The sequence below is a fragment of the Sinohyriopsis cumingii genome, chromosome 6, assembly GCF_028554795.1.
Source record: "Sinohyriopsis cumingii isolate HCF-2022 chromosome 6, ASM2855479v2, whole genome shotgun sequence".
Taxonomy (NCBI): domain Eukaryota; kingdom Metazoa; phylum Mollusca; class Bivalvia; order Unionida; family Unionidae; genus Sinohyriopsis; species Sinohyriopsis cumingii.
Window position 1 is genome coordinate 151,430,322 of NC_142966.1, and position 72,089 is coordinate 151,502,410.

Consider the following 72,089-nt stretch of genomic DNA (forward strand, 5'->3'; position numbering starts at 1 on the left):
AGACTGGCTCTGCTGGGTGGGCCATTCTCCTATTTGCCAGATCATTGGCAGATTGTTGTGAGGATATCTATCGATCAGGGAGTCTACTTTTATTTATTCAGCATTCATACTTGTGAGTGGTGCATATTTGTTGCCTATTGGTGCTTCAGATGATTGTGCCACGCTTGGATCTTTAAGTTTTTCAAGTTCAAACCTGATCCTTATCTGTCTTTGCTTCTTTGTCTTCCACAAACAAAGTTTGATAGTTATCATCAGCAAGTCATGGTCGCTTCCTAAGTCACCTCCTGGTGAAATATGTGTTCTGACAATGTTAACGCACAACTGGAAATGCTTCATGCCAAGATGTAGTCAATATATTTGTGCTATGTTCCGTCAGGACTGTGCCTTGTTCCTCTTCTAGAAAGTTTGTGGAAGGCAAGGGTATTTGTTTGCACTAGATTATTCTGGGTGACGAAGTCGAGAAGCTTGAGTCCTCTCTCACTGGTAAGTTCATTACAGTAGGGACCACAGACTTCTCGCAGTCCGCCTCTGCATCTTCTTCTACCTCTGCATTCCAGTCTCAGTGAATAACTAGAGACCCTTCTTGAGTATCTGGTCAGTAAGAGTTTGAATCTGGACAATCACCAACGCATCTACTTCCTTGTCATCATATGTTTGGTCATAAACCTGAATAATAGTGATTTTGACGAAAGATGCCCACAGACCCATCTCACAGAGTCCAACGATGTGCCATTGGTATCTTCTCATTAAACGAGCTAGCTTAAGATACTTAAGATCCTCCTCAACAGAATGAAATCCAAGGCAGAAGAACAGGCACTATAGAACAGTATTTCAGCCTTAGAATCCCCTGTAAAAAATATATTCAGGGTCAACAGAACATCTATCATATCCTAAATGACTTCAAGAAGGATTTAGATAGGGTATGGCATGCATCTTTGTGGTTAACTATGCGAATATATACAACATAAACGAAGAACTAATCAGCGCCATAGGAAACATGGCGACTAGCGCAGTTCTTCTGAAAGGAACCACAGAAGATTGGTTCAGACCCATATCAATGGCTTAGAGGGAGATAAACAAGAACTTGAACCGTTTTAACCAAGCATAGCATTGGTATGGGATGGAGATCAGCGCCGAAAAGACCAAGCTAATGAAACAACAACCTTAGTGGCATTCAAAATGAAATAAGAGTGAATAGATAAAAACGGGCACATTGACAAGTTTCAAGTAACCAGGTGCTATAACCTATGTGTTCAGATATAATTCAAGAGGGATTGCCTGTTTAAATTCGTCATCGAAATTACTAAATGCTCATTGACTTTGGATTTAGAATATTATTTTGGAATTTCAAAGTCATTCTGGATTGCATCATTGTGGCACATCAAAACTTCCAAGTCCATCGGAATTCATTTAGAACACTCTGCATGTTTTGGACTTTTGATAGAACATTTAGAAGTTATTTTGGATTCGAGCTGTCTCTTGTAAATTTGTACTTTATAACTTAGATAAATAAATGTCTTATTGCTTTTACTTGAATTGTTGGTCTCATTTCTTTCTGTTACTTAATTTAACACAGAAAGTCGTAACAACAGATCAGTCGTACATCTCCGTTGAGTACGTGTGAGCTTTCCTGGGTCTTCATCCACCAAATACATTTCATACCATGCACAGCCTACAATGTCCTATACATCGCGTTAAATGACACAGCCGAACCAAACCAGTATCTCTTGGCGAGAATGATTTTTAAAAAACAAAACTGTTAACATAAATGTATTCCTGTAACCCGACGCTTACAAATGCATTCCTACACCGTATTTGAATTTTAAAATCTACTACATGTTGTAACATAAATGCATTCGTGTAACCCGACGCTTACAAATGCATATCTACATCGTATTTGAATTTTAAAATCTACTATATGTTGCATTATGCTTGAATTAATATACAAATATGTATTTTTTAATTTCGCATTATTTTCAAAACTAGGATGGTAAATTTGTCATATAATTAATTGGCATCAGGTGTGCTCAGAGCTGTGTAATGCGAGAATTGGCTGTAAATGTGTCTAGATGCTTCAGTTTAATGTATACTTGTAACCAATACAACTATTTTTATGAGTCTGCTCAGATGTATTTAACGGTGTTAAAGTATACAGACAGGGCGTTATAACAACGTCTTTTTTTTAAGAATAAAAAAATACTTGCCATGCCACTAATCTTGACCGACACATGTCTGAATGTATATATTAAAAACATTGTTGGATTATACGATTATGTAGTCTGAATAAATTTATCAGCTTTCAGAATTTTTGTGTACGCTATAACTTTTTAAAAGTTGCGATATAATATGTATTAATGTCTTTAGATCGTGTAAAAAGATATAGCATTTCGGCAATAAATGCTTTAGACATTTATGTGTTTAACAATTAATACAAACAAATACGAGTTATAATTATCTCTTTGAGGGGATGGGGTGTCCAGGTGACCGAGTGGTCTATGGTGCTCACCCTTCCAGATCACGCACACATCTCACCGTAGTGTAATATGCATTCTTTGCCTCGACCAACGTCGATATGAGAAAAAGCTGGTCAGTAGCTTCCCGTGGGCCTATCATGGGGAGAAATGGCGTTAAACACAACAAAAGCATCAACAATCTTGCTGTGAATAAATCAATAAATAAATAAATCAAATGTGATGTATCTTCTCCGCGTTCTTTATACCCTTTAGTGCAATATATAGTTCATTAGAAACGCACAATCCCGTGTGTGTGTGTGTGTGTGTGTGTGTGTGTTCCGACAAACTGAAACCTTGAAATCTTTTACAAATTTTACATGACCAAAATCCTAATCTTTAATGAGTTACATATTTTACGGCAGATACAAATCAGCCTGTGTTCATGCGATGGTGTGATATTACAACGGAAAAAAATAGGATATTGTTACTCACAAGCCATACTCACAAGCCATACTCCAATGCCAACTACACCAACTGTCTTCACATAAATGTTAATTTTTGACAGAATAACAAGGTTGTGAAAAAAAGGTGGCGCCATTTTCATATATTTAATATTTATGTTATTGATTACAGACCTTGCTCAATCTTTTTAACTCTGATCACGTGTCCAGTTTAAAATCAAAATATCAAAACTTTAGAATAATAGGTTATGTTACTATTTACGTTCTACAGGAAAGGCCATAAAAAATACCTTTCGTTTCATAATTTGCAGTGTTAATTAATTAGGAGTATCAGATCAGAAATTTTATGTCAGTAGAATTGATAAAACTGTGTTTAAATCTGCTGGCGTCATTTAGTTATAGACCAGAATCATCTGTGTGAGCGGAACAATGTTCATCTACATTTTTCGATACATCCTTTTAATATTTGATTTATGCGTAAAATACTGATTGGGAGGAAAAGAGGAAGTAAATAAATTAGTAGATAGATAGATGGGATAAGACAGGGATAAATACATTAGTAGATAGATAGACAGATAGGATGAAACAGGGGTAAATAAATTAGTAGATAGATATATATAGATAGGACTAGTCATTGGTAAACACATTTGTACATAGGTAGGATAAGACAGAGGTAGAAAAAAGTAGTTGATTGAGAGATAAGTATGAAACGGGGTAAGTGAATTAGTAGAAATATAGTATAAGACAGGGGTAAGTAAATTAGTAGATAGAAGAATGAATGGATGGATGGATGGATGGATGGGCGGAGGAACGGACGGAGGAATGGATAGACAAAATAGATAGATAAATAGATTACACGGCTCAATTATTGTATTTACAGGTGTTTTGGGAGAAACGTCAAACTATGTGAGGTGGTGTGACCCAGATAGTGTGGTCAAAGGTGAAGTATTTACAACGACGCTACTGGTTAACTTCGTGTGAGATACCTAAGGTTATGGACAAATGGGGCTGAGTGGATAAGGAGGTTCTTGAGAGATCCTTTGCGAGCTAGGAGGACAGGACCATACGAGGTCCTCTCTCAGCCATTTGTCGGGAGCCGTGGACTGAATATATCTCGTTTTCATCGCCTTGATGACACGAGAAATATAATGTATACTGAACATCCATGTCATTATATGTGTGACAGTCTAATACACCATCATCCTTGATGAAAAATACATTGATCCCATATGTTCATAAATTTATATAAGAATCATATATGTTGCCCAAAAATATGCATTGATTATATGCATTGACAACCATATTCTTTGTAATAATTTCTTGAAAATTCATGTTTTGACTATATCCATTTACTTAACGGTATTCGTTTGGTTAGATCCGTTGTTGAACTTGTGCACATCAGGGTGGTAAGAATCTAGGTTCTAATACTTTAGTTCAAGAGATGGAAATACGGGTTAGAGCTAGTATGTTAGAGTTTAGTTTATCGTTAATTTGCATTTATAAATAAGCATACATTTATGTTCTTGTATTCGTTGAATCCAATCCGACCCGGTTTCATCCTGTTACAATGACCATCTTTAGATGAATAATTATTTGCGAATAGAATAACAAGTATAGGAAAGTAAAATGAGCTCAAATATATTATTGTAACTATCTTTATATCCATATTTCTATCCACCCACCCCATCTGTATCTAATCTATTCTTATCTATTGTATATAGTGTCACATAATTAACCAGGATGTCATAATTGGATAAATGAAAGTGAGACTGGAGATTCGAAACCAGCAGTACTTTGTGAGTAAATCAAATTATCAGTATCCACGTCATATAGCAGTGATGACATTTTCCAGTAAACATAAAATCACGATTGTTACATTCGCAAGGCAATGTCATCATTATGCATAGAAAATTATTCAATAGTGTGATGTAATTCGGTGATCTGAGACAAGACAAATGTGATGTACTCCGGCACTCGTGAATCAAGAGAACTGTGAAATAATCGGTAATTTGAGACAGGAAAAAAATGATCTAATCGGGTTCTCTGAGACAAGATAAATGCATAAAATACAAGCACGAACTGGGTTTTAGACTGACTTCAACCGCTTTGCTGATATATCTAACAAGATTTCAAAGAAACCTGTGATTACAGCGTGTTTTCATCAAATAATTGGAAGAGTAGAACAAGCAGTGAAGCAGGTTGGAATGGTACAAAAAGTAATAAACTTCGTTAACATAAACCTTGAGAATACAATTTTCAACGAAAATATTCTTGTAGAATCATGTTAGCCCGACAGTGTGTGTGTGTGTGTGGTTTCCTTTCTAGATTTAAATGTGACATTATTGGGACTGGTCTAAATGATGGTTCACTTGATGTAATAGATTACGTCCGCTTTGTAAACATTGTCTTCGGAATGAATTCCATGTTTTATTTCTTTTTGTAAAATGTTATGATATCAGAGATAACGAAAATTCTTTATTGTTTTGTGCACTATATTATGATATCAGAGATGAATTGTTTTCTTTATTGCTTCGTGCACTATATTATGATATCAGAGATGAATTGTTTTCTTTATTGGTTTGTGCACTATATTATGATATCAGAGATGAATTGTTTGCTGAGTAAATCCGGCTTTATAATTGGAATTAGGATATACTTCTTCCAGGAAAAATGCCTGACTATATGATGTATACACATTTTGTTTTTTATAACCATTTAACTTTTTAAAAACGTACGTAATAATGATTAAATGCCGTGTCTGTGTTCATTCAATCAGATGTGTTAGAGAGTTCATTTTAGAGAGTTTCAATTGTAGATATATAATGCTATAATATATAATGTTATATGTTAATTTGTAATTGCATGATATTCTATAAAGAGACGTAAATAACGCTTATGAAATCCGGTAAACTGAGACAAGACTGATGATCGCATGTCACCATAAGCCCCCCTCCGAGACAACGCTCATAATTGTCTTGTGAAGTACAGACGTGTGTAGAGAATGACAAAACGTCATGCCATATACCATGATAGTTTTAATGCTTCTTAATTTTCTTTCCTTATCTCTTTAGCATCTTTTGAGAGTTTCAATTGTAGATATATAACGCTATATGTTAGTTTATAATTGTATGATATACTGTAATGAGACGTAAATAATGCTTGTGAAATCCGGTAAGCTGAGACAAGACTGATGATAGCATGTCACCCTGAGGGCCTCTCCTAGATAACACAAGTAACTGTTTTGTGAAGTACAGACATGTGGGTAGAGAATGACAAAAAAATTCTTTTTATATTTTTAATGGCAACTTTTTCAATATTTTCAATGACAAATAATTCTTTTAATAATTTCAAAAGCCCAAGGATAGTATCTCAAAATCCTAGTTTAAATCTACTAAAAACCATGTGATTTTTGAACTGATTCCATAACAGGGAACAACATCAAATAAACAAACTCATCCGAATCTTTTCCTGTTTCAAAGCAATATGACCGAATCATGTTCTTCAAAGTGTGGTGAAATCTTTCTAAAACCTGTTTACTTTCATAATGATAGGTATAAGATTTAAACTGTTGTATGCCTAATTCATGCATACATTCTTGGAAATGTCATGATTTACAATCTGACCCTTGATCAGATTGGACAAATTTGGGAAGACCAAAATGTGTATAAAGAAAATATTGATCAAAACTTTTTCTATGGATTTAATTTTATATTTCTGAATGAAATTGTGTCTGGAAAGGCATACATTAACGTCAGCAAGTATTGGTGGCATGGCTCGGTCTTAGCAATGAACAGACACGGTTTACCTTTATTCTGCTAAATGGTTCATCAAATTCAGGAATTGGTTGCAGATGGGACTGAGCTATCTTCTGATTGGGTTTTCCTCTATTTGTCAATCGTGACAAGATCTAAATTATTTAGAAGCATCACTGTTAAGTTTCCGACAACAAAAAATATTCAAGATCTTGTGATAAGTCTTACTGACTCATAATTGACCAGCCAAGGGAGTTTCCTGGGCTTGACAAAGAATTTCATATCGATATGAATTCCGAATGATAGCTCACTTACCACTTGTAACAGTGGGTACCTCAAGTTGTATCCATTTTAGCATAAGTTCCCCAAATTTCCAAAAATCGAACAAAACGAGGCTTACTTGGCTTCAGTTTCGCAAAAAAAGCCATCTGAAACAAGCAAGAGATCTCATGATCTTGTTACTGTTCGACAATGAGTGATTGTCTTTTGTCGCTGAAATCAGAAAAGACAGAATGGGTAGTTAAAAAAGGATGATTATGATTAATGTCAACTGATTGATCAATACTAGCGGTAAAAATGGCCTCATAAAGAACTTACCAATAAACGTGTCAGGTAAAGAACTCATTTCCTGATCTTCATTATTCCCAAGAGTTCTTTGAACTTACCAATAAACGTGTCAGGTAAAGGACTCATTTCCTGGTCTTCATTATTCCCAAGGGTTCTTTTTGTCATAACTCTGATAACTGCACAATCCTACTATAAATCAAGGATTTCATTCTTAATAGGATCAAAGTTTTGATCCAAACAAAACTTTCAGTTTAAAGAGTATTATTGCGACGTTCTTTCCAGCTAGGTCATTGCCCAGTAATAAATCAATACCATAACAATATAAAGAACACACTCTTCCGATAGTCATGGATCCTGAAAGTAAGTCTTAAGCCAAACTGGCATACTGTAGAAGATTATTAGCAAAACTGCACTCTACTCCCTAAATAAGAACACTTTCAGTATACGAAGGCTTTTGATATAAAGTCGATGTACACGATAAAAAAATCTGCGAAGCACCTGTATCCTTCAATATATTTTAATAGGGATCGGCTTGACAGAACCACCAATACATGATGTAGAACCATCGACATGAATTGTCCACAAACTCCACTGTGGGCTTTGTTTGATCCATGAAATGAATTGCTTTCAATACAAGACCGTAACCGTAACCTATTTGAGATAAGAGCATTCGGAATATCTCTGTCTATATTATGTTGCTTATTTTTCAGATTGTAGCAATTAGAAAACGTGATCTTTCTTAATTACAAAAGGTGAACTTAGAAAAACAAGGATTTATGATCAGTTATATCAGAGGCTTCATTTCTAAATGTTGCGAAATAATTAGATTTAGAAGTAGACTCCAATTACATTTTTAACCAAAACACTGATGAGAAGAAGAAGACTAACTGACAAATGAAACTTTTTGATTCAAGGAACAATCGTCAGCTGTGAAAGTATCATTTTTCCAAAGTTCTGCCTCCCTCTGATCGGGGCCTCGAGTGACCGAGTGGTCTGAAGCGCTTTCCGTTACAGTACACTGCCATCGCACCTCTGCCTGCATGGGTTTGAGTCTCGGGCTCGGCCAGTGTGGGTACGTGAGAAAGTTTGCCAGTGGGTCGGTGGTTTTCCTGGGTTCTTCCTCCATCATTTATACTGGTTGCCATGTATAGCAACTTTTCCTCGATCAAGACATATATTTACATAGATAATAATGCAGTTCTTCAACTCTTAAACAAATCTGAACTGTCTGATGTTACAGTAATTTTGATGAACATTCTCGACACCACCAATCCAATAGTAGTTATTTTCCTTTTGCAAATTTGACATGGTTTTGTTGAGTTTCTTTTCTTTAAATTCTTAAACCTTTGTCAATATGCCTCAGGTACCAACTCAAGAAACATTCATTAACCATCACCATGATCACCATTTTGTTGTACAGACAATGAAATGTATTCTTCACGAGCTTTGCCTATAAGTACACTTTGTAATAACGAAGTCGAATGCTTTCCTTGCCATTTAACGCTTTCATCAAGTTTTTCAAAGTGAGGAAAGTATTGATATACTTCATTTTCTTTAAAAAAAGGTACAAACCTAATATTTCTTCTAACATCAGAACCTGAAATCGTGTGTAAAGTGGAGAATGTGCTGTACATGCCAATTATATTTAATTTAGTCTATATTGAATTTCCCTTTCTTCCCTCTACAACTACATTCACTTCTCTTTGGACAAAATGTATGGCTCTTTTCGACACCATCTACTATTTTATATGTGAATATCTTCCCTTGTTTAACTCTCTCTCTCTCTCTCTCTCTCTCTCTCTCTCTCTCTCTCTCTCTCTGTGTGTGTGTGTGTGAAACGAATGGAGATGAGGAGCATGTTTATGTAATGAGACACATTTATTTTATGTCAGGTGAAAACTCCTCAAATCTAAATGTTTACCAATAACTGAAGAAATGGATGTCTGTTTGCTAGTCACACTGGCTAGATCAAGGGAAGACCACACATAAATATATTGTTATTTTATAACATCTTGAACATAATTCTCTCTCTCTCTCTCTCTCTCTCTCTCTCTCTGTATTTCTCTTTCTATCCTCTTTTATTTCTCTCTGCCTCTCCCGTTCCTCGCTCTCTGGATTTGTTTTCCTCTCCATCTCTTCTCTATGTATCTGCACTTGCCTCTTTTTCGCTTTCTCAATTTGTTTTTCTCTCCCTCTCTCTTCTCTATGTATTTGCATTTGCCTCTTTTTTGCTTTCTCAATTTGTTTTTCTCTCTCAAATTGAGCTTTCTTAATTTTATTTCCATCTGATTTTCTTTTAAATTGTAAATCGTTTGGTTCCATACCTAAACCAGGTACAGACGTATATAACATACCCAAAACACTATAATCTAACATTTCTTTTCCACCAAATACTGAATAAAAATATCATTCTCTATCTCCTGTTTTTTTAAGATGTGTTCTCTTTAGAAGGACCATAATGTCTAGCAAGCTCAAACAACTCTTCCTGTTTCATGGATTCTAACCCTTCCTGCATAGGCTCAAAATATGTTCTGTACATGAGATGACATTTTACATGTCTGTTGGTTTCACTAAAGATTTCTCACATGCATGAAATAATAAGTTTGCCAGGGAGAATGAAAACTCCTAAACATATTTCAATTTAAATATTAAAGTCAATTTTTAATATATCTTAAATGCTTTAAGAAAATTCGGATCCCAGAAGAGCCCCCAATTTATGTTACAACTATATGGTCTTAAAATACGTAACAGAAAAATGTAAAAGAAACAAGTTAAACAAAATTTGACAAACAATATATTTCCCTAGAATACAAAGTGAAAATTCAAAAAATACGTACAGTCTTGTGAATTAAATCCCAAAATAATCCGAATTTGTGTACCACAAGTCCAATAATATCAAATGTTCAGAATGAATTCCAATAATCTTGAAATGTCCTAATGTGCCGAGAATTCTAAATGTATTGATGTACCAATAGTCTTGATGTACCAATAATATCAAACCTTGAACTTAAATCTTATCAATAAACATCTTATCTATTATTTTTAATCTTGTCATGAAAAAAATTTAGAAGAGCAAATATGACAATAGTCAGATAGGCCAAAACTCTACTCTCAAGTATGGAGAAATGTCAAGTACATAATATCAATTAAATATACAAAACAATACGGTGTACTCAAAACAAATATGCTGATACAGACTTGAAAGTATTACTAAGTCAAACAATACGGTTAACACAGACTTGAATGTAATACTATGTCAAACAATACGGTTGTTTAATGTAACCGATATTTGCTGTCGAGTGACCTTTAGGTGCAGACTAAATATTTGTATAACTATATAATACATGATGAGATAAATAAAGTAATACAGTTTTTATAGGTTGACAAATGTTAAACAAACTATTCAAATAAGAGAGGTGTCTTAAACGTTCGTTAGGCCTTTTCGTTTTTGCTAGAACCTATTAAAAACCTGTAATGTTAATCAATAAACAAAACAACATTGTATAACATTATATATACCTGCAGATGCAGCACGCTGAACACCGGCAGATATAGGCACATGGTGTAACATATGTACTGAGCACCGAGCATACTGTGAAATCCGGACACTCTTACGTCATTTTCCGACTGTTACCAAAGCCGACTTGAAACAAATTTACGGATGTCATTCTATCATATCCTAGATATCTGAAATCGTTTCAAAGTTTTAGAGACAGTTATAAATCCATTGAAGATAACCCAAGTTCTTGAAAACCGTTGTCTGGGACTGGTACGCTAATAGTGGCAATTGTTAAGGCGGCAATTGACGTAGTCGAACTGTCAAAAAGTTGTATATGCAATCGGCTCGGATGTCCATGTTACTGTGTCACTGTCTTTAAGCAAAATGTCACCAAAACTTGTGGAAACACTACCACCTATACCAGAGATATCCATCACTTGCACAAATCCTTCTTCATGACAGACTTCCGGAAGGGGAGCCACATATAAAATTTGCCACATCCTCCATACAGACTTGATCTAGCTTCATGTGATTTTGGGTGAATCCCGTTATTAAAGCAGCTCTGAGGGGCAGACGATTAAAAAGCCTCCATGCAGTTGAAGTAAGATTTTCCAGTTTATAAACAACATACAAAAATCCGAATATAATATGGCCTTTGATGACTAGATAATCAGACTCAGAAAGTTGTAGAGATGAAAGGGAGTATTCGAATAAGATGGACCAACATACTGTAAAGGTGCAAGGAAGTATTCGAGATGAGATGTACCGACATAATGTAGAGGTGCAAGGGAGTATTCGAAAAATGTACCGACTTAATGTAGAGGTGCACGGGAGTATTCGAGAGGAAATGTACCGACATAATGTAGAAGTGCAAGGGAGTAATCGAGAGGAGGTGTACCGACATAATGTAGAAGTGCAAGGGAGTATTCGAATGAGATGAACCAATATAGTATAGAGGTGCAAGGAAGTATTCGAGATGAGATGTACCGACATACTGTATACGCCCAAGAGAGTATTCGAGAGAAGGTGTACCGACTTAACGAAGAGGTGCAAATGGGTATTCGAATGAGATGCACCGACATAGTGTGGAGGTGGAAGGAAGTATTTGAGATGAGATGTACCGACATAATGTAGAGGTGCAAAGGAGTATTCGAATGAGATGGACCGACTTTGTGTAGAGGTGCGAGGAAGTATTCGAGAGGAGATGTACCGACATAATGTAGAGGTGGAAGGGAGTATTCGAATGAGATCAACTGACATATTGTAGAGGTGCAAGGGAGTATTCGAGTGGAGATGTACCGACATAATGTAGAGGTGGAAGGGAGTATTCGAATGAGATCAACTGACATATTGTAGAGGTGCAAGGGAGTATTCGAGTGGAGATGTACCGACATAATGTAGAGGTGGAAGGGAGTATTCGAATGAGATCAACTGACATATTGTAGAGGTGCAAGGGAGTATTCGAGTGGAGATGTACCGACATAATGTAGAGGTGCAAGGGAGTATTCGAAAAATGTACCGACATAATGTAGAGGTGCAAGGGAGTATTCGAGAGGAGATGGACTGACATAATTTTCGGTAATAAAGAACATTGTTATATAGAACATTAAGATTCAAAACATTTGTAAATACCCCTCGTACATTTGCATACCATGGTCTTATACATTAGCATGTAAATGTTTTGTTCATTAAATATGTGACTTAACAAGAAAATGAAAGGGTAATTTCTGTTCTTGACCAAAACAAGTCAGACTGTAAACTTAATAATAACATTAACCCTGTAGGTGTTTGGTATATGGTATTTAATTTATGCTACTCAAGATAAACCTCCATAAACATATGTATGTATGTATGTATGTATGTATGTATGTATGTATGTATGTGCATAACAAATATGTATGTCAACATTTCCTCCACTGTGAGCATCTGAAAATAACATATAGATATGCCAATAATCTCTTCACCGTGTTTGTATCAAAAACACACAGCTCACCTTATACCTCCCGCTTTTAGAAGTGCTTAATAACTCTTCAAGGAAAATGAGTTTTAGAAAAGTTCAAAGGATACTAGCGTCTTAAAATGCTATAAATGAATTATAAACATTGCAACTAATCTCTATGAAGTAGAGAAAGTGAAAACAACCAGTCGTTTGAGAGATGCATAACTTTATTATGGCCAAGGTGAACACTCTCCAACCCAAATTGCACCAACCAATTATACATCAAAATAAAGGGAATTAACTGTTGCACTAACTACGATGTATAAGGTCTTTTATACATAAGTTGGATAACTCACGAGGAAAATAATCCCTGTGCAAACATGTGCAGCGGAACCTTATGTACGTTTAAGTATGTTACACCGAAACAAGAAAGTGTTTTCGTATGGTTCGTGTGTACCTCAGAGATGCACTCAATAAATGGTTCATAAATGTACAGACAAACCTTTAATAACATTAACCCTTACTCAGCGGTCACCTGTTCACAATGGCCATTCTAATTTCCACCGCAAATTTCCTATATAAACGTCCTGTATGTAACAGTTACCTGCTTTCAGCGGTCAGCGGTCATGAGTTTCCTAACCAAACAGTTGTTTCTTTCTGCTTACAGTGGTCACTAGAGTATATCTACATTGACCATTCAGTCTATGAAAACTGAGTTTTTCTTCATCAGGAAGGTATTTTCTAGAGAAAAGATTATCATGTGAACCGATGTGCAATCATTTCTTATATCGCTTGTGCTCGTAACTCCAGTCATATCGACAATGTACCTCCAAGGTGTTAATATGTCAAATTCCAAAGCGAGGCAGCTTTATCACTAGGATTGAGGGTCGAGGCAAATCGTTTGCTGGATCATTGGAAATGTAGTTGTGTTATTGCAGTAGAAATGGAAGTTAGCTTGTGTTCCAGTGTGACAAGCATAGTGGAATATCGTCATCTTGCCTGAGAATTAAATCTCAGATGAAAAATATTCCATTTGGAGACGAAATATGAGTTTCATAATTTTTCATTAGGTTCACGGGTCAGTAAATATTCAAAACTTGTCTTTAAAGACAGGTGAATTTTCGATTCATGGGTCAAAACAAACAACCATATACAACGTTATTTGATTTTATGTTCATCACAGGTTTTTCACTCAAGCAGAATTTTGATCTTGGTAAGTAAAAGGATTTTATAATTAAATATAACACGATCAAAGTTACATTTTAGATTGGCAATTACGAAAGATTATTACTGCATTGTATAAGTGGTATAGGTTTTGAAAACAGGAAAAAATGCTCTCAGTTCTTATGACAAAGACATGAGAAAAACAATTATTGTAATGTAAACAGCAAGAAAATAAAAAACATGGCATACATCAAATTCGTCTCTTAAATAAAAGGGCATATGTTAATTCACAGTTCGAATCTTAGTACACATAAAAGGATACAGACTTACAATCAACCAAATGATCTATCTTACCATTACATTATTTTATGTCTTTGACTTAGTAACTATGATAACTTGAATAAAATATCAACTGTTATTTCTGATAAGGAACACTTCTTTGCACGCTCGGTCTACATTTTATCACGAAAAAGGAATTCTTTGTTGGATATGAACATATATCCGTTAGCTTATTCCCTAACAGTGGCATAACAACCAGAACATAAAAAGGCAACCTCGTACACATGCATCTGGAACAAAAACAATTTAAAGAAGTATGAAAAATTAAAAATTTGTAGGGGGGGGGGGGCGCACTAACTCCAACCCCTTTATTTTTTGTCTCACCACTCTCTCCCCTTTCTTCACCAGCAGGAGAGGGAGCAAAAAGTCCCTTCCAAACCCGAATCACGCTGAGAGCTCCTTGTCTCGACTCTGTTTTACCTTTACAAATGCTCTTGTCACGCCCAGGTCTGGGGCAAACAAGTTTTGTTGACTGATATAGCATGTTTCCCTTGATCAAAACAAGATTACTTTCTCGTAAATTTCTGCACTTTGTAAATATGAGGGACTATATTATATTTTCACACATATTGTCGCTAATTGCAGAAACAGCCTGCAGAGAGATTGGCGTCTATTGACGTGTAGGGTAAAAGCATAAATACAGACTGGCGTCTCCGCTACACCTAGCTTTATTGCCTTTACTGAAACGGCATAAGCATTGATTAGAGAGTGAAGATGAAAGCAAGATGGTTGCTTATTGTATTGATCAAATATAACTTTGTCTGAGTTATATGCGTGAGTCATATGTATGTATGTATGTATGTATGTATGTATGTATGTATGTATGTATGTAGATAGGTAGGTAGACATGCGTGCGTGCGTGCGTGAATGCATGCATGCATGCATGCATGCATGTATGTATGTATGTATGTATGTATGTATGTATGTATGTATGTAGATAGGTAAGTAGGTAGGCATGCGTGCGTGCGTGCGTGCGTGAATGCATGCATGTATGTATGTATGTATGTATGTATGTACGTGTGTGTGTGTGTGTGTGTGTGTGTGTATTAAAAAAATATGCAGCGCAACAGGTTTCTATGTATTTTATTTTAACAGGTCAAGAAATTTCCATCGGATTCAGCCTATATACAATTCGTTTTTCGTACAATAAATCCCAATTTAAGATGTACATAAAAAATATATTTAAAAATTTGGAAAGTTTGTGTGTCTTCTGATTTTTCTAAATGTACATAAAACCCGGTCCATCTCATTTTGTATACTGCACAACATTTGTACAAAATATAGAATTTGCTTCTGAACAGAACCTGAAAACTATTTAATTGTATGTTTTAAATTTATTACTTCATGTTTTCCACTGTTTATTATATGATGTGCATTTCGTATGTGATGTATATATTTTGTTATATGTTGTTTATGTTTTATTATGTAATGTACACTTGTAAATGTGAGCTGTTGTATGCGTGTTTTTATTTAATTATATGCTGTACAATTATTAATATATTACGTTCGTTTGTTCCTATATAATGTGATAATTTCATATACTGTACTGAACTTCATTATGTAAATAAACCACTCAAGGGAAATATATTATGCCGGATTTCAAAACATGTTCCATCGTTAACCGGTGCATCGGAAAATTTTCGCTTTTTTAAGACAGTTTGTAACTTGATCCTCACTATCAGAGTTTGTTTATTACATGATGAATATTGCTCAGCATATTACAAAACCTCTATATTACACAATGAAGTTTGATATAGACATTATATATTTTTATATTATTAGGACTGCACATAATAACAACATTACATCATATAATAAGAAATGCATATAATATCATACCGGTAACTAATACACAACATTGATATACTAGATGTACAATACATAATAAGGAATGAACATTATATAATGTAGCTTCAACCGTGTGTATTCAAAATAAACCGATTACGGCAGTTCTGGCGTTCTATACCCATCTACATAAACGCGCTTATTAGTTCCTAACGAAAAGAGTTGGGAGATTTATAAAGTTAGCTTTAAGTCGTTTGCAGAGCACTTACTTTTAGTAAATTACATGCAGCAATTTGTATCAGTATCGTCACCAACACAATTACATTAACTCTACTTCCTGTATGAGTTACTCGAACAAAAGTGATTATTCATACCTTAAATATAAACGAAACAGCTTGTATTGATGGAATATTGTACAAAAATACAAGGAATTCAATGCCTTTAGTGCGAAAAAATTTGTAATGTGAACATTATTTTCGCTAATCTATATTAGTATCTGGGAACGTAAAGCCCGTTTAATTGCAATTTTAAGGCTGAGTGTACGCCAACAGGTGACTTTTCGATAAATTCCAGAATTATGATTAGTCCTTTTATTTTCAGTACATGAACAGGTGCATAATAACGAATTTCAGGTGATACTTGATGGGTACATTTTTTGTGGGCCATAGACAGCACATTTCTAAGCAAAATTATAAGGAGTCAAAACTAGAAATCAATTCCTTGCAGCTGTGAAGATGTGTGTTTAAAAGAGGACTAAGAAGGGTTGAAGAGACAAACGACAAATGAGATAAGTCAAGAAAGATGCTCTTGCGCGTAGATAGATTTTTGTTTTGATGAGCGTTCAAGGGTTCTGTAATGAAAATAATATAAGAATAAAACTAAAATACATATGTATATAATAAGAAAGGCAAATAATATTGTTTCCCCGAAGCAGAATAACTTATCAAAGCTTTCCAAAACTAACGAATATATAAATGAACGACCATTTTAATGTCATGTACACAATTAACTCGATATGAGAATAAAATTCATTCGATCTGACCATAAATCTCTTTGAGTATTTGTGTATATCTCTCTTTCAGTATTTGTGTATATATCTCTCTTTCAGTATTTGTGTATATATATATATATATATATATATATATATATATATATATATATATATATATATATATATATATATATATATATATATATCAGTATTTGTGTATATATCTCTCTTTCAGTATTTGTGTATATATTTCTCTCTCAGTATATGTGTATATATCTCTCTTTTAGTATTTGTGTATATATCTCTCTTTCAGTATTTGTGTGTATATTTCTCTCTCAGTATTCGTGTATATATCTCTCTTTCAGTATTTGTGTATATATTTCTCTCTCAGTATTTGTGTATATATCTGTATTTGTGTATATATCTCTCTTTCAGTATTTGTGTATATATTTCTCTTTGAGTAATTGTGTATATATTTATCTTTGAGTATTTGTGTATATATCATTCGAAAGCGGAAGTATGTAATCTGCATATACAGATGTACTTGATTAACGCAAAGTTAGTAATGAACTCCTCTTATGCCATTTTATCCCACTATACACCCTTTCAACACCTGTTTTTCCATGTGCACCTGTAGTTGTTTAATATTAACTCAAAAATGTTAGCTAAAATTCCTTAATACGTTTATGTATGTGCACATGTTATAGACACAAGTCCATATGTGCCGTGAAGCATCACTGTCATTTAACAAGAATGCCTTTCTTCTCGTCTCATCTTTAACGCGCAACCCCTAGACTGTGTGTGAGTGAGAAAATGAATTTATTTTTCATTATTGAATTGTTTTCATTTTATGGCAATGAAACCAAATCCAAACCTCTAAAAAATAACTAAAGCAAATTATTTTTCTTTCACAATTAGCTATTGCATGATACACGCTGATCCATTCCCTTTACTTGGGTTCGAGGTTATTGACAAATATCACGGGTCAATTGAAAATATGCTTTGAACTGGTATCAGTTTTCATACTAAACGAAAAGGTGCAGGTTCGAATCCTACCATCAGATCAGCCCGGATCGACTACCGTGTTTGTCCTTGGGCAAGGAACTGTATTTGCCTCGACACTAAATTATCTATTTGTGTTGTTTTAACGTGTAACTGAACCAAATCAAAGAGAAACTGACAGGTAAACAAAAGGTCATATGATGCTATCTATATTGTAACAATGAAATCCGCTACCTATACTCTTAGCCCTATTATATATCATCAAAGTTGAATACATTTATAAAGGCTAGACCTAGTAAATAAGGAGTGTGAACTTAAGGGCAATTGAAACAGATCTACCTGTCTATATTTTGGTGAAACATTTACATGTAAATAAGCAAAGAATTGTTTAAATCAGGGGTCTCAAACGACACTGAGGGCAACATGAGGGAATTTTCGATGTACCCGTGGCCACACCAATTTTATTAACTCTCATGACACCTTGTGATGCCAGTCATTTTGCGGGCCATAGGATACGGCTTGGCGGCCGCGTGTTTGAGACCCCTGGCTTAAATCAATTGACCAATAAAGGATTTTAGCTACGAACTTTTAACACAACTAATAACCAACATATGCAGCACAAACGAAACAAAACAAATTACCCAGATTAAGATAATATTCATTATTGTGTATCTATATGTGGACAAAATCAAGGAGATGAAAGGTCTTGAATATGTATAAAATTAAATACATTTAGTTTATCTTAAGTTAATTGATATTTCATCGCCAGCAAATGGCAAGAGAATGTTTTAGAGTGAGAATATCTTTACAAATGTGAAAGTTAATTACACAAAAATTCAAAACTTAATCCTTCGTCTTTATTCGTCATCATTTATTGGTTTTCTTCCAGTTCGTGTTATCTATCTATATCAACATAAAATTATATCTCATTTACACGTACAAAAAAGTAATAAATAATGTCTGATTTATATAAAAGTTATCCCATAACAAAAATGACTTATCTGCTCATTCGGTGGGTCATACCAGATTTGAAGTGGTAAAAATTAAATCCTTTCTCATAAAGATGCATTTCATTTCATGACGCAGATTCACTACTGTTTGATGTCAGTATACTAATAAGTCTATTGTCGTGTTTGTTCAACATGGCTATATGAAGCCCAAGGAAAAGACATATTATTTCTATAATTTCCAATACTTCTTTCTTTTACTATAGCTGTAGTGTTGCGATAATTATGCCCCATTTTTTCATCATTATTTTAATGGCCTGTTTAAATATTTTTCTTAAAATATATTTTGGATTAGTTGTACATTTTTAAGCCAACATTAGACCCAAAGTTATAACCTCAGCAAACATGTCTCACTTCAAACCCACTTTTTAATTTAATGACAGACATATTATTTCATTACAAGCCATCATATTACGATGATCGGGCTATATGTGCTACAGCGAAAAGGGGGAAACTTCCAGAAAGCGGAGGAGAATTCAGTCACTTTGAAGTAAGCAAGCAAAATGGAACCATAACTAAAGCATCGTGTTACTTATGAAATATTGTGCACACGATCAGTACATGAAAGTATACTGGTGAGTTCGTCTTGTAAAAATCTAATTGGGAATGTTTCGGCTGCGAATGTGTCAACTCAGCTGAGTCGGCCGTAAGAAATTTACACATAACGTTATTTGGAATACGATGTACATGTACACAGAGTAGAGGTTAACATAGTATTTCCGGTAAGTTTTTCCAATCATTGGACAAATAGGATACAGCGTGTTCAGACTGTGCAATGGCATTACAAATAGGTTGGAAATTCAGACTGACATACTACATCCTTTCCCAAATAAATCTTCAAATTCAATGCTGAATCTATGTTGCAGTGTAACAGTGTGATTATTTTAATTTGATGGTTTATGTTTTAAATGCATGGATCGTAATAGAGTATAACCTTCGTAATGACTTGGCAAGCTAGTTTCTTCATCAGAGGTTTGGCTCTTTGGGAAAATGTAAGATTTCTTCATATCAAAAATGCAATAAAAAATATCACACCTTTATAAAAAATTAGAAAAAATGTTTTGCGGATGAGTCGGAGACGTCAATCACAACAGAAATGAGCTAAATGGTAATGCGAGCAAATTTTAACATAGCTTACGAGATACACCTTACAAAAGTCGACAACAAAAACTGCTCTATGTTAAACAATGGCTACATATTTCCTTTCCTTTTTTAACGTGCCACTACAATAACTCGATATTGAAAAGCCAACCTTTTGATATAGCAACAAGTCCGCCTAATGATAAAAACGCGAGAGCAACCATGCGACTGGCTGAGGTTAAATCTCAACTTACCAACCGTTAAGCAGCCCGCTAAACGGGTAGTTGTAGTAATCGTTGTTAGCTGACAGCTTTTCGTCATGGACCATAGAAGCCGTGATGTCTCTGGGATATTGCCGTTTTCTTCGAAAGAAAACAAACATCCTAAGTAACGCCCCCGTTGTTTGAAGTTCAGTCAAGTATATAACGGTAGGTATAATATACGTATAAGGTCACCTCCTCCTTTCTTAAAGGTTGGATACAGCTGTAAAACTTAGTTAAACGGTAGACGGAAAGTGTAGGTAGTTGAGTGTTATTTGATTACGGGCTTGGTGAAGGAAAAACATTACATAGTGTCATCTGATTCAGCTTTTTTCAATGGAAATTTCTGCTTATTTCACCAAGCATAGAATGAGGATTGATCAAATGTAAGGAACACATTTCTGCGAAAAAAGGGATTATTTTTCTATTGAATGAAACTTTGAAAAATTATGTTGCGGAATAAGAGCAGACTTTAGATGCTGACATTCGTTTTGAGGAAAACATGAATATTAGATTCAGCCAGTTCGCCACTTTTAAGTTCATTTAGATAATATTATTTTCCTTTAGACAAATATTGACTAGTTGGCTTAATTGGACAAATACAGTAAATACCCAAATATGCCTAAGACGTTTCTGATCAGAAAATCAACGTGGAAGAAACATCGTTTTGTTGAGGAGAAAGAGCAACGGCATAAAACTGAAGTAGACAGTGCCCCCTGCCCCGATCCTCATAAAATTACCATTTTAGAGTCAGTTCTTATAAAGAGTCGAAATGACATCAACCAAGGCATTCAAGGTAACTTTTCTTTATATATTCATTAAGCTTTCATTTGGTAAATTTACAAAAATCACTGCATAAATAAACTTATTTTCATACTACTCGCTAATTGATCAGCACTAATTACAGGTGCATTTTAATTCCTATGTACAGAGAGTTTATAGTTTGCATTGGATATTAGGTGATGATAAATTAAAGGCATGGTGATGAAGGTTTAAATCTATAATATGTAAAGTTTGCGGTTCAATGTTATCGTACATTAAAACTCATAAAAAGAGGCTGACAATGTAATGTACCTTATTTTAAGATTGAAATAAAACACCAAAAACAAAACAGACTGTCATATTTTCCTATAGGAATATGATATGATTATAAATTAAAATAAAGTTTAAGCCCGATTTCAAAGTTTATTTTGTCTTCCTTTTGCTTTCTTCTCGTTACCACTTTCTTGGAGATTCCATTCGTTAAGTAATAATTTATGATAGGGATTCTAAGCTTTAAAAAGATTGGGCTAAAAAACAAACATAAAATAATATGCGGGAAATTTCGAAATGAACATCAGTATATGATGTCAGTGGTCTAAACATCTGTGTACATCAAACAAAATATGGGCCAGACGCATCTATATAGTGTTTTGTTTTCCTCGATACGTTGTACTTGGATTTGTCGTTATTGAGAATCGAGATCAACCGTTTACTCAAAGATCTTAAATTGTATCAAGCAACAAGCTCAATAAACATCATATCGTCGATTCAAAGAATATTTTGCGTGGTTATGTGCTTACGACATCACACGAAAGGCTATATCCAGTCAAGGCGATGTCCGTTATCTGAATAGATGATGTGACGTCAAACACAGTCCATTCGTGTACCGCTCAAAGGATACAAGATTATGGCGACCTTGTGGAAAATAATGCAGTTTAGTTTTACTAAATACAAGACTATCTAAAATTTATTATGAAAAATAAGAAAGTAACAAATACGGAAAGGCGTAAAAAGCGTTAGTAGAGGAATGGTGACATGCTGCTGCAGAAATAAGGCAATTACTAAAGACTGGAAATCTGAGGTATAAAGGGGCGTGGCAATTCACATCTGTAATGGAACTCTTGTTTTTCAGTGCTGAGTTAATACCGTATTACATATAGGCAACCTCTTTACGAAACAAAAACTGAATTAATACCATACTATATATAGACAATGTCTTTAGTAAACAAAATCTTTTTCTGTGATGTGGGACACCAAATACTTCTGTACTTAAATTTGCTTAGTGAAAGCAGTTTCACAATGCAGCTGATTTTTAATTTTAAAGCAAATTATCGTTTAAAACAAATTATCGTTTAAAGGAAATTATCGATTAAAGCAAATTATTGTTTAAAGGAAATTATCGTTAAAAGCGAATTATCGTTTGAGGCAAATTATCTTTTAAAGCAATGTATCGTTTATATGATAGATATAATAAGTTAGAATATTATTTTACCTTGTTTATAAACATTCATCTTAACTTTCAAAGTGATTTGGATCAAGACGCTCAGTTCTATCTGCATTCAATTGTTTCGTTTTCGGAATCAACATTTAACCCCGGGTTGCTTTGTGTTACGAGCAAGGTCAGGACACCTATTAAATAATTGAATCAAGACCTCTCTCTACGAGAAAAACAGGATCTAGCCTTTCATCCTGTGTTTATTTAACATGTTTCAATGACCACCATCAACTTGTTGTCGAGCTGTTGTACCGTGGACAATCTCAGGATTAAAGTATGACGTTTTCTACATTTGTTCTTATAACGCCAACTGAAACAGCGTGGGGGCCCTGAATGGCTCTCCGTTCCGGATCACTGCCATCTCACCTCTTTCTGTGTGGGTTCGAGTCCAAGGCTCGGCTGGCGTGGGTAAGTGGGAAAGCCTGCCAGTAGCTTCTCGTGAGTCGGTGGTTCTTCCCTTGGTTTTCCAGGGTTCGTTCTACACCAGTTATACTGGCCGCCATGTATAGCCTATCTTGTGCTGAAAAATGGCGTTAAACCCTAGAACAACAACAACGTGTGTAGCTCAGGGACATATAATGACAGCCGACCGACCCGATATGGACAGATTGTAACCCGCACCATTCTTGCCGCAAGGAAAGGTTAAACGAGGGTATACAAACAAATGAAAGTGTTTATCTGGCGTACTGTAGTGGCATCTACGTCTGAGTGGGTATGTACACACATACACGCGCTCGCACAGAGAATAGATGAAGACATTATATGTTGCTTCTGATCCAGTAAGCAGACACTACAACACTGCATCTAGGTGGTTTACGACTGCACTACCTGAACCAATTATCACCTGATCCAATTGTTTCACTTAGGAGTAAAAATTTGTCTGTCCGATTGTTTATCTTTTTTCTTTCAATGCTGACACACCACTGTTTACGCCACAACAAGAGTGACATACTTCTCTGAGACTGAGATTGTTATGCTGAACATACAATTCCATTCTCGTCGAATCACTTACGGTCATGTCAGCTGAATGGTAAAATATGGAGGAGCCTTCGAACCTTAGCAATTCGGAACAAAGCAAATAATTAAGATGATATCATATGTACGGTGGGTTTTTTTTCTTCATCCAGCTGCAATGCTGAGTAAGAAGTTTTCATTTTCGAAGAGCTAACATTTTACAACAATTTAAAAATTTGGAATAATAGAATAAAAGAGTGCAATTTTACTATCCCTATATTTTTCTTCCTTTACAGCATACATATTGCAATTATAATCATAATGAAATTTGTCTCATGCACGCGGATTTAAAACTGTTGGCAGAGTCTGGATTTAGGTTCAACGGTGGGGTGGGGTGGGGTCTTCACATCCATATTCATACCTAAAATTCTTGTTTTTGCCAGATATTCATTTTTTTATGATAATTATTTTATTTATATGAACCTAAGTGTGAAATATATGGAGGATACTTTCTTTTCCTACATTAATCTTTCCTTTGATGTATGCTACATTAACGCCTGAATTGTTTTCACACAAAGCTAATTCAATAAGTATTAACAAATAATTGCAATAACACACCTCACAAAAACAGGATACAACTTTGTCACGAAGTGTTTTTTTTAAGCTTATACCCAATGTTTCCGAACTTATGTACCGCAGATAATGCCTGAATTAAAAGCAAAGAGTCTTGCACACGGACACCTCACGGCTGCCGACCCAATATAAGCACGACACCCACCCCCAAGCACACACACACAGAGTGGGAAGAGAAAGAGAATATATTTATACCGGTATACACATGAAGATTTTAAAGTAAACTTCAGTCTTTATATTTAATAATGTTTTAGTGCGTTGACATTGCCGAAGAAAGACATTCAATAATTTATATACGACCTAGTTTTATTTTTAGTGCTGTCCAGAATCAATGACCAGTATATATACCATTTGATTACTTTTAAGGGAGGCTCGTATCAGTAGTCGTGCTTACTTACAGGCTTAGATACTTCTGACATGTTTGAAACACGCTATACCCAACAGGTGCGTGGGGTGGTCTCCTGACCTTGTAAATGTAACTTTGGACATTGGCATCCTCTGCCACTCACAGAACCCACGAAAAGTATTTATGAACTTCGAAGAAGAATGGTGAATACATATTTTTTCCATTTGGTTTCGAAATGGAAAACAAGGTTTTAATATATACAGAAGTTACTTTCTCCATTCTTCGTGCGTTATTATATTATTTGCTTGATAAATTCAGGGTGTAGGATGATGAATTGCTTGATATATGGACGGGTGGATCGGTGTAATATATCAATAGCTTAACAAGAAAGGGATGCTACAAAGAGACTAGACAAGTTACCTTTCACGAAGGTACACTCATTTAAAATGTATAAAATTTATTAAGGATTTGCAGTCGTAGCAGAAAGGAATTGAAATGAATTCATGATCCGCTATATATCCAGTTAAATTTTAAAGATCACAAGATAGTCGTGAAGGGTGAATTCACTAGGCATGAGGCAATGTGTGTTCTATCTCATAATACTCACTGAAGAATAATGCAGAGCATTTAACACTTGAGTACCGAGTTATTCTCGTGAATGTTTGATTGTGTTTCATAAAATAACCAAGAAAACTGAAATTCATTTACTACATTTTCATCAATGTGAGAATGTATGTGCTGATCAAGCCAATTTCTGCTCTGAACTGTCTGTTACACACTTGACAGGAGATGCCTCTTGCGCTTGCTAGATCAATACATGATGTGTTGCAGTTCTAAGATTTACGTTGCTCGTACTTCTACACTGCCTCTGTAAGTCTCCTCAGTCCAAAGTCTGTAGTTTCAGTATGGATGAGACTACCTGGTGAAGCGATCTTGTGATAGATTTTATTAAGACTCAGGGTAAATATTTAAGTGTTTTAAAGATGACATGAGGGAATCTTTGAAGCGTTTCTTCTTACTTATCTGTTGCTGGCATTCTCCTGACGTTCACGCTGCAAACACCATGTATGTGGCCCCTTGTCCTTTCATGAAGCCACACTGACTCTCAAAAATGAGCCCTTCATCGATGTGATGCTTAAGGCGACTTATTATACTTCTGGGGAGGATTTTGACAGTTATTGACAACACTGACATGCCTTGACGGTTGTTGCAGGATTTGTCTGTTTGTCTTTTCGCTTGTACAAGCGAACGATGGATCTATCAACTCTTGAGGTATAGTTCATGAACTTCAAGAGTTCCGTTAGTCTGTGATATGTGCGAGTTTTCAGCTTTGCAGACTTCTGTTAGTAGAACATCTCTGAGTTTGCATTGGACAGTCCCCTTTGTGTTGCTGAAGGCTGCCTTTTTAGATGATGAAGTGTTGTGATGTAAACATGCCTTCTGCAGCAGACGTTTCTCTTTCAGAAGTCTCTGTATGTCAGCATTGTTCTCATGAAACCATTCTTCATGTTTACGTGTAGTGGAACCGAAGGTTGCAGAATCTTCGAAGGATGACTAGTTTTCCTCAACATTCTCGGAGTTCATATCGATTGTAACTAGTTGGTGCATAGTTCTTCAACAAATGTCTTTTTCACATTATCCTGTGTCCGTTGGAGAGGTTACGTTTATGGGGTAAGTTTTGGCTTGTGATTGTCTGTTAGGCTGTGGTCAGTCCAGCGCTCTGCAATTATCTACATGACTCGGAAATACTGCGAGCCAGAATACTGTATTGGCGATTAAAGGGCTCGTGTTCAACACATTTCCTCAATAGGAGGAGTTCATTGCCAACTCTAGTATGAAAGTTACCAAGGATGATGAGTTTGTTTGTGACAAGAGACTGCGGGTCTTCATAAACATTTGACCTAGTTTTCAGTGGTCAAGTGGGTGCATATGCGTTGATGATAGTTGCGTTTCTTTTTCCAACTAAAAATAGAATAAGTCGATACAGTCGGAATAGCGGGGTGGGAGATCTGTACCGTTAAAATCTACTTGCACCACTAAATATAGACTGCATAATCTGAGACAGTTTCTCAGTAACGAATAGCAATATTTTGTAAGTCTTTTGCATTGGTTCAAAATTTTAATATTCCCTAAAGAATCACGTGTCAGACACCACTTACTTGAGAAGACCATTTCCTAAAAACGTATATCTGCATATAAGGACAGGCGTATTAAAACTCAATTTTTTACAAATAACTTTGACCGCTCCATTGACCTATAGGTAAGAGCGTCCGCTCTGATGCGGGAGGTCGCGGCTTCGAACCCCGACCGAGTCATATCAAACACGTACAAAAATGGCACTAACAGCTGCCTCACTAGGCACTCATAATTAAGAGGTTAATGTTAAGACTGGTCGGCCTAGTGTCAGGATAATGTGACTAAGGCATGATAGGTAAAATTTCGCATGATGCCCCAGTGCTAGACATCACTATAAACTACCACACTGCAGACATCGTAGCTATATGACTGAAAAATTGTTAATACTACGTTAAAAATCTAAGACACACACACACACACACATACACACACACACACACACACACACACACACACACACATAACGATATGCACACAGCTCGTTTATATTAAATGCTCAGTAGTAAAAGTCAGTGAAAATTTATACATTGCTACCATTTATAAGAAAATGTGAAATTTTACTTATCATTATTTCACTTTTATGTTCATACTTAATCTTTTTAATGTGAAATTTAATACTCGTGTAATCATCGATCTCAAATCTATACATTTATTATTTCAATGTGGTATGCGTAACTGCAAGTAAAAGCGGAGATTTACGACTTACATCCATTAACAAAATTGTAGAAGATGAGAAATTAGTTGTGCACACAATTATTCGACAGGCCATCGGGAGCACCGGATTGTCGAGTGGTTTAAGGCTCTCGACTTTCTGGATCATTGTCATCTCACCTCTGACCTCGTGGAATCGAGTCTCTGCTCGGCCAACGTGGGTTGGCAAGAAAGCTTGACAGTAGCTTCCAGTGGGTTGTGGTTCTTCTGGAACTTTTCTGGGGTTCTTCTGCCAAAAAATATACTAACCGCCATGCATAGCCTGTCATGTGCTGAAAATGGCATTCAACCCACACACAATCTAGCTTGCTTACCTGTCTAACTTGCTTATTTGCTTGCTCACCTAATTTAGTCACACACTCATTCAGTTATCACTTGCTAAAACGCCGACTTCTTTTTGTTTTCGTCGCTTATTTCACAATTTGATATGTCCGTAGTTCTCCCAGTTTATTCTGACCGCCTTTTATTGCCATTAATGTGCTGTAAAAATGCATTAAAGCACACAATCCAAACCAAAAATATATTTTTAAAAATCGATACATCATCGCTTGCTTGCATCCAGTCATCCTCCCTTTCTAGGAAATCATGGACACGAAGACCAACATCATTATCGCTTGGTTCAGAATTTTCTTCTAGATGAGCATTTTAGTCAACTTTGCCCTAGGCACTCACGCCTTAGTGGGTCAAAATCACGTACGGTTTACGTAGTCGCACATGTTACACATATTCCATGCATTGTTTGAACGTTGCTCGTTTGACATTTCTGTTCTGGATGTATTTGACACCATATATAGGAAAATGTAAATTCATTCAAAAGTTGGGAACAACGCAAACCTTGAACTTTTCATGTCACTGATAATATACAGTTTTTTTCTTCTTCGACATCTTTGTTGAATCTAATCAATTTCCTGATGATATTTTATTTCATTAATGATATATTATTTTTCTTCCACAGAAAGGCCAACGCAGACTAATACTCTATCTCCTTGTCAAGCTGACGCGGCGGATTTTGGAGGGAAGCCTGATGAACCGATCAACCTTAGAGGATGTTCTGTTCTTGAACACTATAATCACGTGCACAGAGAACCCGAATTACATAATTTATCTCCATTTTCCAACGTCGGTGGACATGTGTTGCAAAAGTCACAGTTTTACCCTCCTTATATGTATCGGAATCAACAGATTCTACAGAGAGGATTTCTTCCACAAATGTCACCACCTATTTCTGGAAGTTCACTACACGTGGTTTCTAACCCATCTCGCAAGAACTATGTCGAGGAGATTTTCCACAGAGTTACCGAGGAGATTTTCCCCAGGGTTACCGAGGGTTCACGGCACGATAACCTCAAAAAAACTGCACTCCCCAGATCACCTGAACACACGTTAAAATCTACTCCAGCAAATAATCTCATACAGGATGTAAGATGATTGCTTCTTATTTACTTTGTTGATGTTTACCGATACTGATAATTGACCGAGACATTTACAGTTAGCAAAGGGTAACACACTGTCGTCATTATCTGTTGAGCGGAATACCATGCATATTTCTGGGTTAAATAAACACAATTACACACACACACACACACACGTATATATATATATATATATATATATATATATATATATATATATATATATATATATATATATATATATATATATATATATATATATATATATATATATATATATATATATATAACAACGTGATTATTCGGCATTTAGTTTACAGATCTAATAATGGAAATGCCATTTATCTGGATATTTTAAATATAGATCCATTTAGTATTTTCTTACTATTGCATAACTTATTTATTTATTTATTTTACCAGCAGACCCTTCAAAAAGATGTGGAGATCATAAATGGAGGCTACGGAATTAAAAATCCCTTGTTGTCTCCTGACGTCAAATTGATCAACCCAATCATTCCCATAGGTATGCGTATGTGTCATGTTACCTCAAACATATGTACAGAGAGAGAGAGAGAGAGAGAGGGGGGGGGGTCTGCATATGTCTTTTTCAAGTTACGACGCAGGGCCTGAATCCCTGGAGAATGGGGGAAAGTGGTAGGTAAGGAGAGGGCCAGGGCGAAATTCAAATGCACGGATACATTGTATTATCATAAATGTTTATATGCGTATTGAAGGGGAATCTCATGTATTTCCACGTTTTGACCCAGGAATTATGTCTCTAGAGTCAGGGATGCACATCGGAGTCACATTGAGGTACAAGTATAAACTTATACTTTCATGCCCAGTAAAGATATAGTATTGTGACAGGTGGAGATATAAATCCTTATGACCCTGGACTGAACACCTATCTCGGGTGGGGTGAGGTGGTGAACAATTTGCTCCAGTCTGGTGAAAGTTAGGTCATTAATTGCATAAGTAAATATTCAGACGTGTGAGACAAAAGTGACAGGAACATTTTCCATGTATTTAAAATCATCCCTACCTCCAGGGAAGAGAGATCAAAATTCCTAAACTGCTGACACAATCTGCATCATGGAACGATCACGTGCCTGTCTTTAGTGGTTGGGAGGCCCTCAGAGACATTTTCCACGTATGTAGTGCATCAAAATTGTAGATATTGTATGGATAACAAATTTAAGAGAGATAACACGGAAAACAAGTAACCTGCCGAAACACGGTCAGATATTTTGGTCAGATTTTCTGTTTCTGATATGGTTTAGCTTATTTTAGACACAACTTTTTTCAAAGTACTATGTAAAGACTTTTCAATAATTAAAATTAAAAATATATAGCGTAGCTTTCCAACATGTACAAAACAGAGCAAGAAGCTTAATAACAGTTACTGATATTTTGCATTAAAATCTGTGTTGTCACAGGCGTTGTAAATCTGTAAAGTTTTAAACTGATCAAACATTAAGGATGGTATTATGGCTTAATACCGTATTTTGAACTCTCCAACTCTTTAATTCTGTGAAACGTATGCTGTGTCGGAAACGTCTTACTGTCTGCACGTTTGTTTGAGTGACCATTTTAGGAACTTCCCTTTAAATCAGCATTATATAGCCAGTATTGTGCTGGCGTTCCGTTAAACAGTATGCATCCATACATAATGACTGACTAATTGACTGACGATGAATAGACTGACTCACTGTCTAATATATATATATAACATTCGCCTTTGCCGCTAATACATGCTCATAAATTATTTACTGAAAACATCATACTTCGATTGTGGACAAATTATCAATTCAATATATTTACCTTCAAATCCGCTAATTCATCACTCTGATGCCTACATGCATACTTACTCTAAAATCATAACTTAATTATTTGTTTTTTTTTGGGGGGGGGGGGGCGGGTACAATGTGGTTTCTTAATAGCTACAGATACACAAGTTATCTCTCACAGTGCATTAACCACATGCACACTTGGAATGTATCGTATGATGTACGTCTGGCTGCAAATTAAGTGAATATGTTATGTTTATATACAGGTGGATGGACATAATAGAATTACGTATATACAGGTGGATTCTCTGTTTAAATTATTCCCTTTAAAGATTTCGAATTATTTTTTACGAATAAACTTTCTTCTATAAAAAAAATTAACTTTCCAGACAACTCCAGCCAAAACAGATTCACCTGTAAAGTTTGCGGGAAGGGATTTGAGTTTCCGAAATTGTTACAGCGCCACCTTAAGTGTCACAATGGAATCAAGAGATACCTATGTATATTTTGTGGGAAGGGATTCAACGATACCTTTGATTTAAAGAGGCACACACGGACGCACACAGGTAAATAGTGTATCCAATATCAAGTGTTACATGCTTATTGCAGAAATACGCTTTCTCGATTTCTTTAATGGTTACAAAATTTATCAATCAAAGACATGAAATTACAAATCCGAGTCTTTGATGAAATTTCAACAATTGGTGATCTCGTCGAGAACACCATACATTGAAAATGTGATTGTAATGTTATCTTTATATCATAAGTAGAAAGTATTGGATAGTACCTACCTAAAAATCGATGTAATTGCCATATATTATTAACAATGGTCACTAAATGTTGGTGTTTAATATGTACAATAAAATTAAGACATTGTAAATAATATATTGGAATATTTGCAGACCTTTTCTTTCAAAGAGGACCAAGAAAAGGTAACGATATATCTGCTTTGATCGGAAGGTCTGCCATATTGCACAAACTTGGAAAATTTTGTTTTCTTTGTGTAGGGAACAACTATTTAAATTTCGTAATTTTGTATAATAGAAACATGTGTTTTGAGAACGAAAGTTGGCTGACTGAAGGCAAATGTTTTTTCTATCAATTGTGAAAAAAAATAATACGTCCATTTACCGGAGACTAACCGATAGGTGTTAATAATATACATCAGTTACTGTAACGTATATATTTGCAGGCGTCCGACCGTACAAGTGTGATTTCTGTGACAAATCATTCACACAACGATGTAGTTTGGAGTCACACTGCAGAAAGATTCATGGGATGAACTATAACTTCGCTTACAAAGAAAGGCGGAAGAAGGTGTACGTGTGCGAGGATTGTGGTCACGTGACAGAAGATCCTGAAGACTATTTCATGCACATCAAGGGAAGTCACCCATACAATCCAGCCCTAATGAGATGCTATGACAAAAGACAATTTAAATTTCACAGCGCTAATATGTCTGAACTTGTAAACAAGAACGTGCCCGTAAAATAACAGAAACACAACAGAGTAAAATTCACACACACACACACACACACACACACACACACACACACACACACACAGTTTCATATTTTATTTATTTTTTTAAAACCCTAAATGTTTTGCTTGAGGTAGAACGCAGTAACTGAATTTTGTTTTCAGAGAAAGATATACGACGAATATCTCCACAAGTTAAAGATTCCTCCACATTAACCGATGTGTTTGTTTCTTGGTGTCGCTAAATGAACTGAATAGCTGTCAAATTACGAACGGCTTTCACATAAAAATGTTCCACTCGTGTGTTCAAAGAACGAACGGCTTTCGCTTACAGTGTTCCATTTGTATATCATAATTATTATTATTCATTGTTTTATAAATTCACCAATTTTTTTATTTTTTATTGTTTTGATAAAGAAAAAGCTGAATTTTAAAATAGCCTCAACACATGATGGTAGATATCGGAGGCAAACTTATATGTTAATTATATATATGAATAAATTAAGGTCTTCTCGTTTGAAAAACATGTAAATCATACAACTGAACTGATCACATATATTTGTATCTGAACCCATTGGTCTTCGAATTTTTCATGTCCACTTAGTATCATAAACTTGGTAATAAGGACAACCTTAGGTGACTCACTGATGTCTTTAATTGACTTCGTGTTACATATTGGAGTTATACAGTGATATCAACAGGAAGAATTGTTATATTTTATCGTAATTCCAAATAGCCAAATGTATGTGGATATAAGACCTCCGTGTAACGTTGGTTGAAGTCATGCCAGGGGCGCCCGCAGCATTATTTTTCCCGTGCCCCTATGTTCGAGCGCCCATGAGTCAAGCCCCTTCCCTCACACAAATTTACTCAACCTCCTCAGTAAGAAATGTTAAACCAGACTTGCAAATCTTACTCCAAATAGACAAATCCAGCCTTCTGATTGGTTGGCATATTTTGGAGTAAAATTAGGAGTTTAGTTAAGTTTTTACGGTGGAAGGACCTTATTATATTCATTTCATAAACATTACTTACTACGTAAGTTTCATTCCACAGAGGTAAGGTTTCAGCTATCTTGGTAAACAAGAAGTTCTTTGTTTCTTCTCTCGTTCTAAAATATACGTGGTTAATATAAGGTTATGTTTGTGTTACTAATTACCATTGCAACCCCCAAATGAGTTCCTATAGAATTTAATGTTTAAAAAAATATGAATAAAAATGCATTAGGTGGCATAATTTTTTAAATTAGTAAACATGCATTAGGTGGCATACAAACACCACAGGAATCCATTTAATGGATTCAGAGATATTTTTCAGCACTGAAATGCAGGTGTTCAGCAGCATTTGCTTTTATTTTTTTAGTGAAAGGTGGGGTTGTTAAGGTTTGAGCATCGTTCTCTTAAACAGAAGACTCCATGGCTTCACACCAACAGTCCATATGTTAATTTGCCAGCGGGAAATAAAATATACGATAAAAGTAAATATTTTCTTATCAACTATAGTACTTATTCTTAAGTTTGTGAAATTAATAATGGGAGAAAATGAAATTCATTTGCTAGCCAATGCTTGCATCTTAAACTGTTCAGCACTCATTTGTTATTCCCCAATACCACCCCTTCCCCAGTAGACTGGTTCTCTGGCTGTAAAATAATTGGTGGTCCGACACCTATATTTAAGTCATATCCAGTGTGATAGTCTTGGACTTCATTCAACAATTACAGTTAAATAATGGAAGAAGATTAAGTTCAACTTAAAATACAAATTAAGTTAAATCGCTGTCTCTTTTAGCGAAAGACACGTGACTAGAATAAATATGGTATTAAAAATTGCAGTGCATATTGTTAAGTAAGTTTTACCATTGAAATGAAAGACTGACCTCCATGATGTTTTACCCACGTAGTTGTTAGCCACCACTACCACCTCTGATCTGAAGGGTACTTTTTGTAAGCAGTATGAACTTGAAACTTGTTATGAAATCAATGTGAAATAAAGCAAGGTCTAATTCGGTTTAAATAGATGCTCAATTCGCTCTGATCATTATATGCACCTCACCCACCCCCAAACACCATAGAGAAAGTTATTTTGTTTTATATTAACAAAATAACCGTGTAAGTGTTCCTTGACTTTCAGTTACCATTTTTTTGGCACCTCAGATACTTTATCAAAAGAAGACAAAATGGACAAAGAATAAAGATATTATTATTATCATTATTATTATTATTATTATTATTATTATTGCCATCCTCAATACATTTTTGTTCTCTCGTATCCATTTATATGTTAATGTATTATAATGAATAATATATGAAAGAAACCATATTTGACCAAAAGTCAGCAGACATATTAAAGGTGGTTATTACAAGAGCTTTTACGGTTCATTTCTTAATTCTGATATATACTACACTTAATTTCTGTTGTATGAGGTTGTTGAAATGAAAAGTTAATAAAGAATCGATATTCAAATGAGCTAATGAGAATAAGTATATATATATATATATATATATATATATATATATATATATATATATATATACACACACACACACACACACACACACACATATATTCTGTTTGAATCGGACGATAATACCGATAATATTATTATTGACAATATTATTATTAATCATTTTATTATTATTATTATTATTATTATTATTATTATTATTATTATTATTATTATTATTATTAATCATTTTATTATTATTATTATTATTATTAGTAGTAGTAGTAGTAGTAGTAGTAGTAGTGGTAGTAGTAGTAGTATTGGTGTTGTTGTTGTTGTTGTTTTTTAGTGCTGGTTTCTTTACTATTATTTTAGAAATTATACGGGCAATGAGTTTTATAATAAGAGTAATTAATATACCAAGTCTTTATGACTACTATATTCTGTATCTTCAATTTTATTTCAAAGAAAATTTATTGTAGCCGATGCCTGATTTAAAATATAGTCCACGTCTAGATTTTAAAAAATCTTGAATTACCACAATTTTGAAGTTTTATAATTTAGCACAAAGCAAGATCTTGGTAAGTTTGAAGAAGAAAAGCCAAGTAGTAGATACACACATGAGTAAGAAGAAAGTAGTCTACATTTTACCAAAACAATTCTTTACAAAGATAAAAATGACATAGAACAGGATAACCTTTTTCTAAGAGTTGGGAATGATTAGAGTTCTTGGAAATTATTCTGTTAGAGAGTAAAGATAAGCAAACATCTAAAATGTGATACTCATAAATCAAGCATAATTCAAGTTACTCATGAAACATTTGATTGAAACACTGGACCATCGATAGAAAGTCGAAACTAGAAAGAAATTCACTTCGGCCTTGGGGTGGTGTTTAATCTACCCAAGCTGCACGTACAACACGTGCCCGTAAACCATACAGTATTTAACTATTCTGGTCGTGGTAAAATTACTCTCGGAACAGTTTTGAATATTCGGTGCAGGCTGAGTATGTGAAATCCCAAACAACAAACGACTGATAAGATGAACGGAAGGAGGTTGTTGTTGTTCTAGGGTTTAACGCCATTTTTCTGCACAAGATAGGCTATACATGGCGGCCAGTATAACTGGTGGAGGAAGAACCCTGGAAAATCCAGGGAAGAACCACCGACCCACGAGAAGCTACTGCAGGCTTTCTCACGTACCCACGCTAGCCGAGCCTTGGACTCGAACCCACGCAGACAGAGGTGAGATGGCAGTGATCCGGAACGGAGAGCGCTTTAGACCACAAGGCCACTAGGAGCCCCCCCCCCAACCCCCCGAAGGTTTAAAGAATACACAATCAGACGTCTCCTTCAAAAAAGAAACAAAACTACTTCTTCCTCCGAAAGGACACCTGCATGTTAGATCTTAACTTAGTATGGTATCATTTAATCATTCATTCACTCACCAGTCTCTTTATTTTGTTCAGCACATACCGTATGTACTCGTTTATCAATCGAGTCAAACTGCAGACAACAAAGATCCTGATCTGCCGTTGCATAATGCGCCTGCAGATCAGAGTCTATGTTTTTTTGTTGTGCTGCTATTCCTAACAGCACAGACTAAGATCTGCTGACGCATTATGCGACGGTAGATTTAGGTCTGTGCAGTTTGCATACCTATCTATGTTCTTTTTTCTTCTCACTTTTCTATTGTTCTTAGGGGTTGCCAAATGGTGTAAAACGCTCGACTTTACGAATCACACTTAGCACATCTCTGTCCGCGTAGGTTTGAGTCTCGGCTCTGACATGGTGGCTATATGAAAAACATAGCCAGTAGCTTCCTGTGGGTCGTTGGTCCAGCATTCGACCTCCATCAAATATACTGATCGTCATATATAACGTGTCATGTACTGAAAAATGGAGTCAAACCCACAAGCAAACAATATAGCTTGCTTATTTGTCTAACCTGCTTACTTGTCTAACCCAATTACTTGTTTACTCACTTAATTTACAATGACATACTCATTCAGTTATCAGTTGTTAAAACACTAACTCATTTTGCGCTTATTTACTAAATCGATTTGCTTCTCTGACCTTATCGTTTACTCGAATACTTATGGGCGTTATTGATTAGTATACGTTTACACGCAGCAACCGTTTCTACGGTTAATCAAGAATAGTAGATCTAAGTGTAAAATCCTGTTGTATTTATGAACTGGGATGAGAGGAGAAAATAACAGTTAAGGTAGCGATCCTATCCCATATAATTGAGACGTTTTTAAGAACGCTTTCTCACAATAATACACTTCTATTAATCTAGACAAAGAATTTAACGACTCTGATGTAGACAGTCAACTTTTCTTATCGCCATCATTTATCAGAAAATCAAAGCAAAAAACGCATTTAAAGTAAATAATATATGTTACGGCTGTTAAATCAGAAATAGACTTCAGAATGCCGTTGATAACGTTCTTGCAGAACATATCGACTTTGGATTAAATGCCTCAGGACAGTATCACACTCTTCAATTCATTCAGAGACTAGTAAAATAACCTTTCATCCAAATGTGAGTACATTCATATTTTACTTCTGTCATAAGCGGAGGCTAATAGAGGGTACTTACCTTACCACAATCTTTTAATGGATTTAATATGGCAATTAAGTAAGGAAGCTTATTGCTTTGAAAGACTAAGAACAGATGTTTAAAAATAAATCTACGTTTATGCGTCCTTGTATGGCTAGTTAACTGTAACTAAGTTTCACCTACAGAGTTTAAATTGCACATAAATCAAATCACATTTTAGTGAGTGAGCGTAGCAGCGGCTGCTTTACTCAATGCGAAATTTACACCATATGGTGACCCTCTACTAGTCTACTCGCACCTAATGAGTATAAAGTGTATTAAAGAGAGTTGAAGAGAGTAGAAGCCTCAAAGTCTTCTATACGCAAACGTGCTGAAGCAAGAGGCTACCGAAGTTACTGCACTCGTGATCCCTGCTTGCTGTTTTTAAGTATCCTAATAAATGTTTACTGATATTTGACACCAAGGTTTGGTCCTATTTACGAACTTAAGGTTTAAAAAAAATCATTCATTCCTTAGTTCATTCATTAGTTGTGTTCAGATATAATCATTAATTTAAGTTATTCATTAGAATACAAAATGGTCTTTGGCCTATTGGGCAACAACAACAACAACAATAAAAACAACAACACAATACCATCTTTGGAGCATTGTGAATTTATTAAAAGTCATTCTTGATTATATTATTGTGATACATCAAGACTATTGGTATATCAGCTCAATGAAAACTACTGGTGCATAATCACATTTAAGATTAATTGAATTCGTTTGAAATATTCTATACTTTTGGACTTTTGATAAAACATTTAGAATTTTACTCACAATACTGTAACTTCCTGCTAAATTGTTACTTTGTAACTTAAATAAATACATTTATTTCTTGATTTTACTAAACATTTTGGTTTCGCTTGTTTCTCATACTTAGTTTAAGACCATAGAGTTGTAACAGTCGCCCATAAAGTTTTGTATACCTGTTACACTCTTTGGCAAACGATACACATCTTTAGGAATCCCTCTTGATTAAACATGGCAAGAAAATTAGTTAAGGAGAGATTGTAGCTCTCATCACAATCAAACTCATGTTTTGAACACGATGGAGAAATCAGGTAGTGAGAAGTATTGACTTCAAATTGATAAAACGCACACATCATATGGTGTGTGTGTGTGTGTGTGTGCGTGAGAGAGAGAGTTGTTGTTATTGTAGGGTTTAACGCCTTTTTCAGCACGCGATAGGCTATACATGGCGGCCAGTATTAATGGTGGAGGAAGAACCCTGGAAAACCCCGGAAAGAACCACCGACCCACGAGAAGCTACTGGCAAGCTTTCTCACATACCCACATTAGCCAAATCCGAGACTCGAACCCACGCAGACAGAGGTGACATAGCAGTGATCCGTAACGGAGAGCGCTTTAGACCACTCGGCCACTCGGGGCCCCTAGATGATGATGATATTCTTTTGTTCCTCCATTTTCTGAAGATTTTAAGACAAAAAAGAAATGCATTTAAATACATAGAATCACAAAAATAGTGGATTCGTTACTTATTAAATTATTTCCAGTAGCTCATTTTCAAGGATAAATAGGGGTCACGTAAAAGCACAAAGCAGGTGCCTAACATAAAAAACTGAAAATTTTCAAATAACTTCAGTATGAGATAGGAAACATTGTGTGAAAGAAATCAACATCAAAATGAATGCACAACAATTTTACATCCGTGAAATGAGAAATAATCTAAACAGAACAGAAAATTAAAAAGCTGAATGAAAAGAGTGAAATTAGATCCAATGACTAGTTAGATCAAAATATAAGTGTGAATTGGCGGGAGACAGAGGAGGAATTCGGTTACATATAAACCCTTTTCACTTTAATAGTGTGTTACCTAACTAAGCAAGGTGTCTACTCTGCAAATTATTTCTCTGATATGGAAGACATATTTAAGAATACGCATCGCACACCATTAATGCTCCAGCTTTGTATACACCATTAATTCAAGCGATCTTCAGCATTTATTTTGGCTGAGAGAATACATTTTTTTATTTTCACTCAGATGGAAATTAATATCTGAATTTACTTTTATATTGTACCATTTTATGATTTACCTGATACTATTTTATTATTTACCTGACACCTTTCTATCATTTACCTAAAACCATTTTATCATTTATCTGATACCATGTTAACCTTCACCTGACAACATTTTATCATTTACCTGACACTTTTTTTTATTTACCTGAAACCATTATCATTTACCTGACAATATTTTATCATCTACCTGAACCATCATCATTTACCTGACACATTGTTTTCATTTACCTGGAACCAGTATCATTTAGCTGACAACATTTTATCATTTACCTGAGAGAAAAAATTTTAATTTACCTGGAACCATTATCATTTACCTGACAATATTTTATCATCTACCTGGAACCATTATCATTTACCTGACACATTTTTTCATTTACCTGGAATCATTATCATTTACCTGACAATATTTTGTCATCTAAATGGAACCAGTATCATTTACCTGACAACATTTTATCATTTACCTGACATATTTTTTTCATTTACCTGACACCACTTTTTCTGACTTAAGTAGTAAAGTACACATAGCCCTTTTGGTACACCAAGGTCAATGGAAAATGAGCGGCGTATTTAATATATTACGAGTGGTATCGCACTGAGTGTCTCGAGATTCTAAATGCAATCTAATTTTGATCAGCGTTACTTATTTCTCTTTGTTATGGAAGAAATATTTTAAATGCCTAGTGGAAGCTAGCCATATTCAACATGATAAACTCTATAAAGTCAAGCACTCTCCAACTTCCATCTTAAGCAGCAGGGGGGGGGGGGCGAATCCGACATTTTGTCCAATCGTTATTTTGCTTAATTAATACTTCTGCACTCAGCGGATCCGGTGTAGTCAGCGCTGGTAAAAAAAAAACGACGTCGGTCCATCCTACACGACGGTGACGTCATTTGGTTCTGCGCGTCGATCCCAGCGTCGTCAGCGTCCGGTAAACACAGCGACGACCGCGTCGATATCATTGCCCCCCCCCCCCCCCTGCTGCTAAGTGGTTATTTACAATGATCTTACAAACAGAGTGATCACTAACTCCTCCTCTTGTAGATCAATTAGGTTATTTGACTGATCGGTAAGTCTGAAATTAATTCTCGTTAAAAACCGATTATGGCATCGCATATAGACCGGATTAATCGGGCTCTCAACGATTAAGAATCCGGGAGGGGCTGTTGGTGAAAATGAATAAAGGATATACCCCTGTTGAGCTTGATTTGATTGCTTGGTATCTACCTGGTAACTCCCTTCGATAACATCACACACTAGATTGATTGCTATCACCGATGCGATATTTACGTTGTATGGAGCAATATGCCTACCACCATCTCCGTTATCGTGTCTGAGGATAATTGATGGACCGAGAAAATCATTAAGAGACTTTCTTAGTTCTGGCGCGTTGTATCCTGGAAACTTGAAATCGGGTAAATCGGCTTCTGTGATATTATACTCGGTTAGGAATTTTTGTTTATTATCATCGCTGTTAGCAGATGTTGTCTTAACGATTCGTTCATTGATATATTCCATGTCTGATATAAGTTGATTTAACACCTCAACGTGTTTTCGTGCTTTTGTTTTCCGTAGCTGTTCTAGTTGTAATTGGTAATTACGATTAATCTCGGCAAACGCACCAGTGATATCATTTAAACCAACTGTGACCGTGGCGGACGATTCAGGAGTTTGCTTATACGGAAAATACCATTGCATGGTATTCCTGTCTTGAAATATAAACCCGCTGGGTAATAACGTGTTTCTTATAATAGACAATTCATCTTGATAACTGGGATTAATCTCATGATACGATTGCACATTTGTGTGCAAATCCGCGGGGATTCCATGAGGTGGATTCTCGGGCCAACCTAGTATGGTTCTTATTGAACTGTTATAAATATCAACCATATACCCCGGTGTGCTTATTTCAATCGTCGATGATAACGTCGGTTCATGAACCGTAATATCGATTTTTGATTCTTTTCCTGTGATCGATTTTATCCTGCGTTGAAATTCTTTATTGATTTGTTCTACTTGGTATGACCCAGTTGGTATTGTAACCTCATTCCAGTCTGGATCCCATCGGGTTTATTTGTCCATGCAAAAACCAGCGAGTTATTAGGTTGTTGTCCGTTAAATGCTTCCGCTCGGATATTAGGCCAACTGTGATATATTCGCAATTTTGCCAGCGCTATTTCCTTCACTGGAATCGGAGAAGGGAAGTTTACACTGAATTCTGGCTTCGTTGATGTTATCGATATCATATTTGTTTGTACCGGAGTGGTGTTCTCCGCGATCCGTTGGAGTAATTGCAACCCTTCGGGGTTCAGCGACATTATTATTATTCGTCGTTTCTATTGTTTAATTTCAACACCGAATATTAACAACCTGCTTGTTTTCAGGAGAATGTTTTAAGCCCATTGAAGTTGTTTTCAGCGACGTGGTTTCCAGCTTCCAGTTGAAAATCCTCGATTTTTGACATCGCGGAGTCATACAACTGGACCATCGTGGAGAATTCAACATCGGATATAAACGAATTATCTATCGCCAACGAGATAAACCCGGATAATTTCGAGTACGCGTCGGATACTATTTGATGTTTTACTGTATACTCGTTGAGTTTTTTCTGAGAACACGATGATATCTTTCTAGTGATTGCGTTGGCGACTCCAGCAATTGTTGTCGCCGCGGAGATAGCGATTGGAACAGCGATCGGGGCCATCATGGTCACCGTGGATAAAATAACACCGGTACCGGCTACTATACCCGACACCGAGTACACGACCGCGTCGATGGTGGTTATTTTTCGGCGGTATTTTTTTATTTTTACACGGTATTGTTCGGAAAGCGTTTTCAAATTCGCGGAGAATTCTTTTACGGTATTGAATCGATATTGATGTGACGTCGGTGATACCTCTGATTCAATTACCTTGGTGGTCATTTTTATTTTAAAAGAGCTAGTGTTTTTAATTACTTAGATCCGTTACAAATTCCACATACCATGTAATGTTTGCCCCGGTTAAATGTCTATCGACGGCATAAATTGTAAACTGTTCAGTTTCGTCCTTGTCTATAATTGTTGATATTGTATTGTTAAACCCGGATGAACTCGACGATAATATATTAAACTGCATCATTGAAACCAGTGTCAATCGATAAATACCCTCGACGGTTGCGGTGATTTCTACTGTATTCTGTGTAGGAGTCCAAGCGAATGATCCATGATGAATCGTGTATACTGTGTTGATGGTGTTTTCATGAGGGATTTTTATTTTTGTCATTTCCGGTAGTCTGTCTTTAATCGCTGTAACATCAGTTTTGATTGTTCCTATTTCCTGTATATGAACGTATAACCCCGCTTTGATCGTTTCAACATCAGTTTTGATTTTTTCTGTTTCCTGTCCATATGTGTATACATTCCCTTTGATCGATTCAACGTTAATTTTGATTGTTTCTATTTCCTGTGTCGCGTCTACACTCCTTTTGTTCGCTTCAACATCATTTTTGATTATTTCTATTTCCCGTTCATTCACGTATAAACCCGCTTTGATCGTTTTAACATCAATTTTGATTGTTTCTATTTCCTGTCCATACGCAGTGATATCATTTATAGTTATTGTAATTTCATCCGGTCTGGTATTTTTTTAACCAAAGAATTTATCAATGGTGTTATCAGCCCTGTTAAAATTTTTTCGTAACGTGTAAAATTGGCCCGACAGCGTTGTAAACTCCGAAATAGTATTTTTTATCCCCACAAGATTCGGTTCGGTTACCGTCGGGGTTCCAAAAAAACTAGCAGTAGTGAGTTGTATATCGGTGACAGACTTTTGTATCCCCTCGAACTGATTTGCTTGCGCGTTAAGTCTATCATACAAATTTTTTAACGAATCCGACATGGATATATAATTGTTGCCAAGTGTACTTATTTTTCCATTTATCGTCAAGATGGATTCACCTGATTTAAGTCGTCCGTCATCGGTATACAACACGATATTGTTCTCGGCGGCATCATTATTTCGTGTTAAAACGTCATTCAGCGACACATTACTGGATTTCAGTTTACCCTGGCGGTCTTGAAATACAACTATTTCGCCCGGGTCAACACTGGTTAAATTTAACGTATCAGCGATTTCATCCTCAATTAGTTTTTTTATGTCATCGGTGGCGAGCGTTTCCGTGGTTTTTTTCAGCGCCGAAACCGGTCGTCCCCAGATATCAATCATTATTATTGTAAAAAAAAAACGGTGTTTTTAATTAACCCGCCGGGCCTCTACGACCCCACTAGTGTATTCGTTTACAACCACATGAGGTGGTTTCCGCGATGATGAAATCACCGCGAGTACGTTCAATACCTCACGGCCGCATATCGGTGGGTCGCTTAATTGTTGTGTTGGCAGCGTGGAATAAAAAACCGGGGCTGAACACGCCCGGATATACCGCATGAACTCGTTTGGCGGGGCTAACCCGTATGAATCAAAATAGACGATCGCACGCGGATCAATTGCGTATGCAACCCAATGAGTTCCCGCTCCGGAGGATTTATCGAGGTTAATTATACCGGTTTCAATATTCCTTGGTTTTGTCGGTAATTGATCCCTCATAAAAACACCTCTGAAGTTTTTTATCGCTAACGCGTTTGCGGCATCTATTAAATCAAAATTAGACATTGGAGTCATTAAACGGTTCCCGGTAGTCTTAGACCCTTCCCCGAGTACCATGAATACGGGGTTCCCGGTAGTCTTAGACCCTTTCCTGCTACGGGTCGTTTTTTTTTATAGCCTTTCCCGGTTGCCTTCTTCAATGCCATTCCCGCCGCGGTACCAACGGCCCCCAACGCCGCCGCCTTCGCCACTGCTGGGGCCGCCGCGGCAATCAACGCTGGAATCGCAGCTAACAACGGAAATATCCCACCGGTCTTTTCCATGTTTTTAATCGCTGCGGCCGAAAAAACTATTTGAACACCCTTTTTATTCTTCATCGCATCATTGAAATGTTTTATTTGACGCGCCGTCAACGATATCTTATGATTACCACCTGCCATCTGTGACGGCTTTAACGTTATTGTGGTTCCACATTGTTTAGCCGACTTTGATCGTAATTTCTTGACTTGACCATCGGTCAACTCTACGCCGACAACATTATACGACATTTTTATTGTAAACGCGTTTATGCTTTCAGTTACATGTTTTCCACTGGCGCATCAACGATTCTCATTCGTCCACCAACGCCTTCTAGCAGCATTGATTTATCGCTGAGAATGACAGCAACCGCTCTATAATCGGCAATAACGCCGCGAGTTACATTAGCTCGGAAGTGTATATCAACGACGGATTGTCTTGTTAAATCAAGATGTTCCAGCGAAAAGTAATAGATCGGATATAGTTCTTTGAAATCATGTTGTGATATTTGCAAACCAGTGTCGACGTTTTGATCACGACTCATATACGACAGCAACCGATGGTACACGCGTGCAATATGGTTTTGACCGTAATTAAGTTGTATATCCTCAGATGGTTCCTGCTGGCCGTTTATTCTCAGCGAGACGTCAGTAACGCCTAATCGATCAAATATCATATGGCTGGATAGTTGATTATCAACTCTCGTCATATCCTGCAACGCAACAAATATATGACGCGAAGCCGAAATGCCTTGTTGTGATGCCAGGTTCCATGTAAATATACCATTGATATTTGATTGCTTAGTATCTGTTGTTGTTGTTAGCCAACTTAGTAATGATTTTCCTCCCTGCTCCATAAAGGATAGCAATCGTGCCTCTGTGGTAATGGATGGAGTCATTACTGGCATCCACAATAATATTTTAGTTAAAACGACTTTACCAGAGTCATTATTTGGATTCGTAAGATCCGCTGGAATTCTCCAAATTGCATTTCTATCATCACCTTTTCGCACAAGCACCACGGTATGCTTTGCTCCGTAGATAACTTTTCGCACGTTCCTACAAAATCCAAATATATGATGCAGTGGAATCGCGCATGAGAAAGATCTACGCGGCCCTGTTAACATTGATATGCGTGTTGCTTCTCCGATGTTAAAATTAGGATCGCTGTTTATAATCATATTCTCAACATCAGCGTTAGCGCTATCAGCACTATTTCTTGGTCGTCTTACCACAAATTGCGAGTTTCCAGCAGTGTTTTTAGTATCCTTTGCAAACATCATAGATGGACCCGCTGATCTTGTATAATCGTCGGAATATCTTGCTAGCCCGATTATTCTTGTAGCAACATCAACATCGCGTTCTATAGACTCGATCTCTCGCCCGTCAATGAGATATTTTGCGCTCTCAAATAGCGCCATTACGCCGTTATTGACTAAGCCAACTTTGGTACCATCTGGATACGGTGCCGGTACAGCAGGAGTATCGGCCTCTGTTACAAGTTCTCCTTCGATTTCAATAAACGCTTCACACGGTAAAAAATATTTACTGGTATCATGGACTTGAAGTTCAATTCGCGATCGTATGTTGGGTTGTACTGCATGATAGGAATAAAATTGATAATTACGGACAGAATCATCCTTGTGCACTGGTGCGTCCATATCAAACGCCGGGTCAGCTGTTCGTTTAAACATTTTATTTAATAATACGCTGATGCATCTAAATCATCGTCGTCGTTTTAAACCACTTCCCGCTATTATGTTTGCGATGTCATCTTGATTATTGTTTACCAACGACTCTAGTTTTTCTTCCACGGCGTTATTTATTACTTTACTGACATTTGCAGGCATCACTGTCGTTGATGGCATCACCGGTGGTTTCTGTTTTCTTTTTCTCACCAACGATGCTAGTTTATCTCGTGCGGCAGAAAACGCCCTTCCGGCAACATCTCCAATAGCACTAATACCCCTATCACGAATAACATCAATAGCCTTCATTCCTAATTGTTTAGCTAACGGCGCCACTTTTGGAGCCATTCTTGTAAATAACCCCGCAATGGTATCACCGAGACCGTCTCCGTACCACGCGCGGTATACAGGCAATCGTGAGTTTACCACGTAGACGCCGACTGGTTTATCATGGTTGTAGTGTATAATCATCTTTATTATAAAAACACCAGTGTTTTCCAATTAGTGATTGATCACCCCCCTTCCCACCACCGAATCATAAATTTTGTCAAAAACATCGATTTTCTCTAAATGATTTCCTGGGGTTTTCATCGGCGGTAAAAATCCGCGTTTTTTGTCAATTTTTGTCAATTTTTGTCGTTTTTTGTCGATTTTGGTCGGTTTTTGCCGGTTTTTGGTAAAAAACATCGATTTTCTCTAAATGATTTCCTGGGGTTTTCACCCGTAAAAACCGACCAAAAAACGACCAAAAACGACCAAAAAACGACCAAAAACGACAATTTTATAATTTTTTAATCATCCACTAACTCGTCAATGAGCGTTCGATATGCATTAATGTCCATGATACCACCGGCAAATAACCGCCTGCAAATATCAGCGGCCTCATTGATTATTTCCGGAGAGTTATTTCCGGCTCGTTTTCCTCCGATTAGTATTTCTAGCCGTGATATATCACTGAGAACACTACCAGGACAAGTAACGTCTTTACCAACAGAGTATCCTTTTCCGTGTTTTGGTCTTTCACTTTTTACTTTATTGTGGAATGTTATATAATTATTATCACGCAGTGGTAATTCATTTTTATGTTTATTTGCCAAATACACTATTCTTGTCCAATCCTTTAACGACCTTATATTTTTCTCGTAGCCGCTATTGATATGCTCATCTCGTGTGTCCTTATCAAAATTTGTAACAGTAAAATCGACTAATTCTTCGTAGCCGAGATTTCTAATTGTGTCTATTGTGCTCTTTTTAAGAACATTACGGGGTATATTCCCCTCTTTCCGTATTTCTTCCGGTATTTCTTCCGGTATTTCCTCCGGTATTTCTTCTTCTGGTTCTCTTGCGGTGGCGCCTAGTTCTTCCTCGTCGGCCATTGTAACATAAGGTTCTTGTGGGTCCGTTATAGCGAGTGGTGGCGGCCTCCGTGTTGTAGCAACCGCTATTTTCGCAGGGAGTGTTTCCAGAGACTTTTTTGTTTGCTCGGTCTGAGCCGCTATCTTTTCAAGCGCACCGAGGACGGGCACAGTTGCCGCCGTAACATCTTTGGTCGCTTTAGTTACCGGAGCAAAGAGCTGTTCGCTTCCAACAGCAAAATCAGTTTGTAGTTGTTGCCACGTTTGAAGTTGTTTTCGGACCCTGTCTCGTAACGGTATGAACTTTTTAAGCGCTACTAGCCGCTCTCTGGCTAGCCGAGTAGTAAGTGATTCGCCTACCATTATTGCAATTGCTCCGTAGTTTCTAATTTCCCGCCGAGTGTGGCGGGTGGGATATGTCCCAGGGGCTCCAGGGAGTTTTCGTCTATAATCCTTCTAATGTTTTTAATTTTATTAGAGATTTCTCGACGTCGTTCAAAAGCCTGTCCGAGTTTTTTTCGTACTGTCTCAACGGCAGTAAATAGTCCAATAAATGCATTTACGTCATTGCCATACAAGTTTTCATTGATCGTATATTGTAATCGCTTTATAAAAGAATACTCGCGTGGCAAGGTATATCGACCTTTCTTTGATTGCTCGTTAATAATTTCATAATCGGACAATATTTTTTGGTTATCAAGCTTATCAGATAATTCAATTCCTTGATTTTTTAATTTTAAAATCTCGGTTAATATATTATTGATGTCTTCGATATTCATATTCTTATAAAACATCTTATTTCTAATATCAAAAAAAAAATTATTTTACAAAATGAACCCTGCGTATCAATCCCGAGGTGTGTTAACATTCGATGAAACCGTAGGATAATTCGTTTTCTTCCGGTATTTCTTCCGGAAGAGACAATTTATTGTAGCGTTCGCACTGTCATGGCGACTTCGTCAGCGCCATAGGCGCCGGTGACTTCGTCACGGTGACCTTGTCACTCGCTGATTTCTGTTATATATGAAAATCGAATTCTGTGACCCGTCTTTTTTGAGATCGCTGAATTCTGTATTCCTTCTGCAACAAATCGTATTGAGGCGATATAAATGTCAAAATATTTTCCTGCCTCATTCATCGACTGAAATATTTTTTCCTCGTGAGTTGTTGTATCAAATGACTTTACGGGTTTTGCTTTCTTTGAAAACTTACCAGTTTGGCCTTTTTTGGTATTCTGACTTTGCGAGATAGCTTGCAAGTTTATAAGAGAATTATCAGTCTTATTATTATTAATATGATCAATCACAAGCCCATTTTCGATTAATCCGTTGAATGCTTCAAATACAATCCTGTGAACATAATAGCTTTTTCCTCCTGCAGTAAATTGCAAGTATCCCTGATTATTTACGGTACCAATCCGCTTCTTCAGTCTACAATTTCTAACAACGCCGTCGCGAGATGCCTCGTAATTAACGAGCACAGGATGCGGCTGAAATTCTTGGTTCATTTGTATAATAATACTACTTGTCTAATTCATTATTTGGTTTAATTATAAACCTTGCAATGTAGTCCTGAGGAGTTTTGATGACGAAGTCTGCGGTGGGGTCAATGACGGCATTTTTTATTCGCTTGTCATAATAGCGTTTTAACTCCCTGTATCGCTTTCCACCACAATTGATACACAACTGCGATTTTCCTCTTACACCAACGTGACAAACCAAGCACGGTAGGGGGCCAAGAGAACCATTACGAACGCTTTGTAAATGATACCCGCAGAATTCACCTCTACATGATTTATTGCACGGGGTTGTCGACCCAATCATCAACCATTTGCAGTGATTCATTATACTATATTCTTTCATTTAAATACTTGTTTTAATTATATGGAAGAGTTTGAGAGATTAGCAGCAATTAAGCCCTGGAAAAATATTAAGTTCAATCTCGATAGAGTCCTCAAGGACGCACCAAAAGCGTTAATAAACGATAGAACCCTGTTGAAATAAAATACGCGACTGTATCAATGAATTCAAGCGCGATGGTGCATCTCATAGTTGGTCAACATTTCGAATTGATGGCGTTGTTGATGCTACCATGAACGACAAACGCGCGGCAACGATAATATCACAACTTGGCTCCAGCAAGTATTTCTTCAGAGTAAAATTTATTGTCCGGGTGGAATCAGGCAATTGGATCATACGTGATAAATTTGAACCAGTTCTCAGCGACAAGAAAACAGTCACTGTTAGCCGCGACTCCAAGCCCGGGCTGTTAACCGGAATTGACAGACCATACTATGAACGAGCGTATCCTGAAACAGCAGTTGTCTATGGAATATACCCGTTAAATAAGAAACCTGATATCGGAAAACTAGCGCCGATGAAACAGTCAACGGGGATAAATTGTGTAGCAGAACGAGTAATAGAGCATTTTACAAATGCGTGTCGAGGAAACAAATTGACTGATTTACGACGTAGTAAAATAAACCAATGGGAGGAGACAGTGCGCGAGCGAGGAGCAACCATCAGCGACATAGCGAAATTAGAAACGTCGCTGAGATTTCCAATAACCGTTACAACGATAACCGGTGAAGTATTATATGAATCAAAGTATAAATCAAATGGAGCCCCAATCAAAATTATTGATCATAACGAACACGCGTGGACGCCCGCGGTCACAATATTTCCACGGGATAGAACAGTAAAGTATATCCCGGGGGAATTCCTGGGAGAGGATGGTTTTCTCGCGGAGAGGAAACTATTTGATGCTATTGCCTGCTTGTGTAAAAACGACCCTGTGTCAGTGTGGTTACTTCGCAGCGCTGAAAACGATGTGGATACCTTTGATCAGTTTGTAAGACCAAACGGTGAATTATATCGCACTGAAGCGTTTCACAACAAGATGAAAAAAACCGCCATGGAATTTGAAGAGCATGATGAACAACTGCTAACAAATTGTTTTACGATTCCATCGGTTGCGGCTCATGTTGCAGCAAGGAAAAATGCGTGGAGACCAACGCGCAAGGAATTTCTACCGGATGTACAATCCAGTTGTTTGGAATAGTATCACGGTGGACTATGGAACACTGAATACAACCCCGACGCTATGATTTCCGTTGATATGGTTGCCTGTTATCCAGCGAGTTTTCTCGGGTATGGATCCGCCGCTGAGTATTTCAAACGATTTGGACACCCCAGACATGAAATGACTCGTGTTGCTATTAATGGACCACTGCCTGATTTTGATTTAACCGGATTCGCTCGCATAGTATCATTTGAATTCGCGGCAGGACTTCATCGCTGTTGTTATATTTGGATCGGTAGACACATGGCTGAAAAGAAGTGGCTACCAATAGCGCTGCTACGGTATATGATTGATTGTAGCATGCTTGTATCGTTGATTGTCAGTGACGCGATTATATCATATCGGGCGCAGACTGAAGTCTGGTTACCAGAACCAGAGCGTCTAGATAGCATAATTGACGAGTCCAGAAAACACATTGATGCCGACGAGGAATATATCATTGAATGGTCCAAAAAGATATTCAACCAACGAAACTGCGAGGCAAAAGATCTCGGTAGAAGAATAATTGGTAAGTTCACACAAGGTGGAAAAAACTGCGACTACAAACGATATTGCTCACGGCTGATTATAGATGACGCAGAATATGATTTCGTAATCAAGGACGCAGTGGCAAAAAATAGATACGTGAACTGCAAAACAGCTTTCTTGTCCAATGGAACAAAGTTGGGTACAGTTGTTACCTACAGCGATGGAGACAGCCCGGCATATCCACATTTGAGGGCGTCTATGCTGGGTTACGCCGCTATCAATTTATTCTCGATGATAAATAGATTCCCCGACACCGCGGTTAGAGTAGCCGTTGATTCATTTTATATAGACGTAAAGTATAAGGGAAACTTAGCCGAGTTTACTAGTCCGGACGAGAGTTGGGGTATATGGAGAATTAAAAATGAAATACGACGCGATTATTCCCTGGCAGCAAATGTCACCGTTGAAAACAATTACTTACGCGGTGATAAATTGTCAGAATGGTCTAATGCACCACCGTGTTCTGATCCAATTTGTAGATACAAAACAGTTTATTTAAGCGGCTGTGGCGGGTCTGGAAAGACGACTCGGGCAATTGAATTATTTCGAACGCGGGCAAGTATAATCGTGCTTACACCGACCCATAGACTAGCGCGAGAGATAAAACAACGAAATGTTGACGCCGTTACTTATCACAGCTTTTTTCGATACAGCGGCGGTGAGTGGACTCCTGATCGAATGGGGGAAAAATTTATTCCTGAGGTTATCATCTGGGATGAGATATGTACTGTTTCGTTAGATACTTTACAAATGTTTCTTGAGTGGTTGCTGCGCGCGAATACAGCGGTAATCATGTGTGGCGACCATGGCCAACCACCACCATTTGTCGGCGAGGGTCCACATGATTGGTTAAAGAATTTTGTGGACTATTATGAAGAAACCGATACTGATTACCGAGCACTTGATGAACAACTGCGCGAGGTTAAAAAATTAATCAGATTACAGCCGGATAGAGTTCAATGTGAAATAATCCGCGAGGTGATTCCGGAAACGCCGTTAAATGAATTCTGGGAAACATGGAGACCAAACGATTTGATTGTAGCGAGTAGAAAGATAGTCAGAGACACACTTCAGCGGAAGTTGTTTGCGTTGCATAAGGAAAAGTTTCCAACGCGCCCAGTGCCGTTATGTTATAGACCCGCGGATAGACGGCGGCAAAACATTGAAGTTGAAATCCCGGGCCCAACAGCGTCAGGGACAAAAAAACAAATTCTCGTGCTGAATGATATTGTGCTCGTTGATATCAGCGTCGTCGAGGACGCGCTACGTGCTGATAAATCCCCGTGGACGCTAGGATACGCAACGACAATACATTCCTCGCAGGGATTGACTATCACGGATACAATTGTTTGGATGGTTGATAATCGCATCGAATGGTCAAATCTAGTCTATCTTGCAGTGTCCCGAGTACGGAGGATAAATCAGCTTCGAAGAATTGTTATTGACGAAGCCAGTGAGAACGATGACATTATTGATGCTAGCGTCATTGATAGAAAACTCTCTGGTTACCGCCAACAGGATAAAAAAAACAGCGGCGTTTTGATATTGATGCCGAATTAATAATTGCGTTACGACAACAACAGAATAATCACTGCGCGAGTTGCAATTGTGTAATGCGCTGGCGTTATTCGGATAAAGACGTTCGCCAATTTACCGTGGACAGGATCGATAACAGTCTCGGTCATGTCAAAAACAATGTGAGGTTAACTTGTCTTGAGTGCAATAGACGCAACGGCGCTAGTTAAGACCACGCGGGGGCAATTGAGTATCGTCAGGTATCACTTGTAGTTGCTCGCGTGTAAACCCCCGCTGTGGGGCAGTTGAATCCAGTCTATAGATCGGTGGTCTACCAGTTGATCGTGTTATCGTTGATATGTTATGTGTGGTAACACTCCAAATAGGATCAGTAGCTCTTTTTTTACCGCCTTCAAGTTCTCCTGGTTCATACAGATATCTAACAGTGACATCGCCGAGAATCGGCTTGGAAACGCTATCTATTTTTGATCTTCCGGGTATATACTTTTTTTTTATTGCGTCGCTGGGCTTCATGTTGATTGCTCGGGTAATCTCGTTATTTAACGCTGCAATTACGCCTGGCAACCTTTTGACCCATTCACGAGATCGTTTTTCTTGGATGAATTCCTTCGCGTATTGATACCCAAATAACCGTTCAGCAAGAGTCCGAATGAATCGTTCAACAATTGCCTGATCACGATGTAGTGCAGTATGACCTCGTCGTATCGCGACGCTATGATGTTTCAGCGTTGATAAAACAGCGCCGCGAAATTCACTACCAGGATCAACTTGTAATAGATTTGGCCAGCGCAGAGGACCCCTTCTGTAAATCCGCTCAAACGCATCGGCTACTTCAGTTGCCGACTTTGTTTTTAACGGCTCCGCTTGTTTGTATCGACTCGCAACATCAACTACGGTTAGCGCGTATTTGCAACCGTTGTCATGCGGCAGAAATAGTATATCAGCTTGATGAACTTCATTAGGTACGCTGACATCAAAGCGCGAAAAGTTGATTTGTTTAGGCGGTGGTAGATAAATTTGCCATATAGCCTGTTTGGATAACCAATTAGCCGCAACGGCCTTTGTTACCTTTGCAGCGCTTGCGAGTTTACCAATTGCGGCCTTCCCCTTCCAGTATCCTCTCGGAGAATAATAGATGGATTCCATGTTGTTATTATAAACGCTAGCGTTTTCAATTACCAGCGCGAGAAGCTCCGCTTCCAATCATTAATTTACCTTTCATAACCGATTTTACCAACCATGAAGCCAATTTTTCTTTGAATGATTTATCAGGAATAGCATTTAACGCGTGAATTAATTTTACATCCGCGATATGACGCTGTTGCAAATCACCGCTACGATAAGCTATATCATGTATCCGACATGCTTCGTCGATAGCGTTTATTGGATACTCACCGGGTTTGGGCTGATTTTGATCATCGAGTCTAATATCTAATCGTGTTCCGGGGCCACAGTAGCTATATCCTGGGAGGTGCTTTTCTCCTGGATACTTTGCCCACGGTGTTCCGGGGAGTTTTGATAACTTGGCTGCAATATCACCTCCTCGCTTTTTTTTAAAACGTCTCCGGGTCTAGCAGAAATAAATCTAAATTTCTTTGTACCGCATTGTACACACTTACCAGTAATGGCCGATCTGTTATTTCTTGTTGTAACGGTTGTCATATCATTTGTGCCAGTACGCACTCTACACTTCACACAATATAGATCCATAATTTATGTATAGAGATATGAATATAATTGATTTTTCGGCGACTAAAACGAGAGAACCAGTTAAGCATGTTGCAGCGTTACCAAACTCGATCCGGATGATTATCATCGGACCATCTGGATCCGGCAAGACGCAATTGTTACTCAATTTAATAATGAGATGGATGAAGTGGGATAAGTTGTATTTAATCGCCCCTAGCGTAGATGATCAACGATGCTACGAGGTGTTGAAAGATTTTAACGAGAATGCATCAGCGATCGCTGAAAAAAATGTTATTGAGTTTATTACAGATATCAATGATGCACCAGGTATTGATGATATTGATGGCGACGTTAACAATCTAGTCGTGTACGATGATGTTATGTTAGACAATCAAAAAAACCCAGCTAGGATATTTTCCAGAGGCAGGCATAAAAACACCGACGTGATATATGTCACTCAACGATACACTCAGATTCCAAAAGTAATCAGAGACAACTGTAATATTCTTGCTGTATTCAACGGTGTTGATACACACACGCTACGAAATATCTGGCAAACTTGGTGTGGCGGTGACATGGACTTTAATGGTTTTCGAAACTTTTTAGTCATGCTCAGTCGACCCCACATGGATTTGTAACGATAAATTTACATGATCCTCGGACACGATATCGTATCGGACTTGACCAAATATTCGGTTAGTTGTAAATAATTTTCATTGTAAATAACCACTTAGCAGCAGGGGGGGCAATGACATCGACGCGGTCGTCGCTGTGTTTACCGGACGCTGACGACGCTGGGATCGACGCGCAGAACCAAATGACGTCACTGTCGTGTAGGATGGACCGACGTCGTTTTTTTTTTACCAGGCGCTGACTACACCGGATCCGCTGAGTGCAGAAGTATTAATTAAGCAAAATAACGATTGGACAAAATGTCGGATTCGCCCCCCCTGCTGCTTCTTAGCTGACCACGGTCAATTTGTATTTTTCGTTCAGACTGAAGTTTGGAACTACATTTTGTTTCATTTGTCAGTATTGATAATCTTAAAAGACATCATCCGGGTACTGTTTAATACAATCGGCATAATTTTTATTTTTTGTGTTTTTGGCATTGCAGTTGGAAAAAATAGGTTTGGGATAACGGTCGTGTTAATACAAACATTGAAAATTTCTTGATCTTTTTTGACACGATAAAGATAAAACTTGATTAAGTATCAACATCCTTGATGTTGTCAACATCAAAAATGACTATTTAAAAGTGATAAAGTTCTCTGGTCAGCCCAATGCCATATGCGGAAGGAAATCTATCAATCCCTATTATACGATCAAATGATCATGGTTGGGTATTTATCGAAGTGAACATTTTGCCTAATCATCTAATCACTAACAAAGTAAACCAAGTCCGAAAACAAACCGAAAGAAATCCAAGAATTTACCTGTGTCTAAAAAAATTCCCCGTCATTAGCATGTCACCGTTAATATCAAAATCATATTGCAGAAAAACAATTCAATTCATAATAAATGGAATTATGATTATGTACAGCAAGAATATTTCTACTGCCTTTTGTGCGTCCGTCTGCATGATCAAGTTTATTTTAAAACATTTGAATACAGTTGCCTTTGTCCGAGTCATTGCATAGTTTCTTATGCAAATCCCAGTATGGATTTATCGTAGTTCTTACAATGTTGCATTTGAAAGAAATTCTGTTTTAATATTTAACTATCAACTATGACAAGCAAGGTTTGGAGAACTAGCATTACTCTGAGATTAGCATAACCGATAGGAAAGTTGCTGACCCTAGTCTTTCCCTCGATATGGACATTAAATGTGTATAAAAGAAAGCGGAAATATTCAATGTTTTGAATCCCATTTTGAGACTGGACGACCAGCCCCTTCTGTATATAATGATAATATAATCAGGACTTTGTATAGCGCCTAATCGTTAGAAGCTCTGAGCGCTTTACAACATTAGACAACACCTATAACATAAAAAACGGATAGACAGACGGACTGACAACATACACACAGTCGAATCACGATATAGATGAATGAGCAGTAAACAATGTGACAAGGACAGGAAGTTACGACACCAATTTTCTGCTGCTAATATGTCCCAGTACTATCCATTGAAGCTTTTCCGTTTATGAAATGCATCCATTTTCTGCTGTACACAAACTTAGAAATAACGGGTTTCTTCGTTTCGTAAGCAAATCGTCCAAAAAGGTAAGTGAAACTAAAATCTGTTTCTTTGACCTGTATCTTTAGACTGTTTCTCAGTAGGCTGGTTTCACTCTGCACACATTCTTCAAAGGTACATTTTATTTGTCTGTAATCTATACATTATTATGGTTCTTTAATGTATTGTTCAAAGACCTCCAACTATGTACGATGTGTAGGTCCTCAGACTTAGTAATTACGTGTAGGTCCTCAGACTTAGTAATGATGTGTAGGTCCTCAGACTTATTAATGACGTGTAGGTCCTCAGACTTATTAATGACGTGTAGGTCCTCATACTTATTAATGACGTGTAGGTCCTCAGACTTATTAATGACGTGTAGGTCCTAAGACTTATTAATGACGTGTAGGTCCTCAGACTTAGTAATGACGTGTAGGTCCTCAGACTTAGTAATGACGTGTAGGTCCTCAGACTTAGTAATGACGTGTAGGTCCTCAGACTTATTAATGACGTGTAGGTCCTCAGACTTATTAATGACGTGTAGGTCCTCAGACTTATTAATGACGTGTAGGTCCTCAGACTTAGTAATGACGTGTAGGTCCTCAGACTTAGTAATGACGTGTAGGTCCTCAGACTTAGTAATGACGTGTAGGTCCTCAGACTTATTAATGACGTGTAGGTCCTCAGACTTAGTAATGACGTGTAGGTCCTCAGACTTATTAATGACGTGTAGGTCCTCAGACTTAGTAATGACGTGTAGGTCCTCAGACTTAGTAATGATGTGTAGGTCCTCAGACTTATTAATGACGTGTAGGTCCTCAGACTTAGTAATGATGTGTAGGTCCTCAGACTTATTAATGACGTGTAGGTCCTCATACTTATTAATGACGTGTAGGTCCTCAGACTTATTAATGACGTGTAGGTCCTCAGACTTATTAATGACGTGTAGGTCCTCAGACTTAGTAATGACGTGTAGGTCCTCAGACTTATTAATGACGTGTAGGTCCTCATACTTATTAATGACGTGTAGGTCCTCAGACTTATTAATGACGTGTAGGTCCTCAGACTTAGTAATGACGTGTAGGTCCTCAGACTTATTAATGACGTGTAGGTCCTCAGACTTAGTAATGACGTGTAGGTCCTCAGACTTATTAATGACGTGTAGGTCCTCAGACTTAGTAATGACGTGTAGGTCCTCAGACTTATTAATGACGTGTAGGTCCTCAGACTTAGTAATGACGTGTAGGTTCTCAGACTTAGTAATGACGTGTAGGTCCTCAGACTTATTAATGACGTGTAGGTCCTCAGACTTAGTAATGATGTGTAGGTCCTCAGACTTATTAATGACGTTTAGGTCCTCAGACTTAGTAATGACGTGTAGGTCCTCAGACTTTTTAGATCCTCAGACTTATTAATGACGTGTAGGTCCTAAGACTTATTAATGACGTGTAGGTCCTCAGACTTATTAATGACGTGTAGGTCCTCAGACTTAGTAATGACGTGTAGGTTCTCAGACTTATTAATGACGTGTAGGTCCTCAGACTTAGTAATGACGTGTAGGTCCTCAGACTTATTAATGACGTGTAGGTCCTCAGACTTAGTAATGATGTGTAGGTCCTCAGACTTATTAATGACGTTTAGGTCCTCAGACTTAGTAATGACGTGTAGGTCCTCAGACTTTTTAGATCCTCAGACTTATTAATGACGTGTAGGTCCTAAGACTTATTAATGACGTGTAGGTCTTTAGACTTATTAATGACGTGTAGGTTCTACGACTTATTAGTGCCGTGTAGGTCCTCAGTCCTCAACAGTTCATACGTCAGCACTACGCTGAAGATACAATATGTGGAGACTCAACCTCTTCATTAGTTTCCTTTAATATCTTCAAGATGTAGTCCGTGATCCTCTCTAAGACTTGATTAAGAATAGACTTAAAGGTAGGTTGATTCAGTGATGAGATTTTCCGGTTGTTTTTTTCTATATAATCGTGTGAGGCTACTTTTTAGACGGTCAGTCAACTTAACAGCCTTAAGTTTTAAACAAAACACTTAAAACAATTCTCTATGAATTGAGGCATCGTTGCAATTGAAGTTCTTGACCAATACACTCCTACTTCTTCAGGATATAAATATGCATGCAACATATCATACGCTCTGTGACGTGCCGTTGCCTCTGTAATATCCTAGTAAAAGATAATAGACCCACTGTTTCCAAATACTAACAAAAGTGGAGTCTTTGAGCTGCACTGTAAGATTCATATTCGTCAACCAATGACATTCACAAAGAAATCTAAACTAAATGACTTCAGCTGATTCGTTTTAAATACCTGCATTAAATGACTAATGTTGAGCAAACAAACTTCCGTCGATAATGTAAAAAGGTCGATAAATGCAATAACGGTCTCAGCAAACGCGTGGCCCGATATGGGTCATTTTGGCGGGGCCCTCTGGATCTACACGCAGGGCGCCCTTTGAGCACGGCATTTGGAGAAAAAAAAAACTTTTAAACAAGTTTAATATTACGCTGAGCTTAATTTTTTCTTCCATCACTTTAAAATTACTTTCTCTGCTTAAATATACTTTTAAAAATTACTAACTCGGGAGACCCCTGTGTACGCGGGGCCAAATTGATCTAAGCGCTTTACAACATTAGACAACACATATAAGATAAAAAAACATATATAATGATATGATTACAAACACAAACACCATGAAATTAGAAGACATAAAAAACATGCTGAGAATATTTAAGGTAGGAAACATTATTAGGTCTTTAAGTTTGTTCTTGCAGTCGAGATAAGTGAGTTTTGAGAGCACTCTCACTGTGTCTTTGTGTCTAAGTTCAGTGGGCAATTCATTCCACGTTGCTGGGCCCTGGTATGCAAAAGAACGCTGTCCATATGACTTTGTTTTCATAGTGGAAATATCGAGTATACGATTGTCAGAAAAGAAGCGTAAGTATCTTGCTGGTGTGTACACTTGGGTGAGGTCAGATAGGTATGTTGGACTAGAGTCCGACAGTGAAACGTAGCACAGAGAACAAATTTTGTATTTGATTCTGGATTGAATGGATAGCCAGTATAGGGTACAGAGCAGCGGGGATGTGTTCTCTGATCGTGGTACTCTCAGTATGATCCGAGCAGCCGTGTTTTGAACGTTTTGAAGTTTTTTGAGTAGATATTGAGATGAAACAGACAGAATTGAGTTACAATAGTCTAGTCTTGAAAGTACTAATGAACACACAAGTGTTTTATTGGCATCAACTGAAAGATATTTGCGAATGGACCTGATGCGTCTCAGCTCAAGATATGCAGCCTTGCATATGTTCATGAAGTGTTGGTACAATGTGAGAGTACTGTGCAGAGTAACACCTAGGTTTCGTGCTGATTGTGTGAATTTAATGTTGGTGTTGCTAATATTTATTGTTTGAGGTAAAGGATGTGAATGAGAAAGTCTTTGTGTTGTAATAAGAATGGCCTCAGTTTTATCATCATTCATCTACAGCTTGTTACATGTCATCCATGATTTCACATCAGAAATGCACCTCTCTACACCATGGTAGCATCAGCTTCAGTTGGGTGGCTAGATTTGTATATTTGGGTGTGATCAGCGTACAATTGGTGAGACAGTGGATGATAATCTATGACACTTGAGAGGGGCTGAGTGTACAGAATGAAGAGAACAGGTCCAAGAACAGACCCATGTGGAACACCACAACATAGATCAACTGGGCTGGAGTGTATTCCATTTGCAGACACAATTTGTGTCCTGTTGACCAAGTAGGACTTGAACCACAGTAAGGCTGTATCATAAATGCCAAATACATGCTGGAGACGGTGAAGTAATATATCATGGTCTATTGTGTCAAATGATACAGACAAATCAAGGAGGGTGAGGTCTGTAATCTTTCCGCTATCCAAAGCAAAGAAAATTTCATTAACAACGTTTAGAACAGTAGTTTCAGTACTGTGGCAAGGGCGATATGCAGATTGTATATTGCTAATAAGACTGTTTGAATTCAGATGAGATACAAGCTGGGATAAAACAACCTTCTCTAAGATTTTTTTATATGAATGGGAGATTAGAAACTGGGCGGTAGTTTTTTAAAATCGTTATGGTCTAGTGTTGGTTTCTTCAGCAAAGGCTTTACAATGGCAGTTTTGAAAAATGATGAGAATTCCCCTGATGTGACAGAGGTATTAATAACATCAGTTAGTGAAGGCAATACTGGATCTAAGCACTCAAGCAGCAGTGATGGAATTGGATTAAGTTCACATGACTTTGGTGCACTCATCATCATACGAAATCCATAAAGACAGGTTCAAATGCTGCTAATAGTTGCCGCTCAAATTCTGTATCCCAACTGTATGGTGACGACGAGTCAATTGAAATTATGGTGTCAAGCTTATCTCTAATGGTTTGTACTTTGTCACAGAAGAAATTTGCAAACATGTCCGGAAGGTCAACTGGAGAGAAGGTAGTTGGAAGTGGTGTAGAGTTGTTCCTTGATATTAGCTTGTTATTAATCTCGAAGAGCTCTTTGCAGCTGAAACTTTCCATGATCTTAGTAGTGTAGTGGGCTGATTTCGTTGCATGGACTATATTTGTGACATTCTTCTTAGCGGCTTCATAGATTTGCTTATGAATAGTGAGTCTGATGGAAAGTCAAAGCCTTTCAGCTTTACGGCGGTCTCTTTTAGCATCGCGAAGCTGGTCCCTAACACTGCTATACCATGGAGAACACTTTTTAATTGCACTTGGTAGCTGGGGCATGTTTGTCGAGCAATGAACGCAGGCAGTTATCGAGTTGTTCTGCTGTAGGAGGTAAGTACATACATTAGTTTGGTTCTATTTATCATACAGAGGTTTCTCTTAGTAGCAGATAAAGGTGGAGGGTTAGGGACAGATACATCAAGATGGCATATAATGAAGAGGTGATCTGATGCAAGTTCATGGGATACCGGGAGGACCGTAGAATGTTATCATCAGGTCTTTAAAGAATCCAGTCAAAAATGTGACCATGTTTATGGGTGGGTTGGTTAACTGACTGTTTGAGGTTGAAAACATTAATAGAATCTATGAGTTTTGATGTGTTTGGGTTTCCGGGACAGTAAAAGTGAAAGTTGAGATCTCCAAGAATAATCAGGTTGCCACCTATCGAATTTCCATATTCCAGGATATTCGGAAACTGCTCCAAAAAGAGAGATTCAGTCAGCTTGTTTTTTTCTACTAGGATGAGGGCGGAATAGGCAGAAACAATGGGACCGACTTTGCTCCAGTGTGAGTGTGGTTTGGACTAGTTCAAACGGTGTGTGGTCGAATTTGAATGTTGTGGTGTGGTTAAGACGTTTGATCATGGAGTTCTTTGTGATAACAGCAATTCCACCTCCGCGAGAGTTACGGGGGAATGACTTGATGGAGTAACTAGTGGGTGTTAGATCCGCACACTTGGGCTCATCGCCTGATGTTTTTCGTCATGTTTATGTCAGGAAAAAGACGTCAATATTCTGGTCGTTGATAAAATTAACTATTTATGTGCGCTTTTCCGGTGGTCCTACTGACTGGGCATTGAATAATGCAATACGCAGATGTATCTCTTGGATAGTTGACACGAAGTTTGACGAATTAATAGAGATTTGAATTAGGTTATCTAAGGTAACGGTCGAATTTTTAAATTGTCCAGCCGGAAAGGGCATAAGGGAGATAACTGGTATTCTTCTTCCTGTTTTACGCCGGCCAGCTTTGAAACAACGTTTCTTTTTTTCGCTTCAGTTTACACTTAGGTAATGATGAATGTAGTCCCAGTTCGTTTAGTCTAGAGCACAATGTAGTGTGGAGAGCCAAGGAGTGGTCATTTAAAGCAATTAATGAGGGTCCATTATAGCATAAACGGGTTGACTGGCGAGTATCACGTGATGGCGGTTTGTTCAAATCGAAGTTGTAGCAATGGAGCAAGACAGCTGAGAAAAAGTCTAATTGTTCTCGTTTCCAAAACAAGGAGATGAAGAAACACATACGAACTGAAAAGCCAATACATAACGAACACAATAACGTAGACGAAGACAGGCAACAAGCACAAATATCATGAAAACGGCACAAAAAACGCAACAGCTGCATCAAGCCGGTTAAGCGATAACGGCCATCTTGAATGACGTCATATATATATATATATATATATATATATATATATATATATATATATATATATATATATATATATATATATATATATATATATATATATATATATCTATGTATGTATGTATGTATGTATGTATATATATATATATATATATATATATATATATATATATATATATATATATATATATATATATATATATATATATATATATGACTTCAGCAGATTTAGCATATTCTACGTTAAACACGTTCAACTGTCATTTTCTATAGTTATATTCCATAACATTTAAGTATTTTCCGTAAGTCTTGTTTTAAAAGTATACAAAAAAATTGAAAGCTATATCAAGTAAGTTCATGCGAATCCGTGTTAAATGTGAACATAGCATCGTTATGCGACGCGATAAATCGACTAGCAGAAAATGAATGAGCCGCAGGGTCACGAGACCAAATTAACATATCGCCAAAGAAGAAATATTCACGCATACTCATTAACATGCAACATCGTACAAATTATGTAAATTATGTTTGCTAATATGGTAGCATGCAAGAATAGTGGCGAATATTACGTCAAAAAAGCTATTGCACAATGGGCAATTACTGTATGTACTCTCTTATAAGACGAGTCAACTGTGAACAACAATGATCAGGCTCTATCTTTTTAGTTATACTGTTTACTTCTAACAAACTGCAAAGAACCTAGATCTACTGGCTCATCATGCGACGGCGATTCTTTGTGCAGTTGGTAGGTTGACTTGTCTTATAAGCGAGTTCGTACGGTACACACGACATTCTTAAACCTGTACTACTGAAGGTCGTGCAGAACGGACTCCTTTGACGTAAAACTGAGAATGGATATTTAAATAACGCATACAGAATGGACCTCGCCCTAAGTTTTGGAAAATAAACAGTTTCGATGATCGGCAGTTTGCTATTGGATTTAAAGTTTTAAATATTTTATGTACTGCAGCTAAGATAAAAACGTTAAAAACTAGATAAAAACACTTTAAATTAAACAATGATGAAAAAATCGTGCTGTCTCATTATTTTTTGTGACCAAAGTTTAGTCTGCAAATGAAGTTTAATTTTTCTTGCTATTTTAACCAGCTTTCTTGTTCAGAGCAAATGTGTATCAGTCTGTGAACTTTAACCTTTCATATTTGAATTGGACGGGTAAAGTTACACTATGCAGACGATATGTCATGTCATAAAATGACTACTGTTAACCTTACATGATCTGCGCTGTCTTTTGTGGTGAAAATGTAAAAAAGGGTGGGTGCAGGATAAGAGGGAGTAAAGAAAAGATTGTATAATATTTGTTCCAGTACTTATATTTCCTCGGTGGATAATATATGTATTTCGACTCTGATTGACGAGTAACATTAAAAATTGTTCGTTGACTATAAAAAACGCTTCAAAAAGGTAGTATTATAAATTATGTATATATTAATCTGGATCAAGTCTTGCGTGAAAACGTGGTTATAGTCTCAGACATTGTGGTCTAACTGATGCTGTTTTGTATATTTTATCTCCATGAGGTCTGTTGAGGAACCATTACGAACGCATGTTCCGCTTATCCAAATATCGGTGCCCACCAGAGCTGCTTATAAGAAGCATGTCTCCTTGGCACCAAAACGAGGTTAAGCTATGTCGATCACCAGTCAAATTACAGTTTTTATCAGTCTAAAAACAGTTTAACGTTGTTTCTAACAATAACACCTCGTAACAAAATGCAGTCACAGTGAATTCTCAAGGTAATTTGAATCGGTTTATGTAAAATCTTTATGTCCGAGATCTCTAAATCATCCAGATTGCTAAAATAAGAAGTTCTCAGAGACAGATTATCCAATAATTCATGAATATATTTAAATATACAAGTCATCTGGTGGTCAAATATTTATTACCATTATATTTGAACATTGTTATAGCATCGCCCGAACTGGCAATTACACCTACAAGTAAGAGACCATGCAAATGAGAGCTACGAAAGTTACCACGACAGAAATTGTTGTATTTCATTCTATTAAGGTCATAAAATGTACAATATGGAAGCGTTTGCTCTACTTTGTTTTCTTTAAAAATAAACTGAGCTAATTTCCACAAGTCTCTAAGTAACACATGGGACAATTAATGTTAAAATTTCCATACGATTTCATTCAGCATCAACACGATCTGAAATGCAGCATTGTCTAATGCATTCAACAGATCTTTGGTCAAACATTCGGTCTGTTTAATATTGTTATGGGTAGGCAGTCCAGGCACATATATTTTGAGTAAATGAAGTTTACTGATCTCGTCGATGCCAGTATTAAAGGTGTGGGGTACATTTGGTATGATTTTCATTTGTATGTCCTGTTCGCATATGAAATGCTCATAAATAATATTTAAACAGTTTAAATTCATTATTTTATATCAAGAATCAACTATGGGACTGCACACATCACTATCAGCTTATTTGGAACACCTCGATAGTTAACTCGTTAGCAGCTTCTTATGGTATCATCTACAATAAAACTAACATTTTTTAAACATTTTATATTTGACCATTTAGACAAATATTGTATGTATGTACACTTAGTTAATACTCTATGTAATCACAAATGTTAGTTAAGGTATGTCCGTAAAAATGTACGGTTGCCTTAAGAGCGCTCTTGCAGAATTTTTCTTTGCGGTTGCTATCCATCAAACAGCAGAATTTCTCTTACCAGGCATACTGTTCCACAGGGTGCATATAAGCTCATGTCAGCATCCATGCCTGGACCTGGTCTATTTTCAGAAGGTCGCGCTAGAAGTTCGATTTTATATACAAATGTTTGCAAGCATAAATAGAGTTTGGACAATGTTTTTACTGGTCTAAAATTAAATTCTTAAATTCTGCATTTGGATAATGTAAATTTTATGGATACTTAGTACTTTTACTAAATGTTTTAAAATCCACAATTTTAGTACACTATATTTGTTAAATCACTTAAATTGCTTTTCGTGATCTTGTGAGGTCAAATAAAGTACGTCTTGCAAAGATTATTAAAACAATAATATGTATTAGAGTTTATTAAATAATGATAATAAAATTGATATGAATAATAATAATAATAATAATAATAATAATAATAATAATGATGATGATGATAATGGTAATGGGTGTTTCTCAAGGCACTGTATACCAGTTTTTAGTTGTTATTGTCCTAGTTAACGGGTGTTTCTCAAGGCACTATATACCAGTTTTCAGTTGTTGTTGTTGTCCTAGTCAACGGGTGTTTCTCAAGGCACTATATACAAGTTTTCAGCTGTTATTGTCATAGTCAGTGGGTGTTTCTCAGGGTTTTGTTCAGTTATTCCTTGCGTTCTAAACCTGAATAATAAATTAATACAAAATCTGAGCATTAAACTTTAAATTCTATCGAAACAAAAGCTTGTTTACTTATTTCTCCAAATGCACATCGTCAATGTGACAACAAGTCGGAAAGTCATCATATCTAGCGGTGATGCAACTGGCTTGAAATTTAAATGTTACGATCTTAGGACGGATAATGAATGAAAGTGACCTTAAATTTGAGTCCACAAGGAAATCATAGAGACCTCTTCGAATGTAGGTCTAAGTTTGACTTGGCCGTGATTCTCGCGAGATTTTATCTGGCGCTGAGAGCACAGACAAGAAATTTGAAACTTAAATACGAAAACATTCGTGAGCCAACTTTCTTATTCTTTATGCAAGATATACAGAGATTGTATGATTCACTCTTGTTAAACGAGCCTGACTATATCGGGTAATACAAATTAGGCATTATTACACTTGCATTACAATTCTGTCAGCCCTTTTTCTACACCGTTCCATGATGTGTTGCGTTTGGGAAGAAATGGGATGCGTCATCGGATCTAGGAGTAGCACGTCCATCTGTTTGTTCAAATCAGACCTCTCATCTACGTTAAATTAACAGTAAATATCTGGTAGCGGAAGTGAGCGTCATTTCCCTCAGTATTGGTAGCGACGCCTTTCTAGATAATTGAGATATATATGTCAACATAAATTATTATTTGTCGATACCGTTTACAAGCGGAATATCCATTTATATCTAACACTGTTAACTGTTTCTCGCCATACATATTCATATCTATCAATCGAGATGAATGCTTTGAAGTCAGTGAAGTATAAAGTCAATTTCGCCTATCAGCTTTCTTTATCAGAAATTGAGACGTGAAAAAAAGAAGAATTTAAATACAGAGAAGAATAACAGGGAAAAAGCTTTTAGCCGGTTCAATTAGCAACTAGCTCTTAAATCTTTTTTGGGAATTTGCCAAAGTCTTGAGGAACAAATTGACTCATAAATGAGAGATGAATGAACTTCGCTATATCTACAACTTGTATGCTGACTAACAGCCTATGTACAAATGTGATTTTTCATATCTGATATGTCTGTTCCAAATAAATATATTTCCTCAAAAAAGGTCTACAGTTTATGAAATTGCCTTTAAAAAAATGTAAACATGTTTTAAAGCGAAAAGAATCCTAATTTTTGTTTCAAACTTCATGTTATCAAAGAAACTTAAAACCTTTGTTATTCATTCTGCTGCTTTAACTTACAATGCTATATTTATATACCTGAAATATTGAGAATTTCAAACAAAAATAAGTCAAAGATTTTCTATAAGATATGGTATGAAAAACCCTACGACGATCGATTTAATAATAATAATAATAATGAGGACTTTGTATAGCGCCTAATCTTTAGAAGCTGCAAGCGCTCTACAACATTGGACAACACCTATAACAAAAAACACATATATAATAATATGATTACAAAAAAACAAGCACCATGAATTTTGAAAACATAAAAAACATGCTGAAAATATTTAAGGTAGGAAACATTATTAGGTCTTTAAGTTTTTTCAAAGCAATATCCGAACAAGTCGAAGCATAAAAGTCGAGGAGACCATTCAATTCGATGTAAGTTAAATTCCAGAAGGTGTCACTGAAAACACGTCAAAAATAAAAAGCAACGCAAAACACGCTCATTTCTATCTGGATAACATAGTACGATCAGAGTTAATTTTTTTTTAATAGGTATCTAACTGTGAGAAAATGTTCACGATGCACCTTGTGACAATTTATCACTGTCAACGAAGCAAGAATATCCCTTTTCATGCATTGAAAAACAAGGTGCACTTATTTTATTAGGCGTTTTAAAACATGTTTTCCGTATTAAACCATATGCAACAATTCATACAGATTCGAATTTATTTTTCGCTTGATTACAGACAATATAGATATGGTACTCCTTTGGCCTGTATATCAGCTTTGTGAAATAATCGTGTTTGTTTAAGACGGGTTTCCCACAGTACACCCATTTATCCCACTGAAACCCGCGCTTAGCAATCGCCTGAGCAACGCCCGTAACTGCCGGAGTGGGGGGGGGGGGGGGGGCAAAATTTCACATCAAACAACTTTTGGTGGGTTAAGTTCTTGTTTCTTTGTTTTCTTTCAAATTTCACAAAAATGTTCTGTGTCATTCAATTCTCGTTTAAATCAAAGAACAGTATCCATTTATGGAATCCAGGCTTTGGAATCTTGTGAACTTCAGCTGCCAGATAGCTGCACAAAGGAAGTTATATTTGCCACTAAAGTGGAAAATGGAAATAAAAGTTCATCATTCCTGTCTCTTTCATTTATGACATTAATAACTATATTGTTTTGCTAGCCCGAACTTATTATTTTCTTAAATCTAATTGATTTCATTTGTAAACTTCTTTGTTCTGGACTTAAACTGTTAGGAAAGAGTTGTAAGATGTACGCATTCTAGAGAAATAGTTTTAATACTTTTTGATAAGTAATTCTTAAAATCTAGCTATTGATTAGACAGGAGCTTAAAATAAACAGTTGCATGATACAGCTTAGATATGAACATGTTTTAAATGTTTATATTTTCAGACTGAACAACGACCGTACAAAGTTAATCCATTTAAAAACATTCAGAACAAATGACAGTTAAGGGGAAAAAAGAGGATTTATAATGATATTGCTGACTTTTAACTTTAGAAGAAAAATACATAATTTTCCCACATTAGTCATAACAGCTGTCTGAAAATATACAATACTTTTGCATGAATGTAAACTTTTGTGCGTTCCATGCAGTCAAATAATCGTTTATTTGTTTTGAAAACAGTCCGTTAAATAATTACATGTTTCATTCATATTGTTCACAAGAGGTTTTGGTGAAGAAAAATGGGACACATACAATACCATTACTCGTTTACCAAGCAAATTTCTCAATCACATTTAAGGAAAGCAATTTGTCCTTTGTAATAAGAATTATTTGAATGTTTGGAATTCGTTAAAACTCTTCGAAATTTGCCAGCGTCACCTTTGAGTAAACTTCTTCAATAATACTTTCTTTTATATGATCAAAAAAGGAAGAAATATTTATTTTGCTAAAGAAAACTTATTTTTAAATGACCATAAGTATTGTAAATCAACCAATATTGGAAAACCACATATTCAATGAATAGTAGATGGTCGATCTTTAACCGTTGAATAAAGAAAGATGGCCACATTAACCTAAAATTGTTATGAAGTTCTATTTATCAGCCACTCCTTATAACAACGCATGGTCCATTCTGTCCACAGCACATTCATCACATGGCCGAAATTTTGGGGTATGTTCTAAACCTTCACTTGTCTTATGCACAAAATACCAATTGAAGATTATGGAGGCTGCATCACGTGGCCGCAATTTATCACTAAAATGCAATCTGAGTCTATGAAGGTGATCCAAATGTAAGAGAAAATTGCATCAGTACACACAACTAGTATTGGCTAATTCATAGATAATGGAAAATTGAAGAATTCACATGTTTATCCCTGCTGGTAAACTGACTGAGCAATGGAGACCTTTACCTCATAATAAGATGATCTCTTGTGTGCGTACTTTCTGATAGAACGCTAAATTTTAGTGATTTTGAATGTATTAACTGGTCTAATGATACATTATCAGGACTAAAGCCTTAAAATGGTATGTGTATTTTAAACCGATCACTAGATTCCTGGCTCGGTTTTATCCTACAGGATTTAAGTGAATGTCTAAACTTAAGTATAAAATAAAGTAATATTACTTTTTACAATTTAATAATGAATTATAACTGACCGATCAGAATTCGTACATCTAGACCTAACTTAAAGACTTATGTTTATGAATTTAGATCATCACGCAGAGTAATAGAAAGAAAACTATTTTCTTACGTTTACGCCTTCTGCTGTCCGTTGGAAGAAACAAATACAGTAAAACATTGTTTTAGAATACACTAAAAGGACTAAACGAAACTTTTTCCTTTAGTAAGCAGCTGTTCTTTATATATGGACGTGTCATCTAAGGCAGGATTCATTATTAAAGAATGATTACAATGGTAATGGTAAGAAATAACATATAGTCCAGTAAATTTAATTCGCTTGAAAACTAGTTTAGTGATGCAATAAAGTATGTTTGACAAACAAATGAGCTTTTCTTACCTTTCGCAAAGTCATCGAATTAACCAAAGGTTCATTTCGCAATGTCTAACCTTTCGCAATGTCATCGAAATAACGAAAGGTTCATTTCGCAATATCTAAACTTTCACAATGTCATCGAATTAACGAAAAGTCCATTTCGCAATATCTAACCTTTCGCAATGGCATCGAATTAACGAAAGGTTAATTTCGCAGTATCTAAACTTTCACAATGTCATCGAATTAACGAAAAGTCCATTTCGCAATATCCAACCTTTTGCAATGGCATCGAATTAACGAAAGGTTAATTTCGCAATATCTAAACTTTCACAATGTCATCGAATTAACGAAAAGTAATTTTTTGCAATATCTAACCTTTTGCAATGACATCGAATTAACGAAAGGTTAATTTCGCAATATCTAAACTTTCACAATGTCATCGAATTAACGAAAAGTCCATTTCGCAATATCTAACCTTTCGCAATGACATCGAATTAACGAAAGATTAATTTCGCAAATTATTGCCCAAAAAGTATCATACGAAATAGAACAATAATACTTTTTTTCGATTGTAGATACCGTTAAACTAAGTTAATCTGTTACATGGATTCATGAAATTAAAATACAATGTACCTTGCTTTTTCGTACTTTTTATCCGATCTCTCTTTTTAATGTTCAGTACTGGTTTTTGATGGATGCAAATTTGAAAAAGGAACCTTGCAATCTCTATGTGAGTTCGTTTAACTTGAAATACATTCTATAATGTCGATGTGCCGGACTGTGACGGGTGTATTCCAAATCTTGACTTCCAGAGGAAAAGCTACAAAAACTAATTTGTAAACGTCCCCACTTACTAGGCAATAGTTTATTTCAGGCATTTGTCCGACGATGGTGTTGTGGTTACCTTCTGAAGGGGGAGATGATAGCCTCTGACCTAGCAATGACAACCCTTATTGAATTCTTCTCTTTTATTAACGGCCCAGCGTCACACAAAATCCTACCCGACGAGAAGACATTTGGATGATAGGGAGATTTCTGCCAGAAATACAATACACGAAAAGATAGATAGTTTATTGTATTACTTAAAGTCAGCGTTTGACAAACTCTATAAAAACAACACATGATACATGACGAATACGTTTTTGACTTCTGATCCAACCGTACATAGAAAGGTTAATATTGGAAATGTGTCACACCAATATTTTTTTTAAATGACAGGTTTTGAGATAATTTGTCTGTTTGTTTGTTTTTCCTTGGGAGGGTGGGTTCTTGGGAGGGTGGGTTCTTGTTACCAAAACAAGCCACCGATTTTTATGAACACGCGGATACTTTCCCATCCGTTATAGTCATAACCTGGGATAGAAACTGACTTCTCATATCCTGAAACATGCACATTTCCACGTAATTACATTCCGTTTACATTGTATTCCTATATTTTAAGTGCTTTCATAAATCATCATGCAACATTATCAGCTTTCAAATCTCATATAAGTTGCGTTTGTTCCTGATTGCTTTTTGCAGCCTATATTACTTACGAAGCGTAGTTATAAACCCCCATTCAATGTAAGATATAAGGCGTATCCTGAAGTCCGTGCTACTTTTGCAAACAACTGCATTTATTATGTTCTAATAAATCGAAATCCAAGTCATTTTATGCTGCGTACACGAAACAATAACCAAAAGTATGTGTGCGCGTTTGTGAACTGGAAATCATTAAAGACGTTATTAATAAGCGATATCATCAAGCCAATAATCGTTCGCATGCATTTGGGTCCGATTTATCACCAGAATTATCGATTTGTTTTTCCCTTGCCACGCTTAATTTGTTTTTTTTCTTTCCTTTCTGTAGTGACCCATTAAACAAAGTGAAAGACAGACAGACAGAGATTAGACAGACAGGCAGACCGACAGATAGATAGATTGATAGATAGATAGATAAACGATAATGGTCTTTAATACTTTGTAATGATTTTTCTATAACAGAGATTTTTTTAATGAGTTTTCTTATTCATGTGTTCTTTCAACTTAGGTGTAGTAAGATGGATCAATGTGTCTCTCATTAAAAGCAAGATAGAGAAGTTGTGTCTTTTGCATTAATTGTACCATGTTATGTTCACAGTCTCATAGAATAAAAGGGAAACGTCACTCATGGTTTCTCCCATCTCACAACCCAGTTATTTTCACAATTCATGACGCTATTTATATGGTAAACAGAGCAAGCAAAGATGATTTTAAAAACTCTCTTATGCACAACTGTGTCTTGTTACGTAAATTGTAATTTGTCATCTGGAGGAACAGAATTAATGTGCAAATTCTTCACATATGACAAAGTAAGACAAAGTAAGACAACGTAAGACAACGTAAGACAAGTCTCAGTGTGTTTTATATATGTCCTTATAAATAAATAATAAACAATTTTTCTCCAACTTACATCTC

At 36.6% G+C, this 72,089-nt stretch overlaps 1 protein-coding gene across 2 annotated transcripts; it reads left to right on the top strand.

Moving 5' to 3' along the window:
- The first annotated feature begins 20,548 nt into the window (after window positions 1–20,548).
- Window positions 20,549–34,220, top strand: LOC149798266 (uncharacterized). Of its 2 annotated transcripts, none has more exons than XM_089963401.1 (5): window positions 20,549–21,095; window positions 28,292–28,755; window positions 29,169–29,271; window positions 30,925–31,101; window positions 31,728–34,220. In XM_089963401.1, exons 1-5 carry the CDS (start codon window positions 20,918–20,920, stop codon window positions 32,027–32,029), a joined length of 1,224 nt encoding a protein of 407 aa, XP_089819527.1. In that variant the 5' UTR covers window positions 20,549–20,917; the 3' UTR covers window positions 32,030–34,220. The 2 variants fall into 2 exon arrangements, with proteins under 2 accessions (XP_089819527.1, XP_089819528.1); XM_089963402.1 differs by having other exon boundaries at window positions 29,172–29,271.
- Window positions 34,221–72,089: the final 37,869 nt, after the last annotated feature.

Bases quoted from the DNA above. Each gene is read 5' to 3' on its own strand.
- LOC149798266 (XM_089963401.1), top strand. From the start codon at position 20,918: ATGCCTAAGACGTTTCTGATCAGAAAATCAACGTGGAAGAAACATCGT. The intron at 21,096-28,291 runs GTAACTTTTCTT...TTTCTTCCACAG, and splicing joins CATCAACCAAGGCATTCAAG to AAAGGCCAACGCAGACTAAT. The intron at 29,272-30,924 runs GTATGCGTATGT...TTAACTTTCCAG, and splicing joins CAACCCAATCATTCCCATAG to ACAACTCCAGCCAAAACAGA.